This window comes from Rosa rugosa, chromosome 4 (genome assembly GCF_958449725.1).
Source record: "Rosa rugosa chromosome 4, drRosRugo1.1, whole genome shotgun sequence".
Classification (NCBI taxonomy): domain Eukaryota; kingdom Viridiplantae; phylum Streptophyta; class Magnoliopsida; order Rosales; family Rosaceae; genus Rosa; species Rosa rugosa.
In genome coordinates this window covers 29,659,438-29,730,865 of record NC_084823.1, presented here as the reverse complement: position 1 = coordinate 29,730,865, position 71,428 = coordinate 29,659,438, and the positions used below count along the sequence as shown (strand labels likewise).

The 71,428-nt window shown below is 40.0% G+C and overlaps 4 protein-coding genes and 2 long non-coding RNA genes across 8 annotated transcripts in view; 4 read left to right on the top strand and 2 right to left on the bottom strand.

Moving 5' to 3' along the window:
* Positions 1-1,143, top strand: part of LOC133706968 (uncharacterized) — a 3,093-nt gene extending 1,950 nt beyond the window's left edge. The window contains exons 2-6 of one of the 2 annotated variants that reach the window (XR_009844844.1): positions 1-87; positions 194-303; positions 390-462; positions 579-668; positions 773-1,143. The exon at positions 1-87 is cut by the window's left edge and continues 82 nt beyond it. This is a non-coding gene — a long non-coding RNA (uncharacterized LOC133706968). The remainder of the gene's footprint in view (positions 88-193; positions 304-389; positions 463-578; positions 669-772) is intronic. The other variant, XR_009844845.1, reaches the window with a different exon arrangement.
* Positions 1,144-2,488: 1,345 nt separating this feature from the next.
* Positions 2,489-3,762, top strand: LOC133707010 (casparian strip membrane protein 1-like). Its single transcript, XM_062132556.1, has 3 exons — positions 2,489-2,965; positions 3,069-3,192; positions 3,345-3,762. Exons 1-3 carry the CDS (start codon positions 2,658-2,660, stop codon positions 3,558-3,560), a joined length of 648 nt encoding a protein of 215 aa, XP_061988540.1. The 5' UTR covers positions 2,489-2,657; the 3' UTR covers positions 3,561-3,762.
* A 575-nt stretch (positions 3,763-4,337) lies between these two features.
* Positions 4,338-8,475, bottom strand: LOC133744607 (protein SCO1 homolog 1, mitochondrial). The gene is made up of 8 exons (XM_062172689.1): positions 8,318-8,475; positions 7,202-7,316; positions 6,819-6,983; positions 6,638-6,728; positions 5,659-5,871; positions 5,407-5,496; positions 5,179-5,311; positions 4,338-4,805 (listed from the first exon to the last, which is right to left on the bottom strand). Exons 1-8 carry the CDS (start codon positions 8,323-8,325, stop codon positions 4,697-4,699), a joined length of 924 nt encoding a protein of 307 aa, XP_062028673.1. The 5' UTR covers positions 8,326-8,475; the 3' UTR covers positions 4,338-4,696.
* Positions 8,476-19,379: 10,904 nt separating this feature from the next.
* On the top strand, positions 19,380-23,982 carry LOC133746214 (3-hydroxy-3-methylglutaryl-coenzyme A reductase 1-like). Its single transcript, XM_062174389.1, has 4 exons — positions 19,380-20,535; positions 20,854-21,035; positions 22,859-23,205; positions 23,288-23,982. Exons 1-4 carry the CDS (start codon positions 19,556-19,558, stop codon positions 23,528-23,530), a joined length of 1,752 nt encoding a protein of 583 aa, XP_062030373.1. The 5' UTR covers positions 19,380-19,555; the 3' UTR covers positions 23,531-23,982.
* Positions 23,983-39,022: 15,040 nt separating this feature from the next.
* Positions 39,023-41,993, bottom strand: LOC133706955 (uncharacterized). 2 transcript variants are annotated; one of them, XR_009844820.1, is made up of 4 exons: positions 41,191-41,993; positions 41,039-41,117; positions 40,001-40,083; positions 39,023-39,315 (listed from the first exon to the last, which is right to left on the bottom strand). It is a non-coding gene; the product is annotated as an uncharacterized LOC133706955 (long non-coding RNA). The 2 variants fall into 2 exon arrangements; XR_009844821.1 differs by lacking the exons at positions 39,023-39,315; positions 40,001-40,083 and having other exon boundaries at positions 40,881-41,117; positions 41,191-41,333; positions 41,420-41,993.
* A 23,698-nt stretch (positions 41,994-65,691) lies between these two features.
* LOC133741932 (protein argonaute 4A-like) lies at positions 65,692-66,343 on the top strand. Its single transcript, XM_062169642.1, has 3 exons — positions 65,692-65,899; positions 65,978-66,114; positions 66,192-66,343. The coding sequence occupies exons 1-3, from the start codon at positions 65,799-65,801 to the stop codon at positions 66,329-66,331; spliced, it is 378 nt and encodes a 125-aa protein (XP_062025626.1). The 5' UTR covers positions 65,692-65,798; the 3' UTR covers positions 66,332-66,343.
* Positions 66,344-71,428: the final 5,085 nt, after the last annotated feature.

The following is a 71,428-nucleotide window of genomic DNA, read 5'->3' as shown; positions in this document are numbered from 1 at the left end:
ATGGTTGGGATCCCTGATCAGCAGAATAATTGGAAATTTGAAACTTTCAATTTCAAATATTCGCATCAGATATGAGGATGTTGAGAGGTAAAAAGAAAACTATAAATTTCCTCCTTATCCTCCTTAGTTTTTATATCTTGCATGTATGCCTTATGTCTTTAATGCTGTAGCAATTTTGGTCATCTGTTTGCAGCAGGCATGACCTTGGAGAGACTTTCAGCCATGACGATTGATGATAGTGAAAAGAGACATTAGAGCTGCTTTAAGAAGGTTATACTTATATAAGAATCAAGTTGCTAAACGGTAATTGGATTGTTTTCATTAATTTAAACATCTTAGACTTTTATTTTGTTATTGTCATAATTTATAACGATTAATGTGTCTTATAGGCGGATCTCAATTACACTTCAGTTCTATAGTCAACCCCCCCCCCCCCCCCCCCCGCAACTGGCTCAAAGACAGGTTAGTCTGGTCTAATTACTATTGCAAATAATGCAATAGATTAGGGTCATGTTGATATTAGAACATTGAGCAGACTGATGTTTGGGGAATTCATGAGCCTTAATTAATACAAACAGGTTAATTGATACCAACAGCGAAAATTCTCTGTGTGGCTGTTGTCTTTCTAGCAGAAGGTTTTATTACTTCAAACAACAATCATAAAAAAGGTTTGACCAAATAGGCAAATACAGTTTTCATTTACAAAATTTTTTCCTGTAATTTGATTGACATGTTTGATGATTAATTGTGGTTTCTTAATTTTATTGAATAGGCAATGATGTACTTTTGGCGCTGATGAAGCAGTTATGCGACACCAATGAAATTCATGCATCATCAGTTTTGAAGATCCGATATGCAGAAATGGAATCCATAAGAGTATATCTCTTACTTTCTCTTCTCCAATGAGTGGTGTGAATGAACAAATAGCTTGGTTGTTTGATTTGATTTGGATACAGAATGTAAAATTTGAATACTGTATATCAAGGCTAGGACTAGGTGACAAACAATTGTGTCTAAGAAGACTGTACAAGGAATGCTTTCATGTAAATTTTTAATTACTTCAACATTGAGATGCAGGTTGTAAGTGTATAGTGTCTCATATTGAACAGAAATGACCATTAACTAGATTCCAACTTTCTAGAAGTTGCTGGAGCTCCAGAAAATCTAACTAACTGGTATTTAGTACTAAAAGGTATAGTAATGTAGTGAAAAATGGGGGGCAGAAAAACCTCAGAAAAAGGTAATTGATTACCAATCAAAAGGGATAGACAAATAGGATTCTGAACTTCATGTGCCTTATGCTTTTGACTCTTTATTAGTTTTTCTTTAGCCTAGGGCCTGCATATATGTATAGGAGTAATATTCCACCTTAACAGATTTATTGAATCAATATCTTAGTTGTTTCATTGCTTTCTGTGTGTTAGTCCTTTTCATGTGACTTATATGCAAGACTACTATCTGCGTGTTTTGGCTTTCGAATTTTGAGAATTTTTCGTTTCATTTAAACACATCTTAGTTATCTATGCTAATCAAACACTTAAAAACATACAAAATTTAGCAAGCATAAAGTAGAAATTCTTCCCCACGGCATCGCGCGGGTTCTCATTCCTAGTATATATAAAAGTATATAAGTATATAACACATGACCATCCCACCAAATATTAATTTTTGAAACTTGAACAATTTAAAGGCTTATATGCATTTGGTGTAAATACAAATATATATTTTGCGAATTTTGACCGAAACAATGTCTTTTGATAAGATTTGCTAAAAAACTTTATATTCTTGTGTATTGATCGAGTTGTTAGCCATCGAATCTTTTTTTTTTTTTGGCAAATGTTAGCCATCGAATCTAGAGGTCAATATTTTTCAAGAAATTATACTGACTTCGAAGTGCGAGTATCTAGTATCAAAAAATAAATATACGAAGCAAACCCTGGACCTAGATTAAGAGAGACTGCGAGACATCTAGTTAAGATGAGCACGACGGGTACATGAAAAAAAAATTACCAATTAATTCATGCACAGTGCATAGTTGTATACCTAAAGTATACTCAAACCAAAGATAAACCTAAAGCATACTACCAGAAAAATACATACGGATTATGATTCTGTTTTGTGGTTTAGTTGACGTACGTAATGATATTCTAATCACAACATGATTAGTTTCATGACTTCATCGGTCTCATGTACAACTTTTTAAATAATTAATTAGAAATCATAATGTCAACAAAGAGACTACTTTAACAGATGTTTTACCATTATATATGTACTGATAATTTGACCTTATTAGTCAAATATCCTAAAATATATTCGTTGATAACAAACTTAGAATGATAAATCGAATAATGCAACCACTCCATGGTAACATCTACGTACCTGTCACACTTCGCCACCTTTTTGTGATTATAGGACTAATGGAGAAAGTTAGCAACGACTTCCCTAATTCCCTTACTATTAAAACAAACCCGCTTTATGAATAATAGTCCCGACTAATTCCTCCATATATAAAGCCCAACCTATCACCAAGTTCAATCACAATTAGCTTCTCATTTCTATATCTCTTCCCATTCAGCTATATACATTGTGGTCATACATACATACAAGCAGCTTAATCAAGTGAAATTTACCAAGTATCGATCTTCTCCTAAGCAAAGATGGATAGAAGTGATTCAGCCCCAATGATCGGCATTCACAGAGAGTCATCATCGTCAAGAAGTAAGGTTGCTGCCAAAGGAGAAGCGTATCATGTCATGAGGGTACTAGCTGCTGATCCCAAGCACGATCATGATAAGGGAGCTGGATGGAAGAAAGGTGTTGCCGTGCTCGACTTCATTCTAAGGCTAGGCGCCACTGCAGCTGCTCTAGGCGCTGCCGTGACCATGGCGTCCAGCGAGCAGACTCTTCCGTTCTTCACGCAGTTCTTCCAGTTTTCAGCTGGTTATGATGACATGCCCACTTTCATGTACGTGGATGTTGTCGATCTCTTGTCCACATTTACCACATAATTCATATGTTATGCCGATAATTATGCTCAGCTCACAACTTACACGCTACCTTATTTACAGGTTTTTTGTGATAGCAATGGCCATAGTGAGTGGCTACCTAGTCCTCTCCCTCCCCTTCTCCATAGTCACCATTGTCCGTCCCCAGTTAGTTGCTCCGAGGCTTCTCTTGCTTATTTTCGACACTGTAAGCTAGCTCTATTTCTAACCTGAATTCAATACTTAATGTACGGGTAATGCTAGATATATAGACCGCAGACGTACGTGCTACAAATAATTTTATTTATACATATACTCCATCTCTTATATGGTAGCACTGAAACTGTTCATTTGTTGTAGCTGGCGCTTACTCTGAACACCTCTGCGGCTGCTGCCGCTGCTGCCATAGTTTACTTGGCTCACAATGGGAACTCGGATGCAAATTGGCTTGCTATTTGCCAACAGTTTACTGACTTCTGCCAGCAAACCAGCGGGGCTGTGGTTTCAGCATTCGTCGCAGTTGTTATGTTCACAGCATTGATTCTGCTGTCTGCTGTTGCTCTCCGAAAAGCTTAAGATCATGGAGTTTAGGAGAGCTGGTTGAATGCACAAGATTGATGTTGCTTTTGGGTGTTTCTTTTAAATTGTTGTGTCAGTTTTTGGGAGAGAATAGCTAATTGATTGTATGGTTGTCCATTAAATGGAAATTATTGTAACCATCCGTATTTATGTACTTTGTATTATAGGATGTTGGGAATTATGTGAATCAAATACTGCAGTTCTCCGACGGGGTCCAATAGTTGGTTTCAACATGTGATAACTCTTTCCCGTTAACGTACTTTAGTTTTGTTTTTATTTTTCTTCTCTATACCTCTCACCTTCTTCCCACTTATACACCACCCACCTCCAGCAACATCACCCAGTCGCCTGTGGATATGCTTCTCGCCACCTCCTGTAAAGTGAACTTTCAGAGGAAGGGAATCGAAATTTCGCATCATAAGTTTCTTGACAGGCCACCTAATTTTACTTTATTCTCGGTGGAACCTTACCGAAACTCACCACGCCGTCTCTTGTTCTGGTCTGCAGAAAGATTTCCCTAGCTATGTATCATTCTTACTTGAACATGACTAGTCGCCTATTTTATAACAAATTGAAACCTGCAAATTGTGATCCAAACTAGATTATGACTCACTTTGATGTATACCATCCATCGGAATGAGATAGAGAGGAGAAACAGAGAAATGTAGCCAGCTCCTAGGCAACTCTTGCGAGATTTGGAGACGTATCAATAAAGTTTTAAGAGACAACAGATAGCAATTCCCAAAACAAGACAAAAACAAAAAACTCAAAAAAGAAAATAAAACCTTCAATAAATGCATGTTATTATGCACTCATAGAATTAAAAATATTTCATTTACTCTGGTATAGATACCACATAAGATATCCATGCCAATAAGCTTAACCAGCAAACCTTGCCGAACCCGAAAAACTGCTCTTGGAACAACTCATAAGTTTCAAAATAGGCTCTTCATCTAGAACCTTTCATTTCATAGTAATCTTTCCCGCCTACTAATCCTTCTACTGTTCTACAATATAACCAGAATCAGAAACATCAAGAAAAGGAAATACAGGAATGACCACTGTACTCAAAATATAAATTAAAGTGTACAAATGTTATTAGTTGGGAATGAACAGAAACTATGCCTCTGCCTCTATTTCTTGTACTGCTTTATCTCTTTGGTTATGCCATCAGCAAGTGAATCAACATCATTGTTCTTCCCAAAAAATTTAACAAAGTCCATAGTAGGGCTCATCAAGTACCTGAACAAGAACCAACAATTATCGCATAATGAATAGAGCATAAAGATATATTTTCACAATACAAAACGAATCAAACTTTCACCAACCATGCAAGCAAACTAGAAGAGAACAATCACATATGTCTAGCATATTCATTTTGACAAGCAATACCAATAAGTGAAATCCATAAACAATTCAACAAACTCGATACTTTTATAGTTTGTTCGCTCTGCACTATGCAAGTCAAATAACATGGATATTAATTAAGAAACACTGAAACAGTTATGCACTCAATGCTAGAACATGAACATATGCCTTGGTTGCTTTTATGGATAAGAAAGGAAGAATCATTACAGTATAGCAGATAGATAATCTACAAAAGGTTAATACATACATGACTATGGAATGATCAACAAGGTAATCTGAATCTTCTTCTGTTGTCTTCATATAATATACACGATAGGCACGGGCCACACTGTGTATCTCATCCGAGTTACCCGTTAACCCAATCAACCTTGGATGAAACTCTGAGACAATATAGAAACAACTGAGTAAACTTGCATGAAGCGATTATGATTATTTGATTAGCTGTAAAGCAATTTCTTAAAATACTGATCCCTACCTTTGACATATTCACGGACTTGCTCAACAGTATCTCTTTCAGGATCAACAGAGATGAACACGGGGACTATCTCAATCCCTGCATTGTCCTCTGCAACAGACAATCAACTTTTCAGGCATTGAATACTTGAGAATACAGTAAGATTATGAAAGATCATACAGGCATATTAGATGATATCATAATTCCCGTGTTAAGAAAAGAAAATAAACTTTAAAAAAAAATAAATAAATAAATTTCAAACATACAACTCACTTATTTTATCAACTGCAGTGGCTAGTTTCTGCAACTCATCTGGGCAGATATCAGGGCAGTGAGTGAAACCAAAGTAGATTAACGTCCATTTCCCCAGAAAGTCTTTTTCAGTTACACGCTTCCCATCGTGGTTGATAAGATTGAATGGACCTCCAATAGCAGCTAATCCAGCAGATGGTCCTTGCTTTACCTCCTTGGATGCATTAAATATGTCTGCAGCAAAATTAATGCAAATTAGTATGTGCCAAAATTAATTTGCAACAGGATACTATAAGGAATAACATAACATAGGTGATGCAACTAGAACGCAAGCAGATAATCATCAAGCCTATGAGAGAAAAATAAAAGCACAATGCACTAATGTAACAGAGATTGTTACTGCTTCATAAGATACAAGAACAGCAACAAAAAGTGATCGTACTCGATAGAGAAGACACAAAAAACATAGAACAGGTCATAACAGGTGATAATTGTGCTTTGTCATGTAATTTGTGCCTAGTGTAGTCATAACAGTAGTTATATCACTGAGCTTATCAATATTAAGCACTTAAGCTACAAGTTACTTGGTTTAAGAGAGAAAATGCGGCTACAAGTGACTTAAGTAGTCTGGAATGGCTTATGGAGGGGCATGATTTGTCTAAACTAAGTATTTAAGTTTTCACATACACAAGGGGCATCTTCTGAGTCCAAGCTGATAGCAGCCGCAACAGAGAGTGAGAAGAGTTAATTAATAGAGCAGGAGGCTATTGCTCTAACCACAGTCAATATTGGCAGTAGATTGTTAAATTAATATGAAGCTACTTTGGGGGAAGAAATTCCAGCGAGTTATTTTCAATGGATGAAGTTTAACGTAATGATTGGCAAAACATGACTCATCATCTATCAATTAGAATGTGAGGACATTGAAGAATTCCTAACAAACTGCTGACTGAAGTTATGAACAAAAGTCTCATATATCCAACTCACCATAGTAGTTTACCTTGAATATGCTGTCTCTTTTCCTTGTCATAGTAGAGGATGATTCCTGCCCCGGTTGCTACGAGCAACAAAAAGCTCAACCACGAAACAGGCTACAAAAGGCATCATCAAAGTCAATGAAATCCAATTACATTTTCTATTGACTACATGAAAGAAAATGTCAATGAAATCGTTCCAATTACCCCTCCACGGACAGATTTTCCAGCATTACTGCTTTCATGTGATTCCCCGGACTTGCTCCCTTCATCAGAATTAGCATTTTCAGAAGTTTTTGATTTTGATTCTCCTTGATTTGCAGAAGCAGTGGTAGTTGTTGACAATAGACATCTTTGATAAATAGTCAACGACTGCGTTCCAAGAAAAAAAAAAATTGAAACCCGAAGAAAAAAATGGACGATGAAAAAACAGAATATGAAATAGCTCCAACGGTTTGCATGTTTAGAGACAAAAGGAAACTTTTGCCAGCATGAACTTTAACTTATTTTCTTCTCCCGGGAGCCACATGGAGAATGCACGAGACAAAAGTAACAAGTGACAATACAAGGGCATTGAAGGAGACACAAACCTGTTGAAGGAGTGGAAGATGCTGATGCTGAAGACCCTCAGTGAGTGGAGGCGATAGCACTGGCAGCCCGCATCTCACCAAAGATCGATTGGCGTGCCGAAGATGCTTCACAATCCTGGAAATGATGGAAGCCAAAGACAAAAGAACAAAGATACAATAAATAAATTACTACCGCAAACCAAAAATAAAACCTAAAGACTACATACAACTATACAAGCATCATTTTATTCAAGACTCTTCAAATTACCCTTCCATTTTCCTGAAAACGAGTCTGCAATTTACCAAAGCTGGCCAAGGTGGATAAAGTCTCAAGTAGTGGAAATAAGAACAATTCACTAGAGTTGATTTCAACCACAAATTAAAGATGAAAATAGGATGTTCAACAAAACTATGAGTCATTTAGTCTTGTTTCTCTTATGGTTATGGTTAAAAGATACATATCCCAACAAAATCAACTGAATAAGCAGCAACCATAAGCAATAAAAACATGGGTAGGTACGCTGATATTTTCTAAGGCCACACATTATGACTCCATAAATTAATACGGTTAAACATTGTACCCTGGAACAAGATGATAACTCTCTAATCATCTATTTTAAAAGATCTGCTCTTCCGGCTTAGGGTTTAGGGAAGAAAAAAAAACCAATCATGCATTTGCAATATTATTGGTAATCCCATTCCTTGACCTTACCCACATCTTGACCAATGTTTTCATAATTTAGCAGCACAAACGGAGTGCAATGAGGTAGCACTAGAGAAATGCACGATTGGAAATTACCAACCACAGTTTATGCATTTCCAATTCCTCCAAACACTATATCAAACAGGAACACATATCCTAAATACCAACACCAAATGCCAATTTTACTAACTAAATCCAACTATATCCAAAACCCACTGAGATAACTACCCAGTTCACGCAAAGAATTTCATTTTTGGGATGGCAATCAAAGAGGTGACTCTATGATCAGAGAATCTACATCGGTGTGCATTGAGATTGATTACTAGTTCTCTGCTTGATACTAAAGCCAAAAGAATTAGAACTGATCATGGAGCGCAAAAGCTGACCTTGAAAGACCGAAACAATATGAAATAAGAAGTGAAAAGGTATGGCACCTGAGCATTGGGAGATACGGTGGCGACCTGTAGGCGGCCCTAGCTTACAGAGCAAAGAGAGAAGCGGTGCAAAGTTCTCAAACCAAGGAGAAGAATAAACAGGAGCAGAGACGCACAAGAAAGAATGCGGAGGTGAAAGAGTGGATTTGGGCTTCTTTCTTATTAGAATTTGGGGTTGTGGAAAAGGAAACATGCTCCGGAGGTTCAAGGTTCGACCCAAACCCCCCTCACTATGAATTCATTTTGATTAAGTCCGCCTAAACCCTAAACCCTTGCAAAAATAATCTCCTCATGATTATCTAAACCCTAAACTATTGATTTGTTGAAATGTGATTGAAAAGTGGGTCCTACAACCGTTGATTAAAAAGTTTTCATGAAATCTTCATTTAAATAGTCATCATTAGAGTCTCATCCTCATAAATATCTAAACATTGTTTTAGGGAAACGATATTTGAGAGAGAATTGCTGTGTGTTCTCATTGATAATAGGGGGCTTCTTTATATAGAAGATTACAATGCATAGAATCTGATTTGTACAAGGAAATGTAATCATACATTGAATGGATATCTCTAAGATTCTCCGAGATTATCTCTAATTAAAACTCTATTACCACTAGGTCAAGTAACCTAGAGTTTGGGTCAGACACAATTTGGATTCACTTAAACACTCCCCCTTGTGTCGCCCAAACGCGGTGCTTATCTCGTTGCCTAGTTAAAAACCTTGTCAAGTAACAAAAACTCAGTGGGACAAAAATAACCTCGGTCGAAGGGGAAAAAGAGCACAACACACCCTTCACGTTTCGAGATCAACATGTAGACATCTCCCCCTGATGTCTGCGTCTCCCCCTGATGACTTTGATCATGGGAGTTCAGATAACTTCCGCAAGCCAATGCTTGCAACATGTTTCTCGAACGTGGATTTGGGCAATGACTTAGTGAACAAGTCTGCCACATTGTCCTCAGATCGAACCTGGTTCACTTTGATCTTGAGGAGCTTCTGTTGTTGCTGATTGTAGAAGAACTTAGGCGATATGTGCTTGGTGTTATTGCATTTGATGTAGTCTTGCTTCATTTGCTCAATGCAAGCAGCATTATCCTCATAAATGCTAGTAGGCTCATATGTGGTGGATTCCAAACCACAATTACTTCGAACATGCGTAACTATGGATCTAAGCCATATATATTCACGAACTGCTTCGTGAAGAGCAATAATCTCTGCATGGTTCGAAGAAGTAGCGACTAATGTCTGTTTAATAGACCTCCAAGATATCGCGGTCTTACCCATGGTGAATACATAACTAGTTTGGGAACGACCTTTGTGCGGGTCAGAGAGATACCCAGCATCAGCAAAACCTTCCAAAACACTTATGTCGTTTTGGGATGGGGAGAGGGAACGCAGACCACTGTTGGTGACATTCTTAACATATGATGGGTCCGAATCCATCGTCTCTCTGTAGGGATAAAACAAGCCCATATCAATCGTACCACTTAGGTATCAAAAGATATCTTTAACACCAGTCCAATGGCGTCGTGTTGGCGCAGAGCTATATCTAGCTAACAAGTTCACAGCAAATGAGATGTCCGGTCTTGTGCATTGTGCTAAGTACAATAATGCGCCTATTGCACTTAGATAGGGCACTTCTGCCTCTAACACATCTTTGTCGTCTTCTTTTGGACGAAATAGATCCTTCTTTGGATCAAGACTACGGACGACCATTAGGGTGCTTGAAGGCTTAACTTTGTCAGTATTGAAACACCTAAGCATCTTTTGGGTATAAGCTGATTGATGAATCAGGATACCATCTTCATGGTGCTCAAGTTCCAAACCGAAGCAAAATCGTGTTTTCCCAATATCTTTCATCTCAAACTTGGATTTCAAGTGTTCAATGGTTTCCCTCAACTCTTTAAGGGTGCCAATTATGTTCATGTCATCGACATAAACCGCTACTATTGCAAATCCGGAACTTGTTCTTATGAACACACATGGGCATAGTTCATTGTTAACATATCTCTTCCCAATCAACTAGTCACTTAGACGGTTATACCACATCTGTCCGGATTGCTTCAATCCATATAATGAGCGTTTCAATCTTATTGCAAACGCGCTCCGTGGTTTAGAGCCACTTGATTTGGGTAACTGAAGTCCATCTGGGACCTTCATGTATATCTTTGTATCTAGATCCCCATATAGATACGCAGTAACCACATCCATAAGCTGCATGTTCAGTTTTTCGGAAACTACCAAACTGACAAGGTAGCATAACGTAATAACGTCCATTACGAGAGAATAGGTCTCCTCGTAGTCTATTCAAGGGCATTGTGAGAAGCCTTGCACCACAAGGCGAGCTTTGTACCTTATAATCTTGTTTCTCTCATTACTCTTTCTAACAAATACCCATTTATGACCAACTGGTTTAGTGTTTGGCGGTATTGGCACAACAGGTCCGAATACCTTTCTCTTCGCTAGAGAATCAAGTTCTACCTGGATCGCATCTTTCCATTTTGGCCAATCAGCTCTACGTTGGCATTCATCAACGGAGCATGGTTCGATGTCATTGGTCTCAATAATCTCACGCGCTACTGAATACGCGAATACAACATCAATGATGATGGAGTTTCTTTCCCACGTTCCATGTACACTAGTGTAATTTACAAAGATCTCTACGTTCTCAGGGATAGGTTCTAACATTGAGGCGTCCCCCAATGATGTCTCTTAGACATAACCATAATCCGGAACATTCTCATAGGACGGATTTTGAGTATCGATGATCAAAGGATTTGTTTATGCCTCATTCTAAGGCGAGTATCCTTCGAACCAATCTGTCTACCGCGCTTCCTCGCGGGACTTGCGGCCATAGACGCCACATCATTGTCAATCTGGGCAATGGCACCATCTCTTGGTGTCACAGGAGTGGCGTTACGTCTAGTATTTGGGATGTCAATCCTTGCAGGCATGTTTGCAGCAGGTATATGTGATCTCGTCACTTTAGCAACATCAGAAAATGCACCAGGCAGAGTGTCTGCTCCGTTCTGGAGCTCGATAATTCGTCGCACTTCAAGTTCGGACTGTGCGGTACAGGGTTCGAGATGAGACATAGTGGGGACAGACCACGACAATTCCTGTCGTTCCTGTTGAACATCTGTGTTCTTATCTCCCCCTAACGATGGGAAGACTATCTCATCAAAGTGACAATCCGCAAATCTAGCGGTAAAGAGATCGCCTGTCAAGGGTTCAAGGTAGCGGACGATAGTTGGAGATTCATATCCAACATAGATGCTCATTCGTCTCTGTGGACCCATCTTAGTACACTGTGGCGGCATAATAGGCACATAAATGGCACACCCAAAAATGCGTAAGTGCGAGATATCAGGCTCGTACCCAGTCACTAGTTGTAACGCGGAATAAGGTTGGGTGGCAGTGGGTCGTAGACGAATTGGCATTGATGCGTGCAATATTGCATATCCCCAAGGGGAAACAGGGAGATTGGTGCGCATAACCAATGTCCGTGCTATCATTTGTAGTCGTTTGATAGTGGCTTCCGCGAGACCATTTTGGATATGAACATGGGGAACTGGATGCTCTACATCAATCCTCAGTGACATGCAATAGTCATTGAACGTTTTCGATGTAAACTTCCTAGCATTATCAAGTCGAATTGACTTAATTGGATGGTCTGGGTAGTGAGCCCGTAGACGGATAATATGGGCTAGGAGTTTAGCATAAGCAGCATTTCGAGTGGACAACAGCGCGACATGTGACCAGCGTGTCGACGAATCAACCAATACCATAAAGTATTTAAAAGGTCCACATGATGGTTGAATGGGTCCATAGATATCCCCTTGGATTCTCTATAAGAACAGAATGAGTATTTTGGGATCTTTTGCGTAGGACTGTCTCGGTCCTAATTTCCCTAAGGAACAGGCTTTGCAAAATGAGTGAGGGACCTTAGAAGCAACCAATGAGGATTGTGTTTGGGCTTGAGCATCTGAATCGCTATTAGAAGCAAAATTCGTGACTACATCACCCATCATGGCGTTGGAACCATGGGAAGTGGCACCCATGGCGCCATTGCCATGGGTGACGCCATTTATGGCTTTGTTAAGGGGGACATGGGCAGCCCTAGGCCAGCGGTGGACGGCGGTGGTGTCAGAGGCGGCTGAGGCGGCGGTCACGTACACTAAGTCCGGGAATCAATCTTTGATTCTTGCTTCTTTTCGCTCATAAGAATGGATGTCCATGTGAAATTTTTAATATACGGATCATCATATCACGACCATGATGTCCTAGTCGGTCATGCCATAGCCAAAATGTGTCAGAATCCAAGAGATCTTCTCTTATTACATTATTGGATTCAATAGGTCGAATGGTAGTGACATAAAGTCCACTAGATTGACACATAAGCTTCTCTAAGATGCGCTTTCGTCCGCAATCATTAGAGGTAATGCAAAGGAACTCTTTTCAGTTCTCAGTATGCGTTTCCGCATGGAATTCGTTGGCTCAGATATCTTTAAAGCTCAATAAGGTTCGATTTGTCTTAGGAACGTAGAGAGCTTCTGCGACATTAATCAAGGTGCCATTTGGCAAAAGGAATTGGGTTTTTCCATATCCTTGAACTAATTCTGATGGCCCAGCCATTGTAGTCACAGAGGAATATGTAGACAACATGTCCAAGAATAATTGTCTATGGCGGAGAATGGTGTGCGTAGTCGCACTATCCGCAAGACATTGCAGTTCTCCAGAATCCATTCCTTAAAGAAAAAGTTCGTAATTAAGAAGGAGTCATAAAGAAAAGAACTCAACTTTTATTAATAAGCCAACGAAATTACATCATTGTCTCTTTCACTAGAGAGAATCTAATCCAAAAACTAGCTAATGCAAAACAATGGTAGTCGTCTAACTTCTTTCGGTAGCTCCAAAACAAATGTGACCAGGTGAGTAGAGAGATGTCGGTGGAGCAAGGCTCGCTTAAGTACCACTTATCTCAAAACCTTCCTAGACATCACACTTACTTTGGGTGAGTCTACTTTGAAGAAAAACTAAACCATTGGCATTTACTACAAAAAATAATATGGCAATTGCCTACATCTCTTGGAAAATAAAAAAGACTTAATCAAAATCGCCAGTCTCTAGATCTTGGCCCTTGAAGTCTTCTACCCTTAGATCGAGATCGCCATCTTGATCTTCTTGTTCCATGTAATGTGCTTCCCTTGCTTCACAATACATCTTGTATGCGTTGGCAACATTCTGGGATGCTTTATATGCCCATGCTCAATGTCCGGGTAGTCCACACCTAAGACAAGCATCTTTATGGTCAAGTTCCCTTGATCGAGGCGTTTTAGGAGCGCTTTGGGGACGGCTTCTCTCTTTGATGGCGTCACCACCATAGCTAGAGGCTTGGCCTCTCTCTCTCTTCACATGTTTACCTCCACGGTTCTGTGCATGCCTATCTAGGCGGTTTCCTTCCTCTTTAGGGCGAGAATATGGACCAGAACGTCCAGAATTATCCCTTTCCTTAAGGTTTCGCTCCTTGGGCCCTCCCTTAGGAGCGCGACTATAATTAGACTCCAGAATTGGCTTGGCTCCCACGGGTCTAGAGTTATAGTTCTTCACAAGTATGTTGTCGTGCTTTTCAGCTACGTTCATGGCTCTAATAAGCTTATGAAATCTTGTGATGCGTCCGACATTGACATCAATCCGATAGTTCTTGGCTATCATCAATGCAGAGACGGGGAAGGTAGAGAGAGTCTTCTCGATCAACATCGTATCAGTGATTTTCTGCCCACAGAATTCCATCAAAGACTTGATACGAAGTGCTTCCAAATTATAATCAAGTACAGACTTGAAATCACAGAAGCGGAGACTATGCCACCTCACTTCTAAGTCAGGAAGCAGGGAGTCACGAACGTTGCCGAAACGCTGCTCGAGTTCTACCCATAGTTTTCTTGGGTCTTCCTCATTAAGGTACTCATTCTGGAGCGCGTCATTCATGTGCCTTGTCATGAGAATTATGGGTTTAGCTTCATTTGCCTATCTCGTAGCTCTATTCGCTTCAAAAGCGGCAGCTTGTTGAGGAGTAAGCACGTTCTGACTTGGCTCTTGGATCGTACTCAGGATCCCATCAGCCTTAAGATGCTGGCGCACATCGCAGACCCACTTGTGGTATCCTGCGCCTGTTGTCTCTAGTGGAGCAAAGCTCAACTTGTTCAGGTTACTCATCCTGAAAAACAACAAGAAAATAGGGTTAGTTTCGGAGCGAAAAAGGCTACCACAAAAACAATAAAAATTTCTGAGCGTAGTCGCTTCCAAGAAATTAGGAATTTCCGAGCGTAGTCGCTTCCAAGAAATTCAATTCCAAGAGGGGTTGGATTAGATCGAGACAATGATGTTTTGTGGTCGATCATTTCTTCTCAACAAACTCTAAGTTTGGAGGACTCTACAAGCTCCAAGCTTGGAGTGAGCACGAACCCCCACAGTTCGGCTTAATTTGGTCTCCCCTATGATGAAGAAATGGGGGTAGAAGAAGGGAGTTTGCAAGTCCCCGAAAAAAAAAAATTTGAATAAAAACTCAAAAACGGGAACTTTTAGAAAAAAAAATACCTTCAAATAGGTCGCCGGAAAATTTGGCCGGAGGTCGCCAGAGCTGACGTGGCACCGGACGCTGACATGGCGGTCTGACGCTGACTTGGATGATGACGTATCAGTGGCTGCTGGGCTGACGTCAGCGGGCTTGGGTCAGTGGACTTCTGCGCCGAGAGCTTCTTTTCTTCTTCTCTGGGCTGGGCTGCGTCTAAGCTGATTGAAATAGAGCTGGAAGGGTAGGCGACCGTTCAAGGTGCAGCAGCTTCTGGTGGCCGGTTTGGGTAATTTTAGGCCGGTTCCGGGAATAATTTTTCTTGTTCCGGGAATCTGGGATCAAGGCGCTGCTGGTGGTGGAGTATGGTTGTTGGAGGCGGAGGGGAAATCCTTGAACCGGGCAGAAGAACTTCTGTTACTTCCGGAGGCCGGTTCTGTATTTTGCCGGCCGGTTCTGGGGGGGCGTCGCCGATTCTGGACTCCTGGAGATAGGGGCTTCAAGGTGGGCGGCGGCGGTTTCTGGGATTTGACGGCTACGAATTTAGGGTTTCAGGGTTAGGGCTTCATGCTGATAACGTGTTTTAGGGAAACGATATTTGAGAGAGAATTGCGTTCTCATTGATAATAGGGGCCTCTTTATATAAAGGATTACAATGCATAGAATCTGAATTGTACAAGGAAATGTAATCATACATTGAATGGATATGTCTAAGATTCTCCGAGATTATCTCTAATTAAAACCCTATTACCACTAGGTCAAGTAACCTAGAGTTTGGGTCAGACACAATTTGGATTGACTTTTTTTTTTTTGAGGGGGAAGACGACAACTGTATCTAACACACCCACCCATGCAGCGTATCCCATCATAGCTAAACTAATCAGTGCACCGCAGACGCACGAACCTTAAGTGTTTCAACAAATCCAGGTCCCTCAAATCTGCTGGCCACGGGGTGGAGCTGGGAATCGAACACTAGACCTGGGGGTTCCACACCACACCACGTGGTTACAATTTGGATTTACTTAAACAAACATCTAATTATTGATTTATCGAAAAGTGGATCCCACAATCTTTGATTAAAAAGTCCTTATGAAATCGTCATTTTAATGGTCTTGATTGGAGTCTCACCCTATCTTTTCATGTATTTTAATTTTTGTGTGTTCTTTACTCTTTATTAACTTACCTACTTGGTCAATATTTTTGTTACTTATCAAAATCATGATCCAGTCTAATCTTAACTCCGTTTGCAATTCCCTCTTATCACTATTAAAACATCTCTGTGGCTCAAAGCTAAACACCTCAAATTGCAATTTTTCTCTCAAGACCTAAACTAGAGCCCTCTGTACAGTTTTTCTTCTCCGTCCGGCGGCACGTCTCAGCGACGTCGTCGTCGGACGAGACGTGTTTGTTGGCGCTTGGTTTGGCTGCTATGTTGGTCTTTGTTGAGATTCCGAGTCTGAAATCCGTGCTAAGGATGAGGAAGGAATGTTGTGATGGCCAGCGGTGCTTTTGGGATCGGAGGTGTTGGACGGGTTTGAAGGGAGAGAGCGGTCGGCCGGCGCCGGTAAACAGTGCGGGGGTTAGGATCGGGGGTCTGCGCTGCGATGGGATTCGTAGGGTGAGGATCCAATAGGAGATCGACCTTCTCTGGGTTGTTGGAGATCGAACTGATCTTAGCAGATCGGCGGTGTCTAACCCCGATCCGATCTGGTATGTGGCTGTTTGGGGTCGTCAGCTTCGGTCAAGCGAGGGTTTTGCCGCTGAAGGTGGTGCTGCGACGGTGTGGAGTGTCCGACGGCGCACGTGGCCGGATGTGGGTAGCGGTGCGGCAGCAGGGAGAAGGCTGGACCGTTTCTGGGCCTGGCAGGCCTCCCTTACATTCTTGGACGGATCATGGGCCTGGAATCTGAATTTTAGCCCAATATGGGCAACATTTTTTATTTTCAGTTATTTGTTGTTTCAATGGTAGTTTATTTTCTGTTTTCAATAAATCCCGACCAACTTTTGGTTTGGAGGTGTGGGCATTGTCCCGGTCTGCGCACCTTGTGTGCCATGTCTGCTCTAGGTAGACGGCAAGTTCCTTGCTTTGTCAAATGGTCGCAGCCTCCTAGTGGCAGAATGAAACCAAGTGCTACCGGAGTGTTTTTCCGGTGGCAATATAGTGGGAAAGCTGATAGTATTAGTAACTTATGGCTCCGCGTGACCATTGTCTTTCCGCTATGTCACCATATTTGTAAAGCAAATAGAGTAGCCTATAGAGCACTCTTCGCTAATTGGTGCATGTTAGAATGCGTATTTTTAGTTGAGACACATGTTATTATCTCGGGTGATTCTCTTAGTGCTTATTGTAATTTGGGGTTTAGGCAATATGTCCCCCCCATGTATTCTTTGGTTTCATTAATGGTTAAGGCTTAAGGGCAGCCATACTGGCCCTATTTTCAAAAAAAAAAAGCTAAACATGTCAACATAACTATTAATCAATTACCGAATAAGAATTAAAATTTGGGTAGGGTTGAATTTAATTATTATTATTATTTTTTTAGTGAATTATCAACGACACAAGGAAATAGCCTACTTGTTGATCTAAGGGTATTGAGAGAGGATCTAATGGCTCCGTGAAGCATGAGGCTCAACTGTATAAGACCAAAAGAAGTCTGTAGCCATCACTCCGTCTTGTTCTTCTCCATCTCTCTCTTTCCCTCTCCCCATCTCTCTTTGCAAAAACCTCCTCTTCCTTCTTCTCTTTTAGATTATCAGTCTTTACAGTATGCATATGCAAATTTTTTTCCTCAAAAATTTCCGATAGGTTGCTGACCCAAAATATGGCTGGCTTTGCTTATGTTATTAACCATATCTTCAAAGAAGCAAATATTAAACATGCTAAATCTTATTGTTATAATTGGGATTCTTTGACTTCCCCTTAGCAGGTTTGCTCACCTATGAGACAATTTTAATGAGACAGTTTTAAGGGACTGTGAGGGACAGATGCATCTCAACCAGATGTATTAAATATAAAAACATAAATTATAACACCTTAAAACTGTACATTTATTTTCAGCCGTCAGATTCATTTGTCCCTCACAATCCCTTAAAAATTGTCCCTTAGGTGAGCATGCATTTTCCCCTTAGTTAGAAATGCTGTTTTATTCAACCAATTAAAGTTGAATGTACTAAAATTCTTGTTTGTAACTTTGATACTTTCTGACAAAATAACTAAAAAAAAAAAAAAACCAATATAAATACTACGTGGCTTCACCAGTGTGCCAAACAGTATCGGTTTGGTCCAACCTTATTTTTTCCCATAATAGAAAATTCGAATTCGCAACTGTAAAGATAATGAAAAAAAAAAAAACGAAACAGGTAAAAGAAAACAAAAATGAGCTTCTATTCATACCTCCATAATTGGCACTTGGACCTCTCTCTTTTTCCAAGTTATAGTTGACTTTGTCAACTCATGTGAAATTATTAATAAAGACACAAAAGAGGGAAAAATATATATATTCTTCTTTTTTTGTCGAAAACCTTTACTTTTCATTGGTACGCAGATTTCAATCCCAAGTATCTATCGCACCATAGAAATTGGCGCCGGAAAAGAATTACTTGATAGACAAATTATGGACAGAAAAATGTAACAATCAAAGTAAGGAAGAAGAAAAGTCCTATGATTCTTTACTTCTTTCTCCTTCTTTTTGGTTTGGTAATGGTGTTGTCCAATACTGCTTAGCCGCCAACAAGTATAGATATATATGATGAGGACCCTCTTCATGGTCTACAATTTTGGCATCATATTGCATTGCATATAGGAGCGCCTTGGCCTTCACAACCATATCCACATCATCCCTGAAAATTATACTACCTTGTGGCCTTAAAATCCTATCCATTTCTAAAAGAATGTCTTCCATTTCGCATATGTCCTTATAAAGAGTGAAAATTGAATCAGAGTGGATGAAGTCATAGGTTCTTGGGTAAGTAGACATGGCCTCACACCAATTTTGATAAGTTCCGATCAATCCACTTGATATACCTGCTATTAGTTAGAATATTTGATTCAATGGTGGGGAGTAGATTCATAGTGCTTATAATAAAATAATAAATGCTGGTATTGCAGAACCTGCACATTAGCCACCAATATGTATCATGGGCCTATTTGGTGTCTTTACAATTTTAAATATTTCAGCATGCGAAGCTTTCTTCCTCTTCACTACTGAACCAATTATTTCCCCTAGTTCATGATCATCAGCACCCTGCCGAAGTGGAGATCTCTTAAGATGACCTTTGAAAGCCATGGACTTCGAGGCTAACCTCCCTCAAAAAAGAAAAAAAAAATGCTTTTATTGATTTTATTGGAGGATGGACATTGTGGGAAAGTGAGGGAGGTGTAAATAGCATATCAGATATTTGTAAAAGTGAGTTGAAGGTCTATTAACTTTAAAGTAGAGATGTCTAAATACTAATTATACAAGTATGAATAGAAACTCCCAAAACAAAAAGTAAGAATAACGTGGTGGCACTCTTTCTTCTCTTCTGTTATTACTGCTTCCGCGTTCTAAGCCATATCGCACTCTCTCAGACTCTCTCACACTTTCCTAAAACCTTTCAACTGCTGTAAGGTTTCATAGAAATCTCTCTCTCTCTCTCTGCATTCTTTCTCATACTTCCCTGCAGCTATGGACATCCGCCGTCGGCCCCCCAAAAGGCCTCGTCCGACGGCCGTTAATGGTGGGACCCACTCGCACCAGCACCGTCGAAATGAGAAAGCATCTACCTCTTCTTCTTCTTCTTCTTCTTCTTCATCATCCGGAGGCGGCCCGAAAGCGTCCGACGCGCTGCCGCTGCCACTGTATTTGACGAACGCCGTCTTCTTCACTCTCTTCTTCTCCGTCGCCTACTACCTCCTCCACCGCTGGCGCGACAAGATCCGAACGTCCACGCCGCTCCACGTAGTCAACCTCTCTGAACTCGCCGCCATTGTTACCCTCATCGCCTCCTTCATCTACCTCCTCGGCTTCTTCGGCATCGACTTCGTCCAGTCCTTCATCTCACGCGCCTCCCACTACGACGACGACATCGAAGAAGAAGATGACGTCCTCTTCGATTCCCGCTGCTGCCCTCCCCCGGCCAAATCCAAATTCGCCGACGCCGACCCCGACCCCGCATTGTGCTCCGAGGAGGACGAGGACATCATCCAGGCCGTTGTAAACGGCGCCGTTCTGCCCTACTCTCTCGAATCGAAGCTCGGGGACTGCAAGAGAGCGGCGGCGATTCGGCGCGAGTGGCTTCAGAGAACGACCGGGAGGTCACTGCAGGGTTTGCCTCTCGAAGGATTCGATTACGACTCCATTCTCGGGCAGTGCTGCGAGTCGCCGGTCGGATACGTGCAGATTCCTGTGGGAATTGCCGGGCCGTTGTTGCTGGACGGGTTTGAATACATGGTGCCAATGGCGACGACGGAGGGGTGCTTGGTGGCGAGCATGAACAGAGGTTGCAAGGCCATTCGCCTCTCCGGTGGGGCCGACTCCCAGGTGTATAGGGACGGCATGACCAGAGCGCCGGTGGTCAAGTTTGGCTCTGCCGTTAGAGCTTGCGAGCTCTTCTACTACTTGGAGAACCGTGTCAATTTCGATACTCTCGCCGTCGTTTTCAATAGGTCCGCTCCTTCTTCTTTTCATTATTATTATTCTTTTGTTTTGTTGCTCAATTTCAATTGTACTTTACTTCGGTGTTGGAATTTTCTGAGTTCTTCGACGGCACGTTCGATTGGATTTTTATGCATGGTTTGAGTGATGTTATTTTTTTAATGCATGGATGGAATAATCAATTTTGAATTTGGATTCAGAATGGGAAACTGTAAGAAATGTTAGATAGATAAAGGGAGTAGTTTTCTTACTAGGCTCATTTACATGGTGAAAGAGGGTGGGTGTATAAGTTGCCAGGCTTTCTATCGACATGTTTTACTTGGATGCAGATCAAGTCGATTTGCGAGGCTACAAAGCATATTTCCTTCGCTTTCCGGGATGACGCTGCACATAAGATTTAACTGCAGCACAGGTGATGCCATGGGGATGAACATGTTCTCCAAAGGGGTTCAGAATGTTCTTGATTATCTGCAAAACGACTTTCCTGATATGGAGGTTATCGGCATATCTGGTCAGTTCTTCCTTCTTATTTCGCACACAACCATCTGGGGCCTTTTTTTTTTTTTGGATAAATAGTGTCTGGCATACTAGTTGGTGAACTTTGCTATATCCCCTGCATATCTTTTAAATTTATAGTACCAATTGTCGGTTTCAGTTTATAACTTGTGTTTGTTTCTGCTCATTGTACTTATTGTTATAATACATAGTTGACAAGGAACTTGGTTGGAGCTTGGGGGCATTGGTTTTCAGTTGTCCGTGATCCTTTTACTGGTTCTGTGATCCTTTTACTGGCAGAAAAAAAAAAAAAAAAAATATTAGTCAGTCACTGCATCTCTTTGAATAATTGATCTCTTGATATCTATTAATTTCAGCTTCTGTCTGAATTTATGGTTATCAACTTTGAAATGCTCATAAAGAGTAAATTCTAGAATACTTTGTAATTGGTAACGTGTAAGCTAATTTTCATATTATAGAATTGAGTATATTCTGAATTGTTTTCTTCCGTGGTTTTCTATTTTTCATCCTCCCTTTGATTTGAGCAGTCTTCAAGTAATTTCTTCCTCCAAGTCACCTCCATTTTCTTGCTGTTGGACCTTTAGGAATGTTCTATATGGTTGAAAAAGATAAAGCTGGCCAAACAGAACATGTGTGTGTGTGTATAATCTATAGATCCCTTCCTCTTTCTTACTTCTGCAGCTTATGAATGTCTGTCTGGAAGAAGTAAAACACAGCTAAGCTAAATTTGATACTGTTTATTAAGTATGTTTTGGCCAAAAAGTGCCCTATGGAGCTTGAACTAGAAAGCTTTTAGGTAACAGATATTGGACACCTTTGGTTCCTCACTGGCTTACCGTATTCTCTTTTCTCGAGTCATTAAATTGTTATATCCATTTAGGCCTTTGAAGAAACATATACCATAACATACTACTTCAACCAGATTACGCCTTTAACAAACAACTTAATAGCTTACAGCAACTTTGATTCTAGCTTAATCTCATTATAAAGGATTCAACTCTTTCTTAAGAAACATTACTATCTAAAGCCTCTGGTTAACTGTGACCTTTCTAGGATATAAGTGATTTGCAATTCTGCACAATGAATTTTTTTTTTTTTTTTTTGAGACAAGATTAGAAGGCATATAGCAGTTATACCTTTAAAGTGTTATGCTACAGAATCTGCTTGAGTTTTCTTTCTCTTCCGTAGGGATATAGCGTATGGATTATACACTCTTTTAAGTTATGATTAACTTAAGAGTGTGGTTCTGTTTTATGGAAAAGGCTTTAATAATCAGAATGTACTGGCCACGGAAACATGGATAATCTGTACAGAAATATTATTCCCAATTAACATTGGGGCTTTTAAGATAGTTGGACACATCCCACTATGTTCTGGTTGTGTATTGCTCATTGTGTTGATTGATATTTTGATGAAAATAGCATGAATTGACTGCTAAGTTTTTGTGAATAATCAGCGTCATGCTATCTATTAGTTAAGGTCATTTATGTAAATCTTGAAACGAACACGAACAAGGTCTATTCTAATTCCTACAGACATAGTTTTTCAAGAAACATGATCATTTATGCAAACTTCTTTCCCTGAGTTAGAATGATATATGTATTGGATGTAGTAGCAATCAATGATTGTGTGACTCGTGTTAATCTGTTTATGTAACATTACATCGTTTTTGGTCAGGCACTTATTACATGCTTATTTGGATATTACCCAAGTCATTTTTCATTTGTGGTTAAATAATTTTCTGTCAATTTTGGCTTAAGTAAGTGTTTTTTGTAAGTCAATCAGCATGGAGTTCACTGTGTTACTTGATTGGCACAGGAAATTTTTGTTCGGACAAGAAAGCTGCTGCTGTAAACTGGATTCTAGGCCGTGGCAAATCAGTTGTTTGCGAGTCAGTAATCAAGGAAGAGGTGGTCAAAGAAGTGTTGAAAACGAGCGTGTCTAAGCTGGTACAACTCCATCTGAACAAGAACTTTGTAGGTTCTGCTGTGGCCGGATCTGTTGGTGGGTATAATGCCCATGCCAGCAACATCGTATCTGCGATCTTTATAGCCACCGGCCAAGATCCTGCACAGAATGTTGAGAGTTCACACTGTCTAACGAATATTGTATCCATCAATGACGGGAGGGACATTCATGCTTCTGTCACAATGCCTTGCATTGAGGTAAATGAATATTGTGCGCTTAATTATACTACAGTTTAACAGTGATCACTGAATCCAAACTTGTTGAACTTTTGTTTGTCAGGTGGGTACAGTTGGAGGTGGGACTCAACTTGCATCTCAATCTGCTTGCTTAAATATGCTTGGTGTAAAAGGTGCAAGCCAAGGATCACCTGGATCAAACTCAAGGCGGTTGGCCACCATTATAGCCGGTTCAGTACTAGCCGGAGAACTCAGCCTCCTGTCTGCCACGGCAGCTGGTGATGTTGTCAAGAGTCACATGAAATACAACAGATCCAGCAAAGATATATCCAATGCTGCATCTTGAAAAGTATATAGTTACAAAACAAGGGTGCTCCTACCACATTCGGGAAGGGTCTAGATATTAAAGGGAGAAAGATGCTGAGAGAGACCCAAAGGAAAAGAGCAATTTGCTAGCTCTGGTAGCTGTAGTGCTTTGCCCTTATATGAACTACAAAGGGGATGCTGACAATTTGACAAGCTTGCTTGCTTGGTCTCTAGCCTTTCCTCTGCTAAACGATGATCTTGGAGCAACCCCACCAAATATATCTGTGGTCTCTGCTATGTCTTTGTTCTCAGGTCGCCATTTTTTATTTATTTAATTATTTAATTTATTTATTATTGTTACTATTTTCTTTTTTTCTTGTCAGAATGTTATTGTTCTTTTTCTGTTGACGATGATAGTGGTCAATTCTTGGAGTCTTGGACCTTGGTGATGATTATTGTAAATTTGTATCATATACTGTAGTTGGACCTGTTGGCCTCTTTGTTTTTTGGCTTTTTGTTTTCTTGTTTTTATTTTTTTTTCATTTAGTTGTCGTTAAATCCGAATCCATTGAAGAAGGCACAAGGCCAACATAAATCGTAGTTAGCAACCAGTTGCTAATTAAGGAGAAGCCAAGAAATGAAAAAACAAACTAAGAAGTAAGAACCACAGCCAAGAAATGAAAAAACAAACTAAGAAGTAAGAACCAAGTCAACTGTTAGGAAATGCCAGTTTTACAAGCACACTGCAATTAGTTCTAAGAAGTGAGAACAATGAAAATACCAAACAACCAAATTGATCTGCGCATCCTTGGTATGGATGTCCGATAAGTTTTTCATGTCAAGTACAGATAGTACAACGGTCAACTACATATAGTCGTATGTAAGTTTTTCATTTGTCCAAATTTTAGTATCATCACGTGTTAATTTACGAAATCTACCTAATGTTCTTAATTTCCCCATATTTGCATGGCATTTTAGTGTTTTACTACCACCGGGCTCCATGCATAAATCTTGTACGCCAATTATCAAATCATTCAAATCTTCTTAATGCCATTTTTTTTCTTTTTTTATTATTTTTATTTTTATTTTAAGGAATAGCTTGTGAGATTCACTTTTCAATTACATATCGGCATCTCGACCTCGACTGTTCAGTTTTTGGATCTCAATGAGTACATGATTTATGCAAATTTTCCGCCACGTAGATTAAATCAATGGACAAGCCAATCTGTCCATTCTGAATCGTATCATTTACTGGTCGATCCGGCTGGCGGTTCCTGCATCTCTCGCATCTCTACAGGGGCCCCTTCATACAAGGTTCATGTTTATAATGGTAAATCACGATTATAAATACTTTCATGATTTTCAATTTGACTAGAATTTGAAGAATTGATCTACTTATGGGGACCTAAACATCTATCTGTCAATTTATCGATATATGATCTCCTTGCCTTGAGTCTCCCGCGTTTGGGTCTCAAGCCACCAACAATAAGAATTGTCGCCCTCAATAACGTTGCCAATCTTCTGTGTATCCACCAACCATAACAAGTACATATCTCCAAAGATATAGGCTTCAGATCCATCCTAATACTATAAAGTACCACCTTATTGAATATTGGCTTTAATTGAATGGTGACCAATATCCATAATTGAGAAGCCCATGGTGAATTGGTGATCACGTGGGCTGCCTAGGTTAATTAGGCTATATATGTATCCCTAAGTTAACTAAGGAAGATATATATAGATATATGCCTTGCTGCGGCAGAGATTTTTTTTGTGCGAGAAATTAGACAATTAACCTAATTGTATTTGGGGTTTTGGATAGAGAGTTATTCTCAAACTCTAATTGTATTATCTTATTATAGTGGAATTTCTCGCCGGTTCCAAAAGTGGACGTAGCTCAATCACATTGATTGAGTGAACCACTATAAATTCTTGTGTTCTTGTGTTTTGCTTCTTTTTTCGTTGTTTAGTTGCTCATCTAGTTCCATATCAATATTGTGTTTGTTACGCTTCCGCACAACAAACTAGAATCAGAGCTCTGGTTCTGAATTGGGAGTTGATTCATTGATTGGAAACCATGGTTGACGAGAAAAAGAAAGGGGCTGAGTCTTCAGGTTCTTCTCGTTGGTCGACTAGTAGGCCATCAATTGGTAATGCCAAATTTGAAGTTGAAAAGTTTAATGGCACCAACAATTTTGGCATGTGGCAGTGTGAGATGATAGATGTCTTGTGTCAACAAGAATTGGATATAGCTCTAGAAGATAAACCTGCAGATATAGATGATGTGGAGTGGGCGAGAATTAACAAGTGGGCTTGTGGTTCTATCAGAATGTGCCTTGCTAAAGATCAGAAATTATTTGTCATGAAAGAAACTTCTGCAAAAGAGCTATGGAAGAAATCAGAAGACCAATATATGATCAAGAGTTCTGAAAACCGGTTTCACCTGAAGAGGCGGCTTTTCCAATTCAATTATCGACAAGGTGTCTCTGTGTCTGAACACATCAGTGATTTCAATAAGATACTTGCAGATTTGGCTAATTTGGATGTGCAAATTAGTGATGAGGATAAAGCTTTGTGTTTGCTAAATTCTCTTCCTGACGAATATGAGCATTTGATTACAACTTTGTTGCATGGAAAGAATGATCGATGTGCAATTTGATGATGTGTGTAATTTATTGATAAATAATGAGTGCCGAAAGAAAGAGAAGTAACTTCAGAATGTGTCAGTTGAAGCACTTGTAGTAAAGGGCAGATTTGATGAGAAAAAACCTATTGGAAAAAGAGGTAAATCTCGTTCCAAGTCAAGAAGTAAATTTCCTGCAAAGATGAGTATGCTTTTTGTCGCAACAAAGATCATTGGAAGAAAGATTGTCCTAAGTTGAAGAACAGAGACAAGAAGGGTTCTGAAGTGAATGTTGCAAGAGATGATGAAGATGACGACTTTGATTTTGCTTTGAGTTGTTCATCAGCTTTTGAAGATTTTGAAGAAGATGAGATTGAGTTTGCTTTGGCTTGTTCATCTGCAGTTGGTTATTCTGACTAGTGGATTATGGATTCAGGTTGTTCACATCATATGTGTCCTAGTAAGGAATGGTTCTCTACTTTCAAGGAGTTGAATGGTGGAGTAGTTTTGATGGGAGACAATAGTCCTTGCAAAACAAGAGGGATTGGTACAGTTCATCTCAAGATGCATGATGGAGTAGTCAGAGAATTAACTAATGTCTAGTATGTTCCAAATTTGAAGAAAAATCTTATCTCTTTGGGAACTTTAGAATCAAAAGGGCACACAATTACATTGAAAAGTGGAGTTGCTAAAGTTGTCTCTTGTTCACTTGTGATGATGAGAGGTGAAAGGTTTAGAAATTTGTATTTTTTACAAGGGAGCATAGTAACAGGTGAAACAACAATATCTGAGATTACAGATGATGATGCAGACAATACAAAATTATGGCATATGCGTCTTGGGCATGCTGGTGAGAAAGCAATGCAGGGATTAGTGAAGCAAGGTCTATTGAAAGGTGCAAAGATCGAAAAATTAGAATTTTATGAACATTGTGTCTTGAAAAAACATACTAGAGTTAAATTTGGCACCGCAGTTTATCAGACTAAAGGTACTCTAGATTATGTTCACATTGATGTATGGGGACCTACCAAAACTGCATCTTTGGGAAGTAAGCATTATTATGTCTCTTTTGTTGATGACTTCTCTAGAAAAGTATGGGTGTACACCATGAAGCATAAAGATGAAGTCTTAGATATATTTGTGAAGTGGAAAAAGATGATTGAGACTCAGACCGGTCGAAAAATTAAGAGGCTCGAGTCAATAATGGTGGTGAATACAAATCTGATCCATTCTTGAAACTATGTCAAGATGAGGGCATTGTGCGACACTTCACATGTGATGCCCCGGAAATTCGTAATTATTTTTCGAGGAATTTCCGGAATCTAATTTATGGTTGTTGGACGGTTTCGTGGCTTGTGGACAGAGCGGAAGTGTTTCAGACGAATTAATTATTTGGAAAGTATGACTTTAGGGGGGGGGGTTCAAGGTTGACTTTTGATACGTTGGGATTGTCCGAAAACTTCCTTCACGAAAGTTGTAGAACGCGTCGATACGAGTTCGTGGATATGTGAAACGCGGAAATCGGAGTTTGTATGAGAAAGTTATGGCCATTGCAAGAAGTTTCCATTTTGGTATAAATAGAAGTTTCCCGAAGGAGAAACTTACTATTTTCATTTGGTTTCCTTTTCCGGAAACTCTCTTCCTCTCTCTTCTCTCTCGGCTGCACCTTCAGAAACGAAATAATCCGACTGACCCGACCTGAACCCAGAGATCCGACCTAGATTTTCCGGCAAACTGCGGCGGTCTCCGGCGACGAAACTTTCCAGATTGGATCGTCTCCTCCTTCTGTTCGTCCCTGTGGTGTCCTCTAGTGCCGATTCTCGGTGGTGGTGGTGGTAGAAGGCGGTGCAGTTTGAGGTTTTTTGACCCGACCGGAAAACGCAGCTCCGACGACGGTACGGCTTCAAGTTTCCTTCCTTGGCTTCGTGGGGGTCGTCTGAGTCGATCTATGGTGTTTGTTTGGATCGATTTACGTGGAAATCGGTTCAACTCAGTTTGAGCAAATATTCAAAGCTTGTGAGGTAGTTTTCGATCCTTTATGCTTGTTTTCTGACTTCGAGCTAGTTATGAAAATTCACAAGCATGCTTAGATGAAGCTTTTTGATGTTGGGAGTTTTGGGAAATATTGAGTTTTGACCCGCAGAGGTACGCCACCGCCTGTGGCAGCGTTCCGGTGGTGTTCTGGCCATTTAAGGAACTGTTTTTGGTATTATATATGTTCTACTCATTGATACGAGCGTTTTGATATATAATACGCATATTTTGGAGTTCGTATGAAATTGTTATGATTTTTACGGTTTCATACCGGTTGATTTATTCGATCCGTGAGGATTCGAGCGTCCGATCAACTTGTGATTTGGTCATATCGATCGTGGATGTATTCCAGAGACTTTGGGAGGTCTCGGATGTGGTTTCGCCTCGATTGGCCCCACTTTGGGGATTTTAGTTCAAAACAGGGGTTTTGAACTTAAATCGTTTGTGAATCGTTAATAAGTTGAAACCATATGTGATTAGGTACTTGGGAAGTATTCTTGGACGGTTGTTTGTGGTGTGGCTATCTGGTTCTGTATTGAAGACGCAGCGGGAGTTTCGAGGTGAGTAATCTCACGAAGTTCATTCACGAACGGGTTGACCTTATTGTTTTGAGAGTTATTTAGTTAACTGCAAACTATAGTTGGTATTAGTGGCCTTCCTGAGTGAATGACCACGTATATATATATTTACGTGGAATATGTATATTCTTGTGGGTTGATGAGTAAATTGAAGCAATAGGTATTGATGGGTTTCATTCTATTGTTTTGGGGCTTGACTTTTCGGGAAACATTGTGTAGGAATTGAGAATTTCTATTGTTTGAAAAGTGTCAAGATTTGGTGTGAGTTGCTTTGATGTGATTTGAATGTTTTGATCTAACGACCGGGGGTCTGAAGATCTGAGAGTCACAGGTTGTGATTTCTCCTTTTGGTTTCATTTAACGTTTTGATCTGACGACCGGTGGTCTGAGGATGTGAGAGTCACAGGTTGTGATTTCTCCTTTTGGTTTGATTTAATGTTTTGATTTGACAACCGGGGAGGTCTGATGATTGGAGGTCACGGGGTGACATCTGCTTTTGTGTGAGTTGAGTAACTTTTGGGTCCTGAGTGACCGTTTTGAAAGGTTTTAATCTGACGACCGGGGAGGTATGAGGATTTGGGGTTGCTGGGAGTGACCTCAGGCATATATATCGGGACTCCACACCTTTGGCCGGGTGAGTGGATATAATCAGTTAGAGCTCTAGTCTGTTGCCATGGTACATCATGGGGGGTAGCGGGGAGCTATCTGATGCTCATGAGTACGTGTTTTAAAAGCTGGGAGTTTCGGGGATTCTTTCTTTTAAATGTCCTGGGAGGACTTGTGTATCATATTTAATTGTCAGAGTTTCAATTATTATGATTTTGTCACGGGGTGACTTGTGTTGATTTGAGAATGTGTTTTAAAATGGAGTTTCGGGGATTCTTTCTTTTAGATGTCCTGGGAGGACTTGTGTATCATATTTAATTGTCAGAGTTTCAATTATTATCATTTTGTCACGGGGTGACTTGTGTTGATTTGAGAATGTGTTTTAAAATGGAGTTTCGGGGATTCTTTCTTTTAAATGTCCTGGGAGGACTTGTGTATCATATTTAATTGTCAGAGTTTCAATTATTATGATTTTGTCACGGGGTGACTTGTGTTGATTTTAGAATGTATTTTAAAAGGGAGTTTCGGGGATTCTTTCTTTTAAATGTCCTGGGAGGACTTGTGTATCATATTTAATTGTCAGAGTTTCAATTATTATGATTTTGTCACGGGGTGACTTGTGTTGATTTGAGAATGTGTTTGAAAAGGGAGTTTCGGAGATTCTTTCTTTTAAATGTCCTGGGAGGACTTGTGTATCATATTGAATTGTCAAAGTTTCAATTTATATGATTTGGTCACGATGTGACCTTTATTGTGATTTTGGGAAATGCATATTGAATTGTCAGAGTTTCAATTAATATGACTTTGTCACGGGGTGCAAGGAGGTGAGCAGCACACATTAAATGGGACAGACATATTTATACTAGGGTTTGGAGGATGATATGGGCTTTATTCTGTCGAAGCCCAATGTTCATCTAACTTCCAATACTGCCAAACTCTTATGATACTCGAAAATTAACATCCCATTTTGAAAAAAAAAAAACGCCACAGTGATAGATAAACCCTTAATTCATAGAGAGCACCAATATGCCAATATACCACATAATGACCACTACAAAATAACATGCAGATAATAGGGATAATAACCACCACAAAATATGTCCCAATATCGGAAGGAAAAAAAAAAAAACCACCACAAAATATGCCCCTAATACACTATTAATCCAAAAATAGGCAACCACACAGTCCTAATCCACCACAATCACCGCAACATTCACTCTAACACAAGTAGTCTTGGATTAACCACATGAAGTCGGATTGTAGAATGTACCGGCAGTCCGAGAGCATCCTTCATTTTAGTGTAGCCCGCACTCAAAACATGAGTTGTGTTGCTTGGGACCACCTTGATTCGCCACACCCGGCCATTTGATTTCTGCACCTTTATCACAGGTCTCTCATCATCTCCAAATAGGCTACGAGCAAAATCAGCTTGGAAAGCCTACAGTAAAAGCATAAGGGTGCCCATATTTAGTAAGATTTGTTTCTTTTGGGAAAAGAATGTGCTGTTTTGGGAAAACAGGGTGTGTGTCCCTTTTTACGAGTTGATGGGTTTCCTCGTTGGGCGAGTTGTGCGTGTACGTGTGGTTTTGAGTTACTCATACGGGCTTGCAAAAGCTTACCGGGTTTGTTGTGTGGCAACCCGGTACACCATTCCAACGGTGTAGGGGTTATTTCTGCAGGTCAGGTTAATCGTGGCTGATGCTGAGGTAGCGTGCTTGCAGCATTACGGTAGGAAGCCAATTTTGTGACTTTACCGTTATAAAGATTTCCGCTTGTAGTGAGCTCTGAGGAGCATTTACGTTTTATTTTGTTGTTGACAATTTAATTCGTAAGCTCGTGTATTATGTGACTCTGTGGAGCGAGTCAATATTGGAATTGTGGGTTCAGTGCATCAATATGTACTTGGGTTAAAAGGGAAAAAGTTTCTAAGTATTTTGTATTGATGGCTGAACGTTCACGCATATATAATTATGGGGTTATATATCGATTTTTATTGTGTTAAAAATCAGGGGCGTGACATCACAGTTAGAGAGACACCACAATAGAATGGGGTAGCAGAGCGCATGAATCGAACTTTATTGGAGAAAATTGATGCCGATGTCAAAAATGGAGAAGTTCTGGCTGATGAACTCGAGCGGTCTTGTTTCCGGGTCGGGCTGATCCGACCCGAACAACGACTTGGCTTGCTGGATCAACCCCCATTTCAAGAACACCGTCGGAAGTTGGGATACAAATCAAGGTCTCGATCCCGTGGATTTGGGCCTCTTTGGCTCTCTCACAGTTGTTGAACTGAAGCTCGTGGGCCCCGCACAGCCAGATTGAGGTCCTAGAGCCGAAGGCCTTGCCGCGAACAGAGCCGTCCCCGACGGTGAAAGATCGAGTGAGGGAGTGAGCCTGGAAGAAGGAAGAAGAAAGAGATAAAAACGAAGGAAAAAAAAACAGAAAAAAAAATTATTAAAAAAAAAGAACTGAGGGCATAATAGACATTTTGGTGTCAAAAATTTACGTCGTGTACTGATAGTGGGTCGAGTTTCAAATTTCGTGTACCGAAATGTTTGGTTTGAAACTTTGTGTATATGAATTATTAGTGGCATTTACTTGGTGTACTGTTTGCGAAAATTTCCCTTTTTTTTTTTTATAATTGCAGTCCAATAACTTAGCTACTACATCAGATTTATTTTCTTTTTGTTCAAGTAAATCCAGAATATGTGTCTGGCCCAAACTCTAAGTTACTTGACCTAGTTGTAATAGGGTTTTGAATTAGAAAATATTCTCGGAGATATTCATAGATATCCAATTAATTGTACGATTATCTTTCCTTGTACAACTTTGATTCTATGTCTTGTAATCCTCTATATAAAGAGGCCCCTATTATCAATAAAAGCACGACTCAATTCTCTCCCAATTTCAGTTTTCCTTAAACACGTTATCAGCACGAAGCCCTAACCCTGAAACAAATAGCCAAACCCTAATGCAAGAAGCTAAAACCATAAATCCGAATACAAAATCGTGAACCCTTTTCTGGCTCTGCCACACAACTTGAAGCCCTCGACCCCAGGAATCCAGAACCGGCCGGAAACCTACCGAACCGGCCACCGGAAGCTCCATACAACCCGCAACAAGTATTCCACCAGTTCACCATTTTTCGGACCTCCAATTTCCACAAAATTTTGTCAGCAGAAGCCCCTCGATCTGAAGATTCAGGAATCTGAAGAAATATCACAAAAACCGGTCTAGAAGTTACTGAACCGGCAACCAAAATTTCCTGCAGAAAAGAGAAGAGGAAGAAAAAAAAAAAGGGAGGAGGCAGCCCAAGCCGCGGCCACTAAAGCAAGCCACGTCAGCAGCCGGACCCACTGCCACATCAGCATCCGGGACCCACTCCCACATCATCACTGGACCCAACTCCCACGTTAGTAGCAGACCCCTCACTGCCACTTCAGCTCTGGACCCCACTGCCACGTCATCACTGGTCAACTCTGGTCAACGCCGGTTGACCTTTTCCGGTCAACTTTCCCAGCGACCTATTTCAAGATATTTTTTACTATAAGTTCCCGTTTTTGAAGTTTTTATTTCTTTTCTCTTCTTTTTCTCGGAGACTTGCAAACTCCCTTCTTCTACCCCCCTTTCTTCATCACAGGGGAGACCTAATTAAGCCGAACTGTGGGGGTTCATGCTCACTCCAAGCTTGGAAATTGTTGAGATCTCCAATCCAAACTTAGAGTTTGTAGAGAATTTATGGTCGACCACTTACGTCATTGTTTTGATCTAATCCAATATCTCTTGGAATTGAATTTCTTGGAAGCGATTACGCTCAAGAATTTTATATGTTTTCGTGGTAGCTTTTTCGCTTCAAAACTAACCCTTTTTCTTGTTCTTTTTCAGGATCAGTAACCTGAACAAATTGGACTTTGCTCCATTAGGAACAACTAGCTCTGGATATCACAGGTGGGTTCGTGATGTCCACCAGCATCTCAAGGCCGATGGAATCCTGGATATGATTCTCGAGCCTAGCCAGGACGTGCTAACTGTTGAGCAAGCTCAAGCTTTGGAAGCAAATAGAGCAGCCTTAGAGACAAATAAGGCGAAAGCCATCATTCTAATGACTCGTCATATGGATGATTCGCTCTAGTACGAGTGTATGAATGAAAAAAACCCCAGAAGGCTATGGGTCTCACTCGAAGAAAAATTTGGCAACGTCCATGATTCCCTGCTTCCTGACCTAGAAGTGAGATGTCATAGCCTCCGCTTCTGTGATTTCAAGTCAGTTCTTGACTACAACTCGGAAGCACTTCGCATTAAATCCTTAATAGAATTCTGTGGTAAAGAGATCACAGATGCGATGTTGATTGAGAAGACTCTCTCCACCTTCCTTATCTCTGCATTGATGGTTGCTAAGAACTATCAAATCGATGTTACTATATTGAATCGATGTTACTGCAGGACAGATCACAAGGTTTCATGAGCTTGTTGGAGCTATGAATGTCGCTGAAAGGCATGACAACATCCTTGTGAAGAACTATAATTCGAGATCCATAGAAGCAGAGCTTATTCCAGAATCCAATTATAGTCACGCCCCTAAGAGAGGGCTCCAAGAGCGAAACCCTAATCTTAGGGATACTTCTGGACATTCTGGTCCATATAATCGCTCTACTTGGGAAGGTACCCGCCAAAATAGGCGAACACGGAACCGAAGAGGTCAACATGGAAAGAGAGAGGGAGGCAACGCCTCTGGCCATGTTGGTGGCACCACCAACACTAAGACCCATCTAAATGACGCTTTCAAAGCGCTTCAATCAATGGAGTCTGAGCAAAGAGATGTATGTTCTCGATGTGGAGTATCCAGTCATTAGGCACACTTTTGTAGAGCTCGTGAAGAAATTGTCACCGCCTACAAAGCATATTGCGAAGCAAGAAAAGCTCACTATGTGGAACAAGAAGATCAAGAAGATGATCTAGGGTGAATGGTTGAAGACTACAAATCTAGCTGGGATCAATAGATCGCCAATTCTGTTTAGGTCTTTATTTTTTCAAGAGATGTAATAGGCAATTGTCATATACTTTGTAGTCATTGGTTTAGTTTTTCTTCATGTAGGCTCATCCAAAATGAGTATGATGTCTAGGAAGGTTTTGAGATAAGTGGTACTTAAACGAGCTTTGGTCCACCGACATCTCTCTACTCACCTGGTCATATTTATTTTGGAGCTACTGAAAGAAGTCAAACAACTACCTTTGTTTTTCATTAGCTAGCATTTGGATTAGATTCTCCTAATGGTTAAGAGACAATGACGTACTCTGTTGGCTTATGAATAAAATTTCGAGTTCTTTTCATTATGATTCCATTTTGATTCTAAACATATTACTTTGTGACTATGACGGTTGGGCCATCAGTATTAATTCTAAGCATATTACCTTGTCAAACGGCACCTTGATTACTGTCACATAAACTCTCTACGCTCCTAGGGCAAATCACACCTATAAATAGCCAACGGATTCTAGGGGTGGGCATTTTGTACTGAAAATGCAGTTACCGACCCGAACCGCACCAAACTAAAACGGTTTGTTTTATGATCACACCGCACCAAACCGTATAAAAGCGGTTTGGTTGCGGTTTCGGGTCATAAACCGCCCAATTTAAACCGACCCACAACGAATTTATTTTAATTACATTTTATTTATTTATTATTTCTCTATTGATGGAAAACTTGGTTTTCAATATATAAGAAATCCATTTTTGATTAGGTTTTTAGTTTGTAATAAGTTGCTATGTTTGCTTGATCATTGATATATATATATATATATATATATATATATATATATATATATATATATATATATATATATATATATATATATATCTGTGTGTGTGTAATAAGTTGCTATGGTCTTTCTGCAAGTTGCTTGATATTTGGGTGACATTTGCCGATTTGTGTGGACTCTAAATGCATTCAAAATTTATTTATGCCTTATTGAAATTGTTAGGTAAAAATAAGCTTGATTTTGGCCCTCTCTTTCTAATTGAAATTAATAAATCGCTCCAAACCGAAACCAACCCGCACCGCACCGAAAAATGGTGTAACCGAAATAATCTGTTCAGCCCTTTTGTAATGCGGTTGCGGTTTGATATATAGGCCAACCGAAAAAAGTGGTTTGGTTGCGGTTTGGGCCTCAAATCGAACGGAACCGCATTGAGCCCACCCCTAAAGGATTCCATGTGAAAACGCATGTAGAAAACGGAAATGTGTTCCTTTGCAATGCCTCTAATGATTGCAAACAAAGGCGCATCTTAGATAAGTTTATGTGTCTTTCTAGTGGACTCTATGTCACTATTCGAGCTATTGAATCCAATAAAGTCATGAGAGAAGATCTCTTGAATTTAGACACATATTGGCTTTGTCAAGACAGGATAGGTCATCCTAGTCATGATATGATGATCCGTCTACTAAAGACTTCACATGGACATCCTTTCTTTCGAGCAAAACGAAGCATGAATCAAAAGTTGATTCCTGGACTAACTATGACCGCCGCCGCTGCCACCGGAGCCATCGCCGTACACCACCAGCCTAGGGCTGGCATAGTCCTTATCCATGACTCCATGGATAGCGTACATCATGGTGACGACGCCCCAGGTGATGTTGCAATCACCAACTTTGCTTCAAATAGAGTTTCAAACGCTCAAGCCCAACCAAAATCCTCATTGGTTGCTTCTACAGCCTCTCGCTCGTTTCATAAAGCCTATTCCTTAGGGAAATTAGGACTAAGACAGTCCTATGCAAAGGATATGAAAATACTCATTCTGTTCTTACATAGAATCCATGGAGATTCTATAGACTGATTCAACCAACTTGCGGACGTTTAAATATCTCATGATGTTGGTTGACACGCAAACACACTGGTCACGTGTTGTGTCATTGTCCACTTATAATGCTGCTTATACTACACTCCTAGCAAATATCATATGACAACGGGCTCACTCCCTGGATCATTCTATTCAGTCAATTAGATTTGACAATGCTAGAGAGTTTACATCGAACACTTTCGATGGATAGTCTTCGATGGATATTGCAATGGGACTGATGTTGGACATCATATTCTCATGAACACACCAAAATGGTCTCGCGGAAATAACTACGAAGGTAGTCAGGACATTGGTAATGCACACCAATCTCTTTATATCCGCTTGGGGTGATGCAATATCGCATGCAGCTATGCTAATTCGTCTACAACCCACCGCCACCCAATCTACCTCTGCGTTACAGCTTGTAACTGGGTACAAGTATCGTACTTACGCACATTTGAGTGAGCCATTTATGTGTCATTTGCGCCGCCACAGTGCACTATGACAGGTCCTTACAGACGAATGGGCAACTACGTTGGATTTGAGACTCCGACTATCGTCCGCCACTTAATGCCCTTGCAAGGCGATCTCATTACCGCTAGATTTATGGGTTGTCACTTTGATGAGGCAATCTTCCAGTCGTTAGGGGGAGATAAGAACACGAATGTTCAGCAGGAATGACAGGAATTGTCGTGGTCTGTCCCCACTATGTCTCATCTCGATCCCCACTAAAGTGACGAGATCACTCATATCTGCTGCAAACATGCCTGCAAGGATGGACGTCCTTACGAGAGGACGTAGCGCCACCTTATATGGTGGTAGGTATGGCGCCAACGCCAAAGAAAGTGTCACTCCGGTGTTACAGGCCATGGCCCCAACTAGGATGAGTGGGAGGCCCATAGGTTCGAAGGATACTTTGGCACATTCCAATCTTTTGATCATCAAGGCTCAAAATCCGTCTCATGAGAATCTTCCGGATTATGGTTATCGTTGGGGGACCCCTCAACGTCAGAACCTATTCCTGAGAATATAGAGTTCTTTGAAAATTACACTAGTGTACATGAGACGTGGGATAGAAACTCTATCATAATTGATGATGTAGTTGTGCATTTCGCTGTGCATGAGTTTGTTGAGTCCGATGATATCGAACCATGCTCCATTGATGAATGAATGCCAACGTAGAGAGATTTGGCCTAAATGGAAAGATGCGATCCAGATTAAGTTGGATTGTCTAACGAAGAGGAAGGTTTTCGAGCCAGTGACGCCAACACCTCCTAGCATAAAACCTATTGACTAATGGGTCTTTGTTAGAAAACGTGTTGAGAAAAAGATATGGTAATCTCGCCTTATGGCGCAAGACTTCTCACAAAACGCCCTAGAATCAACTACGATGAGACATACTTTCTCATAATGGATGTCATTGCACTCCACTACCCTGTCAGTTTGGTAGTTTCGGAATAACTAAACATACAGCTTACAAATGTAGTCACTACGTATCTCTATGGGGATCCAGATACGGAATGTACATGAAGGTTCATAGTGAACTTCATTTACCCAAGTCAAGTGGCTCTAGACCACGGAGCGCATTTACAATAAGGTTGAAACGCTCACTAAAGTGACTACTTGATTGGGAAGGGATATGCCCATGCGTTTCCATAACAAGTTTCGGATTCCATCGCAGTTTATGTTGGACATGATCTTCATTGGAACCCCTTAAAGAGTTAAGGGAAACCACTAAACATTTGAAATCCCAGTTTGAGATGAAGGATCTTGGGAGAAGACGATTATGTCTCGGTTTGGAACTTGAGCATCATGTTGACAGATGCTTAGGCATTTTGACAAGGTCAAGCCTTCAAGCACCCCCATGATAGTCTGTAGTCTTGATCCTGAAAAGGATCTTCTTCGTCCAAAGGATGATGACGAAGATGTGCTAGAGGCAGAAGTGCCTTACTTAAGTAATAGGCACATTATTGTACTTACCCCAATGCAGAAGACCAGACATCTCATATGTTCTGAACTTGTTAGTTAGATATAGCTTTGCGCCAATGCGACGCCATTGGATTGGTGTAAAAGATATTCTTCGGTACTTGAGATGTACGATTGATATGGGCTTGTTCTATCCCTACAGAGAGACGATGGATTCGGACCCATCACACACCAGGAACGCCGCCAACATTGGTGTTGGATCATAATTCATATACATATTTGTGCCCTAAAACATGGAAATTACTTGTTCTAAAGTCCAAATTTAATGTTGACCAATCCAATTTCATTATTTCCCTAATCTTGTACTTTCGCTCAACCTTTGTGTTTATTTATATATATTTATTATGTTTTCCTTATCATGTTAGGAAATAATGGAGAAGAGAAAGTGAGCTAGACAAGAAAGGAGGGGTAGCCGCCTTACCAAACGAACTCTGAATGAGTTGAAACTTTCCAGTTTCATCCTAGACATCCCAAGGATTATTTTTTATGAAGAATACCAGAGCTAGTTTTGAGTGGAAAGTCTTCAAACAGTCGGTCCAATTTTCTGAAAAACGAAAACTGGAAAACCTGACCTGTACGTATTTCAGAAGCATTTACGGCCAAACCACAATGAATTTAACTCTAAGATTTTACCAGGATGATCTACACTCATGGAGGAACATTTATATGAAGATGTCAGAGGCCCATTGTGGTGACCCGAGAGGGAGTTCCACAGCGCCGCGACTCCGAGCCAATGAGGAATCGACATGTCACGAATTGCATCTCGATAGCTCATCAACCCGAAACCGCAAGGCCTTTTGAGTTTAGGTTGTTGGTTTACAAAACATTTTCTTGGACAAGTCATTCTAGCAACCAAACAACACTTTTTCAAAAGCGGAATTCGAAATGGGCTAAGAGTTTTGGGCTTGCGATCGGAGCCCAATTTGGAAAATAAAACAGATCACTAAGTAACTAAAAGTATGGGAGACGCGCCCCAGGGTTACGGGTCTCCCGGAATTTTTGTAAACGAGTAGGAAATAAATAAAAAGTAAATAAACAAGCTACTACAAAATCCGGTTAAGGACCAAAACCTTCTTTTGATAAAACTAAAGAGAAATGCGCCAAGCCGTGCCATGTGCCTCCCATGTACGCTTCCCGACCACATGCTCGAAACCTGCACACTATAGTAGGGGTGAGCTTTCGTCCTCGCATGCCCAGTAGGGGTCGACCCAACCATGCTAGGTTTGAAAAATAATATACTTGAAAATATTACTACATAATATTGTGCACGTTTATCGAAAAATACTTTAAGAAAAGTGGCAACCACAAACATTCGTTTTCTTTCATAAAACATGTGCAGTATGCTTCACACACTTGGAGCTCCGAGATACTTACCTGCCGGCTAAAATAAGATAAATCAGTGACCGACCTGGTTCGTCCTGAGTACGAGAACCAGCCAACTACTCTGTAGTCTTTGTGACTACAAGTAGCGAAAGTGTCCATTTCCTGGCTCTGAGTCTCCTATGACTGGTTCACTGTCTGTACTTACCTTTCCCCGACAAACATAGGAGCACAGCCCCCTCCGGAGGTTCACGGTTATCGACACCGTGGAATCCCTAGGAATCAACGCGTCTAAGTCCCATTCACTTTCAGGTCACAAGTACACACATACAAGGGTACAGTATCTCAACATGCAAGTCTAGCCTCGGTTTTCACAATTAGCAATTATTAGTTCTGAAAACACATGTATCACGAGGCATCGACTGATGAACAACCAAAAACGTTCTTGCAGGCAACATGCTATCTTAGTATAGCATTCCACATATACTGAAAAGCCTCTAACAAGGAAGGGACAGCTCACCCTACCTGGAATTGGAGTGCTTGCCCACATTCGGGTTCGTTCCCGACTTTCGATCCTTTATCCAAATCCAAGTGCACCCGCTCGGGTCCTTTATAATAAAATTATATCCAATGAGTAATTAATTCATAACTCACTTTAAAATTCACCAAATAACCAAGATCGATAATTATCAAAAAACCATTCCCGAACAACTCACTTAGAATAGTAAGCCCATTTGGGATATGGTGATCATACCCCAATCAATAGTATTGTTCGGGTTAAATATACTGTCTACTATTCCTTTTTATTCCAATGAGGCCATTAATTATTTGTTTCAACCTTTACCAATTTAGGAAACTAATTTCTTTCTAAAAAAGGAAAACGTCCTTATCACTCCGCTAAACTTTCACCAATCCGAGCGACCAAAGTCGAGTCAATCCTCACGTTTTACGAGATCGGTCAACCTTGGTCAACTCTCGGAGTTGACTTTTGACTTTGTCTTTTGACCAAATAATTCCTTTATTTACCATTATCTCTTATTTATTAAAAATAAATAAGTAAATAATTATAAATAAAGTTTTACTTTCACTTTTACCAATTTACTTCTCCCTTTTCACCTTTTCACTTTTACCATGAATTTCACCTCCACACTTACACTTTTACCTTTTACCTCATTTTTACCGAATTTACCTTTACTTTCACCTTCTTCACTTTTTCACCAATTTACCAAAGTAAAAGTCATTTAATCAACTTTTACTCTTTCCTTCATTTTCTTTATTTTCTTCCAAAAATAAAGCCATTTCTTTTCTCTTCCTTTTCTTTTTCTTTTGGCCAAAACTACACAACAATACTCACCAAAATCTTCAACACCAATTTCCAATCCTTTGAAAATTAGACCAATAAAATCCTACTAATTAAACTCTCTTCAAATATCTAATTTTCACAATTTTTCCAACAACAACAATATCTCAACAAAATCAAAATCAACCAAAGCAATAGTAACAGCCCACTTCATTCCATTCTGCGGTAACTACAACAATAAGCTCACTACACCAGACCCTTACCATTCTTCTTCTCCAACAAGGATAACCCATTTATGCTGCTGTGAACCGGCTGCTCTATCACCACTCCCTTCTCAAATCCCTAGCAGCATACATAATTAAAATCAACCCTCAACCAATTTTCCGTAACCAAAATAGAGTTCAAGAATCCTTACCTATCTCCGATATCAATTCGACTGAACCAACAATCTCTCTCTTCTCCATCACTCCAAAAACGCAGAAGCCCACAACCCCTTCCAGACTCCATATATGTCGAGCTCCAGTTTTCTTCATTCACCTCCGAGCTTGAGGTTCCAAACTCCAATCCAGAAAACCTAAGTTAGAAACCCAATCCTTTCCAAATTAAAACAGAGGCCTCAACACTGAACAGGGTGACGAAATTACCTAATCGTGACGACCTGGGAGTATGGCAACACGAGCAGCGGAGCTGCAGTGGCTCACGTGCTGCCGCCGGCGCGTGTAGTGTGTGCGGTGGCTCTGGTCAGAGTTAGAGGTCGGGGTTATCAGGTTTTGGTCAAGGGGAGAGATGCTGACTCCATGTATGGTGGTGGTTTGGCTCGTTTCGGACTGGAGATTGAAGAACGAAGGCATGCAGAGCTCGATGCCATCGGTGGTGGCGTGTACGGCGATTCTCCGGCGTTGGTTGGGGTAGCTGCCATCAGGGTTTTGATCTCCGTAGTCTACTGAGTTGAGCGGTGGTGGTGGCGTGGCGAGGCGGTAGCCGGAATCCGAAGGGAGGTGGCGACAGTGGCGTCGCGGTTCGGGAGGATTGCAGGTGGAGGCTGGAGTCATTGCATGTTGTCGATTCCGAGTGGGCTTTGATCGGGTTTAGGTTCTGGATCGATTGGAGGAGGCGGTGACATGAGGTGATGGCCGGAGATTGTGTTTCCGGCGTTTGCAGAGGGAAGGAAAAGAGAGAGTGAGGTCGGGGGAGAAAGGGAGAGATGCGGCCGAGAGGGAGAGGAGAGAGTTTTGGGGCTTCTAGGGTTCTCTAACCCTTTTATACTAGTGAGTGAGAAATGTCGAATTTGCCCTCACGTCAAATTACGTAATACTCCTTGCTGATCGCTTTCGGGTTTTCGGGCTGGTAACTTTTATTCATTTTTCACCAACGATTTCTCTAACAGACTCAATATTCAAATTCGCTACAACCCAATTCGTATCCTATTCCAATTTACTTCGACAATTTGTCTCGATAAATTCTAGTAACAATTTAGGCCCAAATAAAAGAACATTGGCCCAAACTTAAATCACATGGCCCAAATTAAAGAATCTCGTCACCAAAGAAATCTTCAAACTCAACTCCTTCACTTGAGTGACCTCGTGAAAAATCTTATTGGTGAAAAATTTACCTTCAAAAATTAAACAAAAATTTCGGGGGCTCACACCCATTTTGAAGTATTAGTAGAGAATTAATTGAAGGAATCAAGGGGCAGAAAGTGACCTAAAATCAGCTCAACATTCATCATGTTCATGTTTCCCACCCACATAAAGAAAGCTAGATGCTTTTCTTTTTTTCCTTGCATATATTTTTCTGCTCCAATCTTTTAAATAGATCATCAACACTCCCATACTCCACCTTCATGCTTTGTTTTTAGGGGAAATGATCATTTACCCGATTTTAGGCTAAAAATTGCCCACTTGCTCCACCAACTGTTTTTTAACCCCATTTACCCAAAACACTCTAAGAGATTATTTCCCCTTTACCCAATTAATTCTTTTTTATTTTTTTTGAGACTTTTTTGCCCTCTCCTTTTTTTCACTTAGAGGGAGAAGTCATCCTCCACGTTGCCGGCCTCCGGTGACCAGTGGCAGGGCGCCGGCGACCGGAATCCGGCGACCGTGATCGGAATCCGACGACCGGTGACCGGTCCCTAATAATATCCAGTAACCATATTATTGCCCCCCAGTAATCATATTATTGCCCCCCAATAATCATATTATTGCCTCCCAAAAATCATATTATTGTTGTCCAGTGAATTGTATGAACTCCCAAAACCAAAATGAATACACTACAGGCACAATTGATCAATTTATAATCATATTATTGGCTCCCAATAGTCATATTATTGCCCCCCAATACAAAGTCCAATGTCTCTACTGCCTCCCAATAGACCACCAAAAATGCACCTTTTTGTAGGATTCACAGATAATTTGACTTTAATACACAGAAAACAACATGTAACTTATTAAAACACCACACTATAGTGATCCCTGTCCCTCATATCAAAGTCTACTGGGGGCCAATAATGTGTCTACTGCCCCCAGTAGACCATCAAACAAACCCCACAGTTACATTGCAATTCCTTCCTCATTCTCAGGGTTCACAGTGTACAAAAAAAAAAAAAAAAGTGCTATGGGCACCCAAAAATTGCCTGCAGCCCAGGCTTATCCCAGCCCACTACCTTCCCAGCATTGCCGCTTGCTGCCACAGCAGCATCCCACCCCCCTCCACCCACTGCTGCTGCAATAGAATTTCAGAGAATTTGGGACATGGCCAAACAACAGACAATTTCCAAAGCTTGAATTTCCCAAACCCAGACCAAATCTGAAGCCCACTAGCAACACAAGCCGGACCAGTTTCTCCCCGTCTGAGATCGCGAACCGAGTGTTCGACTCCGACATCGTCTTCTTCAAGTGCTTCGTCGTCTTCACTACCAGGTCTAATTGAAGAATCCTTCAGATCGTCTCCTTGCCGCCGATGAGCCAACCATGATTCGAATTGTGCAGCGAAATCGATCCAGAACAAAGCGTCCCCTTCCCTGCCCCGGCGATTAGGCGTCGACGCGATCCGGTGCAGAATCGATGCCTGAGTGAACAAGGACGGGAGAGAGAGAGAGAGAGAGAGAGAGAGAGAGAGAGAGAGAGAGAGAGAGAGAGAGAGCTCGGTGAGGGGGGAGGAGAGAGAAAATAGATCGGAGAAAGTCTGAGAGAGATATGTAATTTATTGATTAAAATAGGGGCAAAACTGTCCATGAATGTTAGATCGGGTAAATGGGGTTAAAAAAAACTCTTAGTGGAGTAAGTGGGCAATTTTTAGGTTAAAATTGGGTAAGTGGTCACGGCCCCTTGTTTTTATTCTTCATTACTTCCCTCTTTTTCTTCTCTATATAAGGCATCACCTATTCCACCCCATAAGATCGAGCATCTTCTTTCTCTCTTCATCTCCTTCACAAAACCTCCATATCCACCTCCCAAAATCCAAACCCACAATACCCAATCTACTCCATCTCCTCCACAATCACCACCACAACTACCATCTTCCACCACCATAAACTTCATCACCACCACTACTACTCCATCACTACCACTCAAAGTTAGCCAAAGGAGCATCATATCTTCATCACCATTCCATTCATCATCACCATTCCATTCATCATCACCATCAAGAAGTTCATTATCCATCCATTCCACCATCAAGGAGGATTCAAGGAGCATTGAAGGAAATAAATGAAGGAGAAGCTACCTATTGATTTGTCAAGCTTCAACTAGTTCTTTCTTCCCTTAACTCTTTAATTTACCTTGATTTACTTTATAGATTTGATGCCAATTTGTATGACTATGAGTGAGTAGTTACTTTGTTGGGGCTAGGGTTGAAAACCCTAGCCAAACTTGTATGAATTGATGTTTTAATTTACATTTGATGTTATTTGTGATTTTCATCTTCATATGCTAATTCAAGAAGTGAATGCATTCATTCAAATTTAACTACTTTGAATGTGTTGTGTTTGTCATCTCATGAAAAAAATGTTTAGGGAGTAGTTAACCTTGACCATTGATAGCATGATAGCATCATCTATGTGCATATGGAGGTTGTGAATTAAAATCACCTAGATCTAGGATTGGTTTGCTTGCATGATTATCTAAACTCAAAGCTTTATGCATCTACGAACAATGAATTGAGACTTAACCGGTAATATGAATTGTTCTTAGGTAGTTAATTCTAGACTTATCCGGTTGGAATTGATAACATTAAAGGAGTTTAAGCATTTGTAGTCTTATCCGGATGCAAAGAGGGTAATTGGGAAATTAGAATAGCATCACTTGTATTTGAACTTCAATACTTGCAAGGGAGGTTAGTGGTAGACAATCTAACCTCTAACTTCATCCATTATATTACTAGTTTAGTTTAGAGTAGTTTAGTTTACATTTGAGCATTTAATTTAATTTGGTTCACCGCTCTATCCAACAAACAAACTCACTACCACCACAATGCACATACTCACCATGAGCCTAGATTTCTTGTGAATTTAGGTTTGTGATTGTACATTTGCATATTCTAGCTTTCCTTAGGTTAACACCATAACTAGTGAAAGGAATCCAATCCTCGTGGGTTCGACAACCTTTCTTAAATCCCTATACTATTACTTGTACCCCTTATACTTGAGGGTGGCTATTTGGCTAACAATTGGCATGCGTCCTCTACCCCCATCCCAAAACAACATGTGTTTTGGAAGGTTTTGTTGATATTAGGTATCTCTCTAACCCACACAAAGGTTATTCCCAAACTGGTTAAGTGTTCACCGTGGGTAAAGACCGTGATATCTTGGAGGTCTACAGAATAGACCCTAGTCACTATATCTTCGAACAATGCAGAGATTATTGCTCTTCATGAAGTGGTTCGTGAATGTATATGGATTGGATCCATAATTACGTATGTTCGAACAATTGTGGTTTGAAGTCTACCACAGATGAGCCTATCAGCATTTAGGATAATGCTTATTGTTTTGAACAAATGAAGCAAGGCTACATCAAAAACGACAACACCAAGCATAATCAGCAACAACACACTCTCCTCAAGATCAAAGTGAACTAGGTTCGATCTAAGGACAGTATGTCAGACTTGCTCACTAAGTCATTGCCTAAATTCCACTTTTGAGAAACATGTTGGTAGCATCGTTTGCGAAAGTTATCCGAACTCCAATGACCGTAGTCATTAAGGGGAGATGTAGACATCAGGGGGAGGTGTCTACATATATGGTCTTGAAACGTGAAGGGTGTGTTGTGCTCTTTTTTCCCTTCGACCAAGGTTATTTTTGTCCCACAGGGTTTTTGTTACTCGGCAAGGTTTTTAATGAGGCAACGAGAGGAGCACCACGTTTGGGCGATACAAGGGGGAGTGTTCAAGTAAATCCAGACTATGTGTCTGTCCTAAACTCTAGGTTACTTGACCTAGTTGTAATAGGGTTTTGAATTAGAGATATTCTCGGAGATATTCATAGATATCCGATTAATTAATTGTACGATTATCTTTCCTTGTACAACTTTGATTTTGTGTCTTGTAATCCTCTTTATAAAGAGGTCCCTATTATCAATGAAAGCACGACTCAATTCTCTCCCAATTTCAGTTTTCCTTAAACGCTTTTCTATATTACTGAATTAATTTTCAGTTCTTAGTTCCTAATCCATATTTAATTTGCTCTTAATTTCAAAAGCATTTCTAAAACAATTCTCATTTATATGACGTAAAATTACGAGATTTTTCAGACATCGAGTAATAATGTGTTAGACAAAATTAATGTTTAATATCCTTCTGACTGAGTGGCACACCTTATGGTTTTGGCCTGTGACTTTGGATACTAAAGTCCTTTATGGGCAGATTGCCAAAAGAAAGAAATAAGGGGGTGGATAAGGTAGCTGGGGGGGGGGGGGGGGGGGGGAGAAAATGTACCCTTTGGAGGTGCTATTCTTGGTCGTGGTTATGGTTTCTTGTCCTTTGAAAATGATACAAATAAGTATGCTTTGATTGATAGTGGTAAAGAAAGAGCTTTGTTGAGGAAGAATACTTCTAGGGATGAGGATATCTCGGATCCTAGATTAGATGGTGAGGCCATGAAGGCTAGGGACCCATCTAATGTCGATGATACCTCTAGGAAGGTTCTTGATGATATTATATAGACTCATTCCTAATGAGTTTGAGCCATCTACTTGCACATTTAAATGCATGCGTCCATTAAATCTATGGACTAGTTTAGCTCACCTAGACCAATGGAGTTTTATGGTTGTTTCTATACTCAGTGTTAGTCGGTAGTCTCAATAGACATCATTGCTATATATGGTGCTAAGGTTTATTTATTTATGGTGTTCTTTTGCCCAACTTCAATTATCATATTATTCTAACCTCAGAAAGCATGAATTTGTTGGACCCTATGTGTAAATGGGAAAATCTTGCTGTAAAGTTTGTTATTTAGCCTTTAACTCTCTCGATGAGATTTTCTTTTTATAGGTGTATGACCAGTTTCTGGGTACAAATTTGGTAATGTTTTTTAGTTTAAAAATTATACATAAAACTATTGAATTGAAGTTACTTCCACAAATAATTATCAACATTATTTCCAGCTATTATCATCGGTTTAGTTATAAAATCTTCTTGTTGCAATCTGCATGATTTTGTTTTATAATATATCTCACATTTGCTGTATTAAGGTTATTCATAATTTACAATCTTCCAAAATGTTTTTGTTATGGCTCATATACATGGATGGAGGCTGATAAGGTTTCCAGACTCTCTCCTCGCTATAACCTTGAAGGCAAAATATTATCCTCACTTTGATTTTATGCAAGCTTCTATCAACTCTGATGACTCGTAATCTCATATACATGGAGAAGCCTTATGTCACATCCCAAATTTTTTTTTTTAGATGCGACTTATATTCCAATCATGGAAATAAATTTCTGAAATTGAAATATGAATAATTGGAAAAGAACGACACTCGACAAGTTTCCAAAATTGAAACACAACCTTTATTACAAGAGGGGTTTACACCAACATTTACATCAAAAGATCAACTATATTCCAAGTTCTTGTCTAGGAACCCAAGCATGATTAACAATAACACACATGCATGTATAACACATTATTAAAAACACCCTTGTAGTAAAATAACTTCGAACTTATTTATTTGTCACCTGCAAAATGATAAAAAGGGGTGAGCATACATTGCCCAGTAGGAGAATAAAACCTCTTTGAAAATCATAGTTAGAATAGCAATAATGAATGGATGCAACTACTATCTATTTCCGATAATCCACATTGCAAAATAAACCGAGCCTACATGTCCCATACCATGTATTTTACCACGAAGCTGACTCAGAGTATTCAACAATATGAACTAAGCCCAACCAAAATCAATCCCCCTAACCCTCTTTTGCTAGTCATCTTGTCCATTCCCCTTTCGCCAGTCCCGAATTACCCTTTCAATATCCTATATTAAGTGCACATTAACAAGTGAGCATACCTGGGATCTGGTACCTGCTGAGGTTATAGACTCAACTACGCAAAAGATAAACCAACATACTCATTCCAATAGCATATTCACATTACCATCACCACCCTTATACTTCATGTCTTATTGATGCATCAAATACTTTGAATATGTAAGTGTATTCACTATTCAGCCATACCAAACAAACAGAAACAGAGGACATAAATGCATACAATCCTGTAAACAACCATCCAATACAATCATGTAAACAACCATCCAATGCAAACATAGAGGCTCCCCAAGTTTTTCCCCTATCTCGATCGATTTTCACGTTAAGTATCCGGATGAAAACAAGTTCCTATTGCAAGAATAGAATTCATTAGTTCCACACACAAAGAATTAAAGCAAAACTCAGCTAAAATACTTGGAAAATCTGAGCAGTGAGTTATTTTGACCAAAACAGGTTTTTACTTGACAAACTGAAATACTGCAGTTTTTCTGACCCAGTCACCTTTAAGTTAAAAACTGTACAAATCTGTTTAAAATCTATTTTCATGGTATTCTAACGATTTGTAGCTGACATCCTAAAGAAACTCTTGGAATTTGAATCACCTGAAAAAAAATTTCTAGAATTAGTTATGAATTTTTAAAGTTCAGCTACAGTCCCACGTTTTTCTGCAGAAACTGCTACTGTGTGCTACCCTCTTCTGTTTTAATGTACTTTCTAAAACTCCAATTCGTGTAAAACTTTCAGTACTGAAAATAGACATTCTAAAGTGTCAAAGAAAACAAACCAAACCTTCAACAAGACTTTAAAGGATGAGTGAAGGCTTTCTAAATTCAACTTTAAAACTGCATATGTTTCCTACTTGGTTCTTGACTCTTCTCAAGTCAGATTCTATTATTTTCTATCTTTCAAAAAAACTCTAATGACTAAAGGAAACAACAAACCAGATGCAATTGATTTCAAATTCTACTTTGGATAAATTCAAAGACCAAAGATATAAACTATTTTCCAGAAAACTAGTGAAATCAAATAGAAGATGAGAAAATAATTTGTTCTGTTCCAGTAACAACAACTTTATTCCTAACTGAACTTCATCTCTATTGCAACTTCTTCTATCATCATGAATCCCCAGGTCTTATAATAGCCTATGGATATTTAAAACAGAATCATAACCCAAATTTCCAAATTGCATTAACCATCAGAACCAACAAAGAGCTTATCAAATCAGAAAAAGAATCACACCTTAGTTTTTACTCCTCCACTTCTAAAATACCAAAACTCTCTCTCTCTCTCTCTCTCTCTCTCTCTCTCTCTCTCTCTCTCTCTCTCTCTCTCTCTCTCTCTCTCTCTCTCTCTCTCTCTCTCTCCTTGTTTATCTATGTATCTAGCAACTCAAGGAATTGTATGGAAAGCATAGATGGTTTAGCCTATTTATAATATCTGGAAAGGAGGTGAAAAACGTAGAAAGCAAGATAGGTCTAACAGAAGAAAAATTGGATAATCTAATTGAAATCTTACCCATATAGATACTAGACTTGCCACCTCCAGATTTCTAGAGTTCCAGCTCTAGCTTCATAGCTTTGGAGAATCACCAATCTGAAACTTGATTTCCAAGGCTGTTGACACCTCCTACTTACCCATGGCGGCGGCTATGACCTTTATACTTTCCTAAGGCGGTGGCTGGTGTATCAGATGGAGGAGAATCTGAAGGTGAGGAAGACGATGAAGAGATGGGACAAGGCTTTGAGTTTAAACGTTGTTTGATCTAGTTTTGGTCGTGGAATTCTTTCTATAAGTTGTTAAGCCACTTGAGTTTGAGTTTTGGGCCAAATACTTTGGGTTACACTCTATTTACTTAAACCCATAAAAAGGGGAAGGAGCTCTTACATAAGGCAATGAGGTTCCAAGTTGGTACGGGCGCTGACACCTCGGTTTGGTTTGATCCGTGGATCCCTAGACCTCATACATTCAGGCCTTGCTTACCAGTGATGGAAGGGTTAGAGGATATGAAGGTGGAGGATTTGATTGACCCTGTGACATGTGAATGGATGCTTGATTGGCTAGAGGAGCTGCTTACTCCTGATGAGGTTGAATTAATTCAGAAAATTCCTCTTAGTATGAGAAGACCGTTGGATAGGATGATATGACATTTTGACAAGCACGGGTTATACTCTATGAAAAGTGGCTACCACGTTGCTAGATGCACTGCTTCCTAGCCTACCCAAGCATCCACATCGAATGGTCATGCTGGAAAGAAAGCATTGTGGAAGAGGTTTTGGCGAGCTAATGTGCAACTCAAGGTCAGAACGTTTATCTGGAGGTTAATCAAAAATATCTTACCAACAAAGGACGCATTACGGAAGAAAGTTCAGTTGGGGGATGTATCCTGTCCGTTTTGTATTGGGGAGGTAGAGTCCAGTTTGCATGTATTTAAGAATTGTAATGTGGTTTCATGCTTTTGGTAGGACTATAGGCCCGCAACCATGCAGCTCCAAATATTTGGGAACGGATTCATGAGATGGTGGCTAGTTTGAAAAAAGAAGAAGTGGATATCTACTTCATCTGCCTTTGGTCAATCTGGGAAGAAAAGAATAAAATAGTCTGGAGTGGGGGTTTTTTTAACCTCATGCATGTTGTTGCTTGGAACATGCATCAATTGGGTGATTATCAACGTTGGCATCCCAGAAAGGTAACAAGAAGGGGAGTAGAATGACTGTCAAGAAATGGGAATTCCCACCCCGTGGAAGACTGAAACTAAACGTTAATGGGGCATTCAGAAGTGAAACTAGAAATGGTGGAGTCGGAGTTGTTGCTAGAGATGATTTGGGAAATTTCAAAGCAGCTTGGTCCCGTTTTATTCCCCATATGTCCTCGGCATTGCATGTTGAGGTTGAGGCATGTAGAGCGGGGCTTCTATTGGCCATCCACCAAGGTTGGAAGGAGATTGAAATTGAGAGTGATTCTTCAATTTTGGTGGCTGCTTTGAATCAAAAAGGTGAAAATCACTCAGAGGTTAGTCATATTCTTGATGACTGTAAAGCTTATTTGTAAAATTTTGATTTTTTTAGAATTTGACATATATTTCGTGAAGCAAATAGTGTAGTAGATAGATTGACTCACTTTGCTAGTTTGGATCATACTATTGATGTCTTTAGATAAGGCTGCGGGTTTCTTCTGGAAACGCTCAGGGTATAGGTATTATGTCCCCCCTAATGCGTCAAAATATTATAAATAATAATATAGGCATGGGGCTGAGCCTTCCAGCTTGACTGGGTTTCAAACCCCATTATTCAAAAAAAAAAAAAAAAACTTCTTTTTGTTATGAGTAATTGATTGCATGCCAAATCTTTGGGAAAGAGATATGATTTCGAAAAAATGATATTTACGATAACTAGTTTTAAAGATAAAATTATTGTTGTTCTCTCGCTGAATTTGTCTCACATTTTCTCCATTTTTTTCGAGGCTCTTTGATTTCCATTTTCCCAAGTACTAGATTTTGCTAGGTCGAACCGCCCCATCGCATTGAGGCATTTTCCTTATCTACTGAAGTCATCAACACTGCTTGTAGGATTTATTTCCTCTAAGTACTCTATATTTCTTAATCACTTAGTTTGAACCATGTAACTTATGCTCTAATGTAAACCATAATTTGAATAATATGATTTTTAAATTGGAACTTTTAGGTCAAAGAACCTCATATTTTGGTTGGTGGTGGATGGTTTTGTGAGGACAGAAGGTCCTAGTTGAAAGTTTATTGAAGTTGATGATATTAGTAGTTTGTTGGTTGAGTTAAAGATTTTTGGGAACCCATTTACAGGGGAGATTATATTGAATTTTCAGTAGACTCTCTCTCTCTAATTTGGTCTAAACATGTCTACTTCTGATTCCAATGTGGAATCAAGGGCCGGTCCTGTCATTAGATAATGAGTTCTCTGTGAAAAAAACTTTTGTTTACCCTTACTACAATCAACATCTTTTAGTGTGAATAACACTACTAGAGAAAACCCATTTAGAGACAAAAATTTTTGGGACGGACCAATTTTTCGTCCCCCAAACACATAATTAGGGACAGATTTTTTGATTTTGTCCCTAAAAGTTTTGTTGTTCAGAATTGTCCATTCAACACTATTAGAGACAAATAAATTTCAATTGGGGACAAAAAATATTTGTCCCAAAATTTAATTGGGGATGAGATTTAATTTGGTCGCCTATGTTTTTCTAATTTGTAAATACTTGGTAAAAATTTGAGTGGGGAATTATGTTAAATTTCAAAATTTGGACGAAAAGAAATAGGGACGAAATTTGTTGCCTCTAAATATATTGGTGTACCTACATGTACGTTTGCAAAGCATAATTAGCTATAATAAGCCACGCTCATTGTACCGCCAGAGGTACCAACTACCGTCAAAGGAGTGACCCACGGATAGGCAGCCAGGCGGGCTACGGCCTGAGCACAAGGAATACCCCGGGATCACCGCTGACGCGCCGCCACGCGCTATGCCAAGACGGCATCAGAAGCTACTGAAACTGGGAACTGAAGCACTTCAGTCCCAAATCGAAAACAAGGAGAAGATCGGACCTCTCCTCACCTATAAAAGGTCCTCTTCTCTCTTCATTAAATTACGCATTAACTACTCATTTATTATTATGCTGCCTATATGTATCAACTGACTTAGGCATCGGAGAAGTGAAGACCGCCCAACGCGGTCTCCCTCTGACGCCCTGTCTTTCATTTGGCAGCCAGCGAGGATCATCAAGTATACGGAGTAGCGGTCCGCCCACCGGACCTGCATTAAACGGAGGTTTGGCTACCGCCAGACTTTGAGCATTAACATTGGCGCCGTCTGCTCCGTGCAGCTCCCCCTCACCAAACAAATTTTGCGACCATCCGGAGGTCCATCTTAGCCGGGGAGTAGGGGACTCCCTGGGAGGCCTAGCAGGGGCCCGCCCGAAAGGGTATAAAGCGGTTGCTCAGTAATATCCATGGCTGACAACGCACTGACGCTAATTATGCTTTTGCAAAGTCTAGCGGAAGAAAACGCTTCAAACCGCCGATCAACTCCCCAACCAAGATTGCCCTCCTTGACTGGGGACTTGGGGGACTTGTACCTACATGTACGTTTGCAAAGCATAATTAGCTATAATAAGCCACGCTCATTGTACCGCCAGAGGTACCAACTACCGTCAAAGGAGTGACCCACGGATAGGCAGCCAGGCGGGCTACAGCCTAAGCACAAGGAATACCCCGGGATCACCGCTGACGCGCCGCCACGCGCTATGCCAAGACGGCATCAGAAGCTACTGAAACTGGGAACTGAAGCACTTCAGTCCCACATCGAAAACAAGGAGAAGATCGGACCTCTCCTCACCTATAAAAGGTCCTCTTCTCTCTTCATTAAATTACGCATTAACTACTCATTTATTATTATGCTGCCTATATGTATCAACTGACTTAGGCATCGGAGAAGTGAAGACCGCCCAACGCAATCTCCCTCTGACGCCCTATCTTTCATTTGGCAGCCAGCGAGGATCATCAAGTATACGGAGTAGCAGTCCGCCCATCGGACCTGCTTTAAACGGAGGTTTGGCTACCGCCAGACTTTGAGCATTAACAGTTGGCGATATTTTTGTTTTATTGAAGTTTATTTTTGGCGGGGTTTAGCAAAGTTAATAAATATTTTGCTTTATTTACTTTTGTTTTTGGCGGGATTTATTAACTCTTGGCGGGAATAAAGAGCACTAATTATCATTTAGGTCTCTATTACTTAATCTTTTATTCTGTTTCCCTATTCACGCCTAATATTGATCACAGCATCAATACCACTTTGCGTCTTCTTCATACAAGTCCAAGCAACAAGGTCTCCGTCATGTAATCCCTCTTCTCTCTTAGTTTCTTTTTGCCTAACCTCTTGAATTAGAATTTTTCATGTTTGCAATGGAATATCGATCAATGTTTTTTTAACTTTTGGTATTGCTGATTTTTGTTTTCAATACAATATTGCAGCTAGGTTCCTCGGATTCGGTCATATATCTGGTAATACACTGGCTTGATGGCTCTTTGAGTTGTTTGTAAATTGTTTACTGGCATCATGATTCGCCTTGATTGAAAGAACTATTATCCTAGGTCTCAGTGACATAGTTGCGGCTTCGTGTCCCAAGATACATGGTGAGCATCATCACTTTGCTAATCTTCGTCTCAAAACTTCCCTTACCCTTGTTCTCCAACCTGATAACTTTTAGAATCTTAGAATCCTTGCTTCCTCTTTTGACAAACTATTCTAACCCTAGGTAGTAGAGTTGGTGTTGGTATGGTAATTTGATATGTATCTGGCAAGGATTTATTGATCCCTGCTATCAACTCCGGGAGCCCTTTCAACAAATCCACCATCTTCTCCACCAAACTTGCCAAGTCGATTTCTTTGTTCTTGAGTAGTCTTCTTACTTTTGACAAATATTTAATTTGGGTTTCCTGCTTGAAAGTTTTAGGATTTGCAAGTACTCAAGGTTCTCATATGCATACGTGCTGACTCTTTCCCTAACCCTATAAATACGACTATATATGCCTCTTCAACTTCAAACTTAACCTAGCTACAACTCATTCATATGACTCTTTGCTTGCTTGGTTAATTGCCGGCGTTGTAAAATATGTTTAACAATTTCGCAAACATTCCCTCTATCCCCAAGTTCAGAGGAAATATATATAAAATAGAGGATATGCATGTGTTATAGGGCATGAACAATTGTGATTTAATATGCTTTTTTTCATTGCAGGCAACAATTTGTGATTTCTTTGCATTACAATGGAAAGGTAGGGTTTTATTTACAGGTTCTAATAGTGTTTCTTTCTTCTTCTTCTTCTTCTTTTTTTTTTTTTTTTTTTCATGCGTCCTACTAATGCTTTATGATGATTGCTCTTGTTATTAGAAGATAACTAATCCATCTAAACCAAATTTAGGTCGATAAAGGTCTGATATTTTGTTAATTATATAAACTCAATATAATGGGGTCTTTGGTCGTGAGCTGTCTGTAGAGATGAAAATAGCAATTCTGAAAATAAAAACATTGTTATAATGTTGATACTTAGTCCGTTATTCTTTTTTTCTAATGTTGTCTGTTAGGATGTTGAAACCAACCAAGGCATCCGCCAATGACAAGAAGAAGAGGTTATCAATTGCAAGTCAGCCACAACAATTCACTCAGTGTCAGCCACGCAATATGACACAACGACGCGTTCAACCACTGTCGTACCAACAACCTCCTCTACAACTAGATCATGCAACTAGGGCATAACACCCAACATGTAAGGCATATATGATGGTTTACTTGAAATTCTATAGATACATTATTTTTATAGAGGTATGCTTAAATGGATTGATTGTACTTGTTTCTCATAGGCAAGGTGGGTCAAGATGTGGCTTCTTCACAGGTCAAGAAAACTCGTGGCATTACAAGAGGTGTAGGAACTCATGCTGTTGTCAATGCAGCAAAAAAGAGAATTCCAATTCGGATGGATCATGAACAAAAACTCCCTAAGACCATCCAAGCTAATGCTATGTTTAGTTCTGAGATTGGATCGCTAACGCGCAAACATGCTCCACTTATTGTCAAGACTTGGAAAAAAGTCTCTAAAAATGATAAGACTACTATCATAACAGCTTTGACAGTAAGTTTACTTTTTATATTCATATTTTGTAAATCATTTGATTTGTAGGCTCACTTGTTTTTTGTTTTGATATCAGACAAAGTTTGAGTTTGATGAAACAGACCCTGATATAATGAAGTACATTGAAGATCATATGGCGAAGTCATATAGACAATGGAAATGCAAGCTTCACAAACACTTTAAGCTCCATGCCGATAACTTTGAGTATGCACGAGCACACCCTCCTCCAGAGAAACTGTGGGGTAAAAGACAGATGGCAGAGTGGGAGTATTTATGTGATGAGTTGTTTATTACAGAGGATTATCAGGTATATTAGTTTATTACAATGTCATGTACTTTAATATGTTCAAATTGCATAACATTTTGTCATTGTTCTTGTTTATCTTTCTTCCCAATATTAATGACAGAAGAACCTATGCCTATGTCCAAGAAGTAAAAGTTTTTTGCTACCACGTACGTTTTTAAAGATGTGGTTCACTCTTTCAAAGCTTCTCATATATTTTATATTATTAATTGTTTTAATGCAGAAACGTTGCAAAACCAATGCTGAGAACCGAAGTAACTTAAAATACAATCATTGTGGGGGTTCAAGGCCATTCCAAAAACATATGGAAGCTGCATTAGAGGTAAAACTATTAATCTTATTTCTCCGAGTCAGAACATTTGAACATATATATTTATTCATAATTGTTTCCTGATTATGTAATTTATTTTGTGAGCAAATGCAGAAGGGTAAGGATATGAAAATTGTTGAGAATTGGGGTATCATGCATCAACATCAAGGTGGCTTGGGTGCATGGGTTAACGATGAAGCAGAAAATATAGGGGTTAGTACTATTTAGTTGACTCCATTCACTATGAAAAAAATATATTATCTTTTACGATCCCGTTCCAATGGTCAGCTGCTGACCATGGAATTTTTGCTCACTCACCGTCCGATTTCAATCGGACGGTTCACAGTTAAGTGATGAGAGAGGAGAAGAGAGTTGTAAACCGTCCGATTGAAATCGGACGGTGATTGAGCAAATGATCCCTGGTCAGTTGCTGACCAGGTGATCAGGACTGTTATCTTTTAATGTCTAATAAAGTTCTTCTTCTTTCTCATTTTTTTTGAAGAAAATGTTGGATGAATTGGAGAAGGAAAAGCAAAAATTGGCTGAAATTCAAAGTATGTCAACTGACGAAATTTCAGTTCCTCTCCCAACACAATTGGAGATTTTGGCGAAAGGGGTTGGAGTCATGAAGGGCAAGACCATTCGGGGCATAGGATATGGCCTTCAAAGGGAGACTATTTATACTGCTGCCAATTCTTCAAGCACAAGTGAGTACACAACAGAGGAGTTGTTGAGCACAATGGGAAAGATGGCATTGAAGATAGAAGAATTGGAAGCTAAATTTGCGGCTTATGCAAAAGCAAATATGTATCCTCCTTGTGATGATGGTACTGGTGAGAATGATCAAGAAATGGATGCTGAAGATGATGAAGATGAGGAGGATCATGCCTATATGCATTAAGTGTATTAGGTTTTTTTAAGTTATTATTTGTTACGACATTATTTATCTTATCTCAACACATGGATGTTTTATGGAATTTTTCATAAATTTTTTCTATTTGAAGACTTAATAAAGCAGCAGAAGTGCTTAGTTTGTTTAAGTTGATGTAGTTGGAACAATTTTTTTTTTTTTTGAGGCAATGATCCATCTATTTAGTGGTCCACAATGGGGACGAAATGAATATAAGAAGGCACAATATGGTGGAGGTCAGTGGTCACAATCAAATAGTCGCCACAAAAATTGATTTTGCACATACTTGAGTGATGCATGAGCTACAAGACGCAGACCACATACATTAAGCAAATGAATAATGGATGAAAACCCAAAAACGTAGAGCGCCAGTGGGTGAGTATCAGGAAAGAAAAAAAAAATCCTTCAAAATGGCCAAGGGACGTTCTCAGAGCCATTTTCACAAACACCTTGCGTGCATTCAATTTTAGCTGAGAGCAGCCCGGTACGAGCCAATTAGCCTAGTGCAAAGGCTCGCTTTCCATCTGCCAATTTTTGTAGCGTAGGACCAAATCATGGTTTGGGGTTTCCTTATTACTTCTAATCTCTAATTTTACTTATTTACCCTTCTAAATTAATGTGGTTTTCATTGTATATGTATAAGGGGTATTTAAGTAAAAAAAAGGTTATGATCATATGATGTATGGTTATCTATTTATTATTTTTTCATAATTTTATTTATCATATATAATTTATCTTTAATTAAAATTTACTCGGACATTTAATTTAGCCAATGCACAACGAAGATTTGAGTCTCTAGATAGTCCGACCTTAACAAGTGTGATTGAGTTCTTCAACTTTAGTGATATGAATGTCAACATATTAGATTTACATATTTTGTTATAATGTTAACTTCATTTACGTCCAAAAAGATATTATAGGTGGTTCCATCAAGTTTTTAAATTACAATGAGTTACTTTTTGAGACATGGCTTCATCAAGTTTATTTTCTTTTGCTAAAATTGCTTCATCATGAATTCTCCTCACCCAAATTTGTCTTGAGGGAATTTCTCCTCAACTGGATTCCACCCCTCACTCGGATTTCGCTTAAAAGGAATACTCCTCACCCAGATTTTCTTTTAGGAGATTTCTCCTCACTTGGATTCCACTCTTCACTCGGATTTCCCTCAAAGGGAATACTCTTCACTCGGATTTCCCTCAAAGGAAATACTCTTCGCCCAGATACACTTTGAGAAGATTTCTCCTCACCTAGATTACACTCCTCACTTGGATTTCCTTTGAAGGGAATACTCCTCACCTAAATTCGGTTTGAGAAGATTTCCCCTCACCTGAATTCCACTCCTCACTTGGATTTCCCTTGAAGGGAAGGGAATACTCCCCACCTAATTAAATTCGGTTTGAGAAGATTTCTCCTCATCTGGATTCCACTCTTCACTCGGATTTCCCTTGAAGGGAATACTTCTACCCATATTCGCTTTGAGGAAATGAGAGATTTGTCCTCACACAGATTTATATTTAGGGGATTCACTTTGAGAGGATTTCTCTTCACCCAGGTTCGCTTTGGGGAGGATTTCTTTCAATTAGGAGAGCATTTTATATTGAATATAATGATGTTTGTGTTTTTTCAATTCGGAAAACATTTTATATTAAATATAATTTCATATTAAAATCAATTGCGGTGACTTGATTGGCCTAGATATCTGTTGCAATCTTTTTCATATGCTTTTCAACCATAAGACTATAAGTCCTTTCATCATCCTTCATCTCTTCTCTCTCTCCCTCAGTGAAATTGCTTTGGCGCATCACTCTTTGCAATCTTCTTTGGTGCTTTTGGTCAGAAAGGAATTGGCTGAGACATGAGGGTGGCACTTTCAACCTCATTAGATTCATGCGCTTTTTCTTATTGTCCTTGAAAGAGTCTGCAGGTATGGCTTTTGTCCATTCTCCCCCAACCTCAACTTATCCTATTTTTAATATCTTATTACTTTCATCTTTGAGAGCAACCGCTCCTCGTTTCATAAAAGTGACCTGGACGCCTCCCATTCCCCCTTGGGTCAAGATTAACACCGACGGTTCTTTCCGGGATGCGGACAATGCTGGATATGGTGGTATCGTTCGTGATGCGGAGGGTGCTTTTGTCCATGCTTTTGCTTCTAGGGTAAGAGTTCCTAGTGCCCTTGATGCTGAGGTTCTTGCTTTCTTGGAAGCAATTGGGGTGGCTAGGTCACGTAATTGGCGCCATTTGTGGATTGAGACGGACTCAGTGGTAGTGGTCAGATATTTTGCGTCCCCATCTCTTGTCCCTTGGAGGCTGCGCATTGAGTGGCTAAACGGTATGGTTTTAGCAAGACAATTGCAGTTACGTGTCACTCACATCTTTTGGGAAGGGAATGTTGTGGCAGATGTGCTATCTAACTATGGTGCATCACATGAAGGTACTCACAGATAGGATTCGTTGCCCCAGTTCTTGTCTTCTGCCTTTGGTCGAGACTTTGTTTCATGGCCGGCCTATAGATTTGCTTGTTGATTATTTGTTCAGTCCTTGTTTTCTTTCTTCTGGAGTTTGGTCTGATGTCCTTGTGTTGCTGTTTCCTTTGCTTTCTTTTTCTTTGTAGCATGGGATGAAACATTTGTTGGTCATTGTTGGTTAGTAACTTTGTGTATTGTTCCATGGCTGGCTTTGGTCTTGTCCTCCAGCCAATTTGTATTCTCCTTTTTTCTTTAATAAACTTTCGAGAGGGGACGAGGAATTAGTCACTCTCTCGCTTTGAAAAAAAAAAAAAAAACCATAAGACTATAAGAGGGGTGTAAGGAATATTTCTATTTTTTTTAATTAAAAAATAAATAGTAAATAACTATATATGTTGTAAATTAAGTGCCTCCAATTTGTTGATTTTTTTTTTATACGAATCTTTTTTCCTTTTTTCCTTTTCCCATGATTTTATAGTCTTTTGCCGTATAGTCTTTTACCTATGTATAGTCTTTTACATAGGTGCCTCCAATTCCTTCTCCACGACTCTAGTCTCCTCTGGTCGTGGGTTTAGGGTGCAGCAGGTGCCTCCAATTCCTTCTCCACGACTCTAGTCCCTCCAATTCCTTCTCCACGACTCTAGTCCCTCTGTTCGTGGGTTTAGGGTGCAGCAGGTGCCTCCAATTCCTTCTCCACGACTCTAGTCTCCTCTGGTCGTGGGTTTAGGGTGCAGCATGTGCCTCCAATTCCTTCTCCACGACTCTAGTCCCTCCAATTCCTTCTCCACGACTCTAGTCCCTCCAATTCCTTCTCCACAACTCTAGTCCCTTTGTTCGTGGGTTTAGGGTGCAGCAGGTGCCTCCAATTCCTTCTCCACGACTCTAGTCCCTCTGTTCGTGGGTTTAGGGTGCAGCAGATTGGCTAAGATCAATCAAACTTCTTCAGTTCTCCTCTTCTTCGGTACAGTTTATCCCTCTAACGCTGTGCTCCTGGTACAGGATCGAGGAGTTGGATCGGTATCCCAGGCGGTATAGCATTTTGAGTGAGGTACCCGGAGAAAGCCACCAGAAACAGGGGTATATATACAAGTACAAAGGAGTAGTCTAACTCTAATAGGAAACAATCTTTCCATAATTACAAGATATCCTAATTAAATAAAATCCTAATTACATACAGATTTACATCAATTCTACACTCCCCCTCAAGTTGGTGCATAGATGTCTATCATGCCCAACTTGCCAACCGAGCTTTCAAATATCTTCCTGGACACTCCTTTAGTCAGAACATCAACTAATTGCTCCTCTGAGTTTACAAATGGAAAGCGACCTTTCTGTCAAGATTTTCTTTAATAAAATGACGGTCAACCTTCACATGCTTTGTTCTATCATGCTGAACTGGATTATGTGCAATCTCAATGGAAGCTGTATTATCACAATGCAAATCCATAGGCTTTTTATGCGTGTAACCCAGGTCTTTCAAGACATTACCGATCCACAATATTTCACAGACTCCATGTGCCATAACTCGAAATTCAGCTTATGCACTTGATCTGGCAACAACTTTATGCTTTTTGCTACGCCAAGTGACAAGGTTCCCTCCAACAAAAGTGAAGTACCCAGATGTAGAACGTCTGTCAGTTTTATCACCAGCCCAATCTGCATCTTTGTACCCAACAACTTCCAATTCATCTTTTTTCTGAAACAGTAACCCTTTACCTGGCGTTATCTTCAAGTACCTCAAAATATGAAAGACTGCATCCATATGCTCTTCACTAGGACAATGCATAAATTGACTAACAACATTCACAGCATAAGCAATATCAGGTCTAGTATGTGAAAGATAAATCAACCTTCCTAGAAGACGTTGATACCTCCCTTTATCAGTTGGAACTTGATCAGGATAGATAGCAAGTCCGTGATTCATCTCAATGGGTGTCTCGATGGGTCTACAGTCCAGCATCCCCGTTTCAGCAAGTAAATCAAGAACATATTTCCTCTGTGAAGGTGAAATCCCTTTCTTAGACCTTGCAACTTCAATACCCAAAAAATACTTCAGTTTTCCCAGATCCTTCATTTCAAACTCCTTTGACAAATACTTTTGCAATTCATTTATCTCTTTTGGATCATCCCCCGTAACAATCATGTCATCAACATACATAATAAGAGCTGTAACCTTACCATTCTTGCGCTTGATGAACAAGGTATGGTCAGAATTGCTCTGTCTGTATCCAAAGGCTCTCATGGACTTTGAAAATCTTCCAAACCAAGCTCTTGGAGACTGCTTCAGGCCATACAAAGACTTCTTCAATTTACACACCTTGCCAACGTCACTTGGGTAATTCTTAACACCTGAGGGCACATCCATATACACTGCTTCCTCCAAATTCCCATTAAGAAACGCATTCTTCACATCAAACTAGTGCAAGGGCCAATCTTTGTTTGCTGCAAGTGAGATTAGAATCCGGACAATATTAATCTTTGCCACAGGTGCAAAAGTCTCCTTATAATCAATCCCATAGCGTTGTGTGTATCCCTTGGCAACCAACCTCGCCTTGTATCTATTAATAGTTCCATTTGCATTAAGCTTCACAGTAAATACCCAATGACATCCTACAGTCTTCTTTCCAACCGGCATAGGTACTAGCTCCCATGTTGAATTCTTTTGAAGAGCCTCCAATTCTTCATTCATCGCCTTTGTCCATTTTGGATCCGTCAATGCATCCTGCACGTTACTAGGAATAGATACAGTTGATAATTGATCAACAACAAGTGCATGTGATCCAGAAATCCTATGGTTAGACATAAAATTAGCTATAGGGTATTTAGCTTTGGCTTTGATACCTGCTTCATATTGTTTCTTAGGAATTCCCTTGGTAACCCTTTGTGATTTCCTAGGTTAGATACTTTCTAACCCAGAAGACTCATTAAAGTTTAGGGGTACCTGAGGTGGATCATTTTGACTGGGATCTTCAGTTGGTGATGTAGAAGGGGGAATATCTTGTGTGTGAGCTTCAGATACGTCTTGATTTTGATTCAAACTATCCAGAAAAGTTGTCTCAGGAAATGATTGATCCTTAGGGACTAAAGAATCAATCTTTTGGCTACTGAAAATTTATGCCTGTTGAAGCGATCGATCGCTAGGTGTTTGAACCCAAAATGAGCCAAACACTAGGTTCAAGCGATCGATCGTTTTGTCCACTGGAAGCTTTTGTCTCTCGAAACGATTGATTGTCAGGTTCAAACAATCGATCGTTTTTGGCTGTTTCAGAATTTCTACCTTCAAATCGTTCCTCCAAATTTTCCAAGTCTTCAAAGACATCAAAATCAATAATAGAACGAGGATTCCCTTCACAACCTCTCTCCCCCTGAAGGGAAGTCTGAGAAGCTTCTCCTGAGTAATATGGCTCAGATTCACGAAATGAGACATCAAGAGATATATATACTGTATTGGTGAGCGGATCATAACATCTGTAGCCCTTCAGAAACTCTGCATAACCCACAAAAATGCACTTCTTTGCATGGGGATCAAGTTTGCTCCGTTGTGGCTTTGGTATGTGGACATAAGTTGTACACCCAAACACTCGGGGCTCCAAATTAGGCATAGAGGGGATGGTTAAAAATGTATGAAGATTTTGATAAGGATTCTGAAACTCAATTACCCGTGAAGGAGTACGGTTGATGAGATATGCTATTGATTTCACTGCTTCTCCCCAATAGGACCGAGGTACATTCATGCCAAATAAGGAAGCACGAACAACTTCTATCAACTGCCTGTTCTTCTGTTCTGCTAAACCATTCTGTTGAGGAGTATAAGAATTGGAGGTTTGATTGCGAATTCCATGTGACCGGCAAAACTCAATCCCATTCACAAACTCTCCACCATTGTCAGACTGAAACCCAAAAGATGTTTCTGGTTCTCTCCAGTCTCTGTCAGATCTAGGTAGTACAATTTCCCCCTTCTAACACTGTACATACTTATGGATATTTCACCACCAAGGTTTGGCACTATCAGCTGGGGCCCGTAGGAGAACCCAGGCACCATACCATGGGCCGGGTTCACAACCCACCATGATGGTGCTCATCGGAGGCAACACCTCGGACGCCAAGAGCCCCGGACTTGGCCAGCGCAATGCATCTAATTACACCAGAAAGCTGATATGGCTACAAACACTACACCAATTTCGGAATCAGACAACACATATCAGACGACAGCAAACATTTTAACTGTCGTCTGAATTAATCAGACGACAGCAAGAAATATTCTGTCGTCTAAGTTTTCGAATCCAACAACAGTTTTTTTTTTTGCTCTTGTGCAATAGCATTTCAGACAATGGTTGATTTTTTTGATGTTGTCTAAATGAATTAATTCAGACAACAGTTATTATGTGATGTTGTCCAAGGTTGATTAACACAATGGTGGATAAAAGATGTTGTCTGATTGTTTTTAATCACACAACAGTTATTACTTCTCTATTGTGTAATTACTCTTAATACAATGGTTGAAAAATATGTCGTCTGATTGTTTTGATTCACACAACACTTTTTTAGTTGTCTATTGTGAGACTTTGTTTCAGACAATGTACTGAAATTGATGTTGTCTGAGTTTTAGGGTTCAATAGTTTGCTCAGCCCGCCTAATTTTTTGGTCGAAAGTTAAATTTCCCACTTTTTCTTCCCACACATATTCGCACTGCAATTTTGCTCGGCCCGCCTCTATTTTTCAGTTGACCTCTCTCTCTCTCTCTCGCTGTGCATCTCTTCCCACCGAGACCCTCTCATCCTCTTAGCAACGTCGTCGCCGTCGTCTCTCCCCAAACCCCCAACCTAGCCTCTGTCCCTAGACACCTCCGACCCCCTTCACGATGCCATTGAGGAGCTCCAGCGCCGCCATCGCACCGATGTTGCGTGTGCCTCGCAGCACCACCAGCCCAGCGACCACGCGAACGACCTTCATCAATGGTAGAGCCTCCGGTATGCTCGCTACCTGCGTCATTCAACCCATCGATATCATCAAGGTGAGTGTTGAAATTCATCAAGATTGTAATTTTTGTGAGATTTGGATTGGACCCATGATTCCAACTCGAGTCTTTGAGCTTAAAGTTTGTTTTTTTTTTTATGGGTTTCATATCTATGATTTGTGGGTCTATTTCGATTTGGTTTCTGGTCAAAGTAGTAGTTAATCTGTTCTTTTTCTGGTTTCTAGTTTCCCTAAGTTTCGTCGTCATGGCCTCCAAGAGCATCTTGAAGGAGCTTAAGGATTTGCAGAAGGATCCTCCCACTTCCTTCAGCACAGGTACACTCAAAGATTTATTATTTAGAAACTAAATTTAGGTGTTCCTAGCATACCCAACAAATCTAATGCTGAGTTTTACCATTATAGTGTAATCCCCTGGACTCTGTCTCTCTTGCCCAATATTTTGCAGTATAGATGATATTTTTATAATTTATCTTGTGTTTTGTAAAATGGTGTTACAGATTGCCATGCAATATGATGATGGAACCGAAGTTGACGGGAAAGACATTGGACGTAAGGTTCTTGAAAAAGTAAAAGACACATATAGTGTGGAGCTGGAAAACAAGGATTTTGCTTATGATGGAGAGAAGAGCTTGTTTACTGTTGGGCAGCTCCCTCATAAAAAACTTGATTTCACAGTAGTACTGGATGACATATCATCAAGCAGGTACTTATATGTGGATCATGGTGTATCTCTGCTGCTTCCTATTTGCTTCTGGATATTAGCTCAGTGGTTATTTTGCACACAGGTCTAGGATGAATGGGGGATCTGGGGGCAGTTACTCCCTAGCTAGAAGAGAGTCAGGGCGATAGGAAGAGAGTCAAGCATTCATTTCAATCCAAAACAATAAAGGTACAGGTCAACTTTGCTGCTAAAATCCCAATGCAAGCAATCGCGAATGCCTTGCGAGGTCAGGACTCTGACCATTTTCAGGAAGCAGTTAGAGTTCTTGACATCATTATAAGGCAGAATGCAGCAAAGCAGTAAGTACCCAAGTGGTATATAAATCCTCAGTCATTCTGCTCTTATTTTTGGTCTATCATAATTTGGTTTCTCTCCAGGGGTTGTCTCCTTGTTCGGCAATCTTTCTTCCATAACAACCCGAGGAACTTCATAGAATTGGGAGGAGGGGTGTTAGGCTGCAGGGGTTTTCATTCAAGCTTCCGGGCCACGCAAGGCGGCCTATCCCTGAATATGGGTTAGTTTCTAAAAGACTGAAGGCTTGGCTTTCTTTGTTGTTCTACTTAGCTAATCACTATCCTTGTTGGAATATAGATGTGTCCACTACAATGATTGTAAAACCTGGTCCTGTTTTGAATTTCCTCATGGAGAACCAGAATGTCAAAACTCCTTACCAGATTGATTGGATTAAGGTAACGGTGGTCTCCTTAATTGTTGAGATTTCATTCATGTGACATTTTTCATGATTTGAGCTGCTTTCTTTCATAATAGGCTAAGAGGATGCTAAAAAATCTAAAGGTTGAGACCTATGCTTCCAAGATGGAGTACAAAATCACTGGATTGAGCGATAAAGCCTGCAAACAGCAGACGTAAGCTCTTTCTACCTTCATCTGTGGCATGTCATTTTAAAATAGTAGTAGCATCTCACATTTGGTTTTTGATACAGTATTTACTTGTATTCCCTGCAAATTCTGCAATAAAAGGGGCATTTCATTTTACACCCAAATTTAATTACACCTATTAGATTAAAACCCATCCATGATTTTTTTTTATTATACACTCAAATCTGTTGATTAGGTTGATTATATAAATAAATTCTCATTAAGTGACATAGAAAATAAGACATGTTTTTGTCAAAAATTTCTTAATATGCCACAAGCTCTAAACAAATACACTTGATGAACTAGACCCTTGATTGAAGCCAAGAATCTCAATTGATCCAGTGAGTCCTACTGTTGATTCAGATGATTCAAATATTGAGGACATGAGTGTTGAAGTAGAGGCTCCAACCCAAGAACCTACATAGCAAGATGGACCAATTGCAACTATAAAGGGAAAAAGGAATGCTCAAAAGCCAGCTTGGCTTAATGATATGGTGACTTATGCACTTCCAATTACTGAAGAAGAAATTCATACTACTTATGAAGAAGCTGTCATACATGCAGATTGTGTAGAGTGGGAAAAAGCTATGGGTAAGGAAATGAAGTCTCTTTCACAAGAATAAAACATGGGAGTTGGTTCAGTTACCGCATGGGAAGAGAGCAATCGGTTGCAAGTGGGTGTTTGCTAAAAAGGAAGGATCACGGTACAAGGCTAGGTTGGTAGCTAAAGGCTATGCACAAAAAGAAGGAATTGACTACAATGAGGTATTTTCTCCTGTTATTAAGCATTCTTCTATTCGTATTTTATTGGCCTTGGTTGCACAGTTTGATCTGGAGTTATCACAGCTTGATGTAAAAACTGCTTTCTTACATGGTGAATTAACAGAAGAGATATATATGACTCACCAAGAAGGATTTGAAATTGCTGGTAAAAAAAAATTGGGTCTGCAAACTGCATAAATCATTGTATGGTTTGAAACAATCTCCAAGGCAATGGTACAAGTGATTTGATAAATTTATGTTCGGTCAGAACTACATTCAGAGTCTTTATGATCCATGTGTTTATTTTCGCAAGCTACAGGATGGGACCTTCATTTATTTGCTCTTATATGTTGATGATATGTCAATTGCATCTAAGAGCAAGGTGGAGATAAATAAATTGAAATCACAATTGAGTGGTGAATTTGAGATGAAGGACTTGGGAGAAGCTAAAAAGATTTTGGGCATGAAAATTGAAAGAGATAAATCAAGAGGCAAAGTTTGTTTGTCACAGAAGCAATATTTGAAGAAGGTACTACATCAGTTTGGCATGAATGATAAATCTAAACTTGTAAGTACACCTCTTACTTTTCACTTTAAGCTTAAATCTATTATGTCTCCTAGCACAGATGATGATATGAAATATATGGCCAAAGTTCCTTATGCTAGTGCTGTTGGTAGCTTGATGTATTGTATGGTGTGTACTAGACCGAATATTTCACAGGCCTTAAGTGTGGTGAGCAGATATAGACATAACCCAGGTAAAGGTCATTGGCAAGCAGTGAAGTGGATTCTACAGTATATTCTTGGTACTGTGGATGTTGGATTGGTTTTTCAGTAGGATAAGACGAGTCAGTGTGTTGTTGGATATGTGGACTCTGATTTCGCAGGTGATTTGGATAAGTGCCGATCTACTATAGCTTATGTGTTTACTCTTGCTAGTAGACCGGTGAGTTGGAAGTCGAATTTGCAATCTACAATTGCTTTGTCGACTACAGAAGCTGAATATATGGCAGTAACAAAGGGTGCAAAAGAAGCAGTTTGGCTTTGTGGTTTGCTTGAGGACTTGGGAATTATTCAAGAATATGTGGATATTTATTGTGATAATCAAAGTGCTATTTATTTAGCAGAGAACCAAGTTACTCATCGTAATAAACATATCAACGTCAAATTTCACAAGATTCGTCAGATGGTGGAGGATGGTGATGTTCAACTCCTCAAAATTGGAACTGTAGATAATCCTGCTGATATGTTGGCAAGGTCGGTTCCATTGAGCAAGTTTATTTGTAGAATTTGAAATTCCCTTCGGGGATGTCGGAGCAGTGATTGGTTTTGAAGTTCTACTTTGGAGAATTTACATCAAGTAAAGTAAAGCCAAGCTGGAGACTATTGAATATTTGATTTAATTGAATGGTGGCCAAAATCCATAATTGAGAAGGCCATGGTGAATTGGTGATCACACGGGCTGCCTAGGTTAATTAGGCTATATATGTATCCCTAAGTTAACTATGGAAGATATATATAGAGATATGCCTTGCTACGGCAGAGATTTTTTTTGTGCGAGAGATTAGACAATTAACCTAATTGTATTTGGGGTTTTGGATAGAGAGTTTATTCTTAAACTCTAATTGTATTCTCTCCAATTGATTATAGTGGAATTTCTCGCCAGCTCCGAAAGTGGACGTAGCTCAATCACATTGATTGAACCACTATAAATTCTTGTGTTCTTGTGTTTTGCTTTCTTTTTTCGTTGTTTAGTTGCTCATCTAGTTCCATATCAATATTGTGTTTGTTACGCTTCCGCACAACACAAGAAACGTTCATGCCATGATCCAATGGAAATTTTGGGTTCCCCGTTTTCTTGGGGAAAGATGGGAACAAAGAAAAAACAATGAGAGCCGTTGACGCCATGTGGCAAACATCCTAGGTGATGCTCGAATAGATCCCATCAGAGAGGATGGGAGGTGCTGCAACGCCATCCCCAAGGCAGGTGACCATCGCTCAGCCCTAGCAAAGCTCTGCTAGGTCGCATCGCGTTTAAGCCCAATAGAGATATTTACACCATCAAAATAGTTTCAATATAGCTTTCAGTAGAAGAGTAATCTTGCTAGAATCTATTCGATACTTGCTAACATTGTTTCAATAAACGTTTTAAAAGTGAAAGTAACAAAATCATTGAACTTGTTAACATATGAACTTAACAAACTTTGTCTACTATTACTATTGTTGTTGAGCTGATTTTCATTGCATCCATCCTGCGTATAAGAGGTAATAGAAAAAACTGGAAAGTAGAAAATAGAAAAAAAAAATGTTTTTGCTTTAATTGGGGATAAATTTGGAAAAATAGTATGTTGGGTTTTCGATCAATATATTAATGTCATGAGTATGAGCTGGCTTTTATTCGAAAAAGTACAAGTATACGAAACTTTTTCTCTCATTTCTCTGGCCTAGAGCGCCACTCCTCTCAGTCTCTACAGTAAAGGCTTATGCCCTGTCCGACGGCACGCCCTTGCGGCAGCGTCGTCGGACGGGCCAAAGGGGACCTCGTGTCCTGTGATTCGCCCAGTCGATGGAAAGGCAGTGTGGGAGATGCTTCGCTGGTCAGAACGCTTGGGATTTTTGTCGGGGAGACTGGAGAGGAAGGGATGGCTGGTGGTGTGGAGATTGGAGTCTGGTAGGTGGACCGATTAGATGGCTCGTGATGTGACGTCGCCGATTGTCGATGAGCGTGTGGCGGCATCGTCAAGATCTGCGGTGCACAGATCAGATCGGAAGACAACGATCTGGTTTGGGTTGCTCGGGTTCAATCCGAGGATGGGGGATGGTGGTAAAGATGGCGGTCCGAGAATGATGGTGGGATGGAGGGATCTCGGCGTAAGGCAGAGGACGCCGGTGATGCTGCCGATGGTGGGACGGCAAGGGATCTGCAAGCAGGCTGGTGGTGTGGCAAAACTCACGTTGGTCATTTTAGACTTGGGCTTGGTAGTTTTTGGGCATGGGTCTTGGATTTGGGCCCATGTTATTTTTTTGTTATATTTTATTATCATTTACTTATAGTAAGTTGTGGCTTTATGCCGGCAATAATATCCTACTACGCTTTGGTAGGACAAAGTGGGTTTTGTCCCGGTATGCACACTCAGTGTGCCTTGTCTGGTCTAGAGAGGCGGCGAGCTATTTGCTTAGTCAAATGGACGCAGCCTCCTAGTGGCAGGATGAAATTGAGTGCCGCCGGATTTATTTCTGTGCAGCAACATAGTGGGAAAGCTGTGTTAGTTGTAATGATGCTTCTTCGTTATAGAGTTATCTTTCCGGTATGTCATTGCCATGTCAAAACAAATGGAGTAGCCTTTCGTGCACTCTTTGCTAATTGGTGCTTGTTAGAATACATAGATTTTGTGGAGAGTCCTGATATTATTTCAGGATATTCTCTTTATGCTTATTGTAATCTGGGGTTCAAGCTTTATGTCCCCGCCCCCCCTTGTATTTTGCAATTTCATTAATCAATGCTTGAGGGCAGCCGCACCAGCCCTATTTAAAAAAAAAAAAAATGTCATGAGTATGAGTGTTGTCTAAATACACGTTAGTCATTAGGTAACTATTGAAATCTTCCATTTTTTTCAAGATACATAACTTGCAACTTCATCCACTGCCTTATTCGCATCCCTTGAAGCATGATGAATGACTAAAAACTGGATAAGAGCTATAATAATTCGGATTGCTTGCACAGAAATACCCTCAGCTACAAGACTCTCCTCTTGCTCATCTTCACGACCTTTGCGCAGTCCATCTCAACCAAACAGGCACAATCATGTGGTCAACCATAAAGTCCAAATCCATTTTATACTTAAAGTTACATTTCGGTCTTGTTTGGTTCACGGAACTGAAATCAACTTATTTGTATTTCCTAGAGAAATTAAAGAAAAACAAACTTCCCTCTTAGCTTTCCTTTTCGCTGCTTGGAAACATTAAAAAAGCAACGAAAAAATATATGTTTGTTTCCATTTTAGTGTTGGGTTTGTGCAAGGAATGGAAGCTAAGCTAAATAATATTACTATTCCATTTATATCCTTAGATATTAAAATATATAGTTACACAAATCTTTCCCCATGGTTTTCCTTCACACCAAACAATTCCTTTCCCAAGCCCTCAATTTTGCGAACCTAACGAGACCTTCATCCGACTTAAAAAAAA

Excerpts from the sequence above, each read along its gene's own strand:
- LOC133707010 (XM_062132556.1), top strand. The coding sequence starts at position 2,658 with ATGGATAGAAGTGATTCAGCCCCAATGATCGGCATTCACAGAGAGTCA. Across the intron at positions 2,966-3,068 it reads GATGACATGCCCACTTTCAT|GTTTTTTGTGATAGCAATGG; the intron begins GTACGTGGATGT and ends CCTTATTTACAG. Across the intron at positions 3,193-3,344 it reads TCTTGCTTATTTTCGACACT|CTGGCGCTTACTCTGAACAC; the intron begins GTAAGCTAGCTC and ends CATTTGTTGTAG.
- LOC133744607 (XM_062172689.1), bottom strand. Across the intron at positions 5,497-5,658 it reads CACTGCAGTTGATAAAATAA|AGGACAATGCAGGGATTGAG; the intron begins GTGAGTTGTATG and ends TGTCTGTTGCAG. Across the intron at positions 4,806-5,178 it reads GTTGATCATTCCATAGTCAT|GTACTTGATGAGCCCTACTA; the intron begins GTATGTATTAAC and ends GTTCTTGTTCAG.
- LOC133746214 (XM_062174389.1), top strand. The coding sequence starts at position 19,556 with ATGGACATCCGCCGTCGGCCCCCCAAAAGGCCTCGTCCGACGGCCGTT. Across the intron at positions 21,036-22,858 it reads GGAGGTTATCGGCATATCTG|GAAATTTTTGTTCGGACAAG; the intron begins GTCAGTTCTTCC and ends TGATTGGCACAG. Across the intron at positions 23,206-23,287 it reads TCACAATGCCTTGCATTGAG|GTGGGTACAGTTGGAGGTGG; the intron begins GTAAATGAATAT and ends TTTGTTTGTCAG.
- LOC133741932 (XM_062169642.1), top strand. The coding sequence starts at position 65,799 with ATGCAAGCAATCGCGAATGCCTTGCGAGGTCAGGACTCTGACCATTTT. Across the intron at positions 65,900-65,977 it reads AGGCAGAATGCAGCAAAGCA|GGGTTGTCTCCTTGTTCGGC; the intron begins GTAAGTACCCAA and ends GTTTCTCTCCAG. Across the intron at positions 66,115-66,191 it reads CGGCCTATCCCTGAATATGG|ATGTGTCCACTACAATGATT; the intron begins GTTAGTTTCTAA and ends GTTGGAATATAG.